This window comes from Nuphar pumila, chromosome 17 (genome assembly GCF_984573655.1).
Source record: "Nuphar pumila chromosome 17, dmNupPumi1.hap1.1, whole genome shotgun sequence".
NCBI lineage: Eukaryota > Viridiplantae > Streptophyta > Magnoliopsida > Nymphaeales > Nymphaeaceae > Nuphar > Nuphar pumila.
In genome coordinates this window covers 4,117,160-4,184,911 of record NC_143265.1, presented here as the reverse complement: position 1 = coordinate 4,184,911, position 67,752 = coordinate 4,117,160, and the positions used below count along the sequence as shown (strand labels likewise).

The following is a 67,752-nucleotide window of genomic DNA, read 5'->3' as shown; positions in this document are numbered from 1 at the left end:
AAAATCCCGAACCCGTCATAGGGTTTACACATTTTATCCATATTTTATAATCAATGTGACATATGCATCACCGAGGAGTGAACCTCCCGAACTCGGCTCGACTCAGAGCCCACATTTATATTTTGTCATGAACAAGGATGTACGCACCCGCACACACCCTATGCCATCCACGCGGCACCAGTATATACTTAGATGCGCTCATAAATGAAATCACATGGGCTTCACCCAACACCTCAGTTTGCCACAAGTCTTCCCTCGTAGTGGTCTTATATGGTTTCCACCCCAAGTTATGCCACCACAAGAGAATGCTAACACCCGCCAACGCTCTATATAGAGCCCGCCGTCACCACTACGTGCATAAGCCTGGTTAGCACCAAAATGGGGACCGACTTTGCCTCAATGACAATGGTACAATACCACTACCGACTCAACAGGTTGTGGTAACGCCCTCGAGCCCTACTGGTGCAGGACTGAAGGGGGTTGACCGAATGGGCCGATCGGCCAACTGCTCTAGGGTAACCGAGTGAGGCTGCGGACAATCGATCTCCCCCCTTACCTATATATATATATATTATTACTAAATTGTGCTTCTAATATTTAGTGCAGCCTAGTAATAAACAATGGTGACCTGACTAACATGAGTGGCTTAGTCACAAGGCTCTATGGCATAAATTTAGAAATGAATAAACCGTTACTTTTGTAAGCTAATTCATATTCTCACATTTGAATTGATACTTTGTATTCAGAAATGATTAGTAAAAGCATCATGATATCACAATAGTCGATATAAGGTCATGGCAGAAAATCACAGATAGCGTTATCAACTCAACAACTTGTTTTTTTTTCTAACGTAAGCTAAGTTACCCAGAATAGAAGGTTCAATCAGGGCATCATTTCTGAAATAAAATACAGCTATAAGCACAAAGAGAACAGGACAACTGGCAGTTACTACCAGTACTAAATGTCCAACCAACAAGGTCCCACATTTGAACTTCATAAAGATATGGAAAAGAGTAACAAGTTATGTAGTCTCAGGGCAAATAATGTAAAAACCATGCATGTTGTTTAGAAGATCAGAATCATGGCACACTGCACGTAACTCTAATACCTATTGTTGGCACATTAAAAAAAATCATGCTTACAAAGTAGATTTGAATAAAACAATCATATTATAGTACTCTGCCAATTCGTATGTCCAGCCACTACTCACCTTAGACTAGAACAAAATCTAGCACAGTCAATTTACATTGACAGCAGAGTATGATGCTTACCTAAAAGAACGTCTCAACTTGAAAAGAAAGAAAAAAAACTTGGATAAACTCAGCATGAGTCAATGGTGGGTACCCGTGTAATGGGCAATGGCATAGTTCTAGGTCATAGGGTGGTTTGACAATATGGCAGTGAGTGAAAGACCCAGAAATGAGGTCTCATGCCCTTGGCTCTACATCATCCCATCCAATTCAACATTAGTCTGTCCCATTCATAAGTTATAAAATAACAATAATAACAGCAACACAGAGACTCTAAGCTAGAGTTGGGTATGCTGTTTTCTCTTACTGGCCTAATATTGATTCAAAATTTCAAATAGTTAGGATGTTTTCCGACAAGTACCTAGACTCAATTGCCTATATGAATTAGGTGAGCATCATTGTGAACATAACATGCAACAACTTAAATTTTTCATCATCGAGGACGTTCATCTGAAGTAATATGAATAGCTCCAGTAGTCAGTCTATTCCAGCCGTCTAATGGAAGAAGACCGAGTACTCAGATCCCTATGCTTGTGTACTCGATCCTGCCCTACCATACCAATATATATATATATACACAATTCCCGTGTTCATGTTTTTCCCAAGTAGGTGCCACAAAAAGATTATTCAATCTCTAACAGGGCGGGTAGCAGTCGTATAAAAAGGGTTGCAACACCCTCGTACTTACAAGACACTTAGTACACACACACAAACATAACACCCCTTACCTCTTGTTGGAGCTTCAAACGAACAAGGCGACGCTTCTTCTTCGCGGAGCGGCGCACCACCTCAACAATGGAGTCCACACGTCCAGCAATGGAGTCTACACTCACGGTGGGAGAGAGAGAGAGAGAGAGAGAGAGAGAGAGAGAGAGAGAGTAAACTAAATTTTATTGCTTGGAAGTTTAGAACTTCGAATAATTATCTAGAAAACTGTCTTTTTTTTTTTTGAGAAAGAGTAAACTAAATTTTATTCAAGAAAATGAAAGGCTTAGGCGAGAAGGTCTTGTTGGCTGTTTGACGTGTTTCTGAATTGAATCATAACGTAGATTGTCTCAGCCTATTCAGAATTCAAATCTCACCCTCGAACTGTTATAAACTGATTGAAATAGGTATATGTATATATAATCACTAGAATGTGAGAACTGAAAATATGAGAACTAATTGTGAACCACTATTTTCATTGATTTTTTGTCCTTTTTTATTGAATCTAACCATAAGGATGTGATCTACATGCTTGGATTTATAAGAACCTGCTCTTGAATCATCCCATTTTGATGCATAAAAGTGATTTTTTTAAGGTTTTAAAATCAATGACTCATAATCTTCATAAATATTCAAGCATTCAAGTCATATTTTTTCATCAAAAATACATGATCCATGGTTGATTCCTAACAAATTCACCACGTCAAGCACATCCACATGGTTGGATTTACAAAAAAAGTGTTGTCTAGTTCTCATATTTCAGTTCTCATATATATATATATATATATATAGAGAGAGAGAGAGAGAGAGAGAGAGAGAGAGAGAGTAATGGGTCCATGCTAAACCCCTCAGCCGCTCCCCTTGCTCACTAGGGTGCCTGCTGCTTCGGCCATAAGGCGAAAGGACACACACCTTGGGTATCGAACTTCTTGACATCCTTTAACTTGAATGCCTTAAGCTGACCCGTCTAGCAAGATGTGCAGAGCCCTTGCAGGCTTGTAAAATTGGCCTTCAATGTTATGAAATCAAAGGCATGGCTGAAGTTCAAAGCAGGTCTGTCATGAATGAACTATGCTCTAGGGTTGATCTCAATTGGTAGGGAGATTATAAAACATAAATCTCAAAGTTTGTTCACCATCATGCACATTTTCAATCAGTTATTCTGATACATTATGGTGGCCAATAAGTAAACGTAATTAGAATGTAGGGATCCAAATCGGTTGGAATTCTGATCCGGTTTGAAACCAGATCCAGCAAAGACTATCCAATCCAATAGTGTATATCCTAATATGGGTCTGATCCGGAACAAAATGGTAAGAACTGGATAAATGAATATGGTTAGGTCTCTCTCTCTCTCTCTCTCTCTCTCTCTCTCTCTCTCTATATATATATATATATATATATATATATATATAAGACTGCTAACTTTTGGTAACTATAAGGCTTTCCTATAGACCGTGGTGACGTCTCCTAACTTTTGGTAACTAATCTCTCTGACTGTATCTCTTTATTTGATAAGATAACCTTCCTCTCTTTCTAAGGGTGCCAATGGGTCAGGTTTAACCTGGACCCTACTTATACCAAACTCTATATATAGTGTTAGGGTTTGGTGATAAATTAGAAGGTCCAATTAGAATCCAGGTCAGACCCAAAGAGTTGGATTAATATATGGATCCAGGTATGGTTTGTGAAATTTCATACCAGACCTAGGCCCAACCCGAGTTTCCACTAAGATCTTCAAATTTTTAATATAAAAAAGATAAAAAATATTATTTTACTGGATTTGGTCTACGTCTGGTTCATGTAATCCTTTTAGGATCCAGGTATGGTTTCTCTTATGGTGGTTTCAATTATATTCGGGTCCAAACTGGATATCATCATCTCAAATCAGGTCTGGGTTTGGTTTCACCTGAGTCCAAACCATACTGGACCCATTGACACCCTAACGTCCTCATTTACTAAATTTTCCTAAACTCTCTCTCTCTCTCTTGTATGTTAGGGAAAGTATGACACAATATCTATAATTTGAAAATAACATTTGACCCAATAAAACTTTATAAAACCTTCATGTAATTTTTAAAAAGTTTCTACAACCATTTATTTTGCTCCACCAATGCCCCTCTTTCATCTTTAAGATATAGCAAGATTTGACTCTTGACCGATAAGTGCTCAAAGGAAGTTAGGGGATGATTGTTTATTGAAAGGCCTAATTAAACAAACTCATAGTATACATGTGATGTTAGGAACAAATCAATAATGGGCTCATGAATTGCTCAACAATGTAGTAACTTGGGTTGACTGCTTGTGGTTAAGGGTGGGCATGAGTTGGCCTAACCTAGCCTAGTCCGATCTTGTTTGGAACTTGGCTCATCGAATTTTGAGTGTGACCCAACTTAGAAATGGTCTAACCCATTTATTAATGGGTCTGGTTTCAACTCTGTTCTTAATAGTCTCAAGTTTGAAAGGCAGCCCATGACCTGGCCCATAGACTCAATGGGTTAATGTTCAGCGAATCAGTTCAACTCAACCTAAACTCATTTGTAAGTTATTTGATTTAACTTAATAAATTAATTCTTATAAGATCAAAAGCAATAAATTAAATGAAGGTGATGAATGATGATGGTCACTTGATGATAGAGGCTTTGCGGTTTGTATGACCATCATCGCCTTGATGATAAAACAAGGAGAGAAAAAGCCAAGAAACACTAAAGCCTTGTTTGTTTTGTTCCCATGTAAAAGAAAGACTTTGCATGAGAATAAACAGATTTAAAAAAAAAATTGTCAGATCAACCCTCTCATGTGAAAGCTTTCATAGGGGTGGAGGTATGAAAGGATTTATGGTAGTGAAAAAAAATGAGGCTCACTTGTGCCAACATGACACTTTCTCACCATGATCATTGGATGTTTGTTTCATTCATGGTGGGGAAGGATTACATCGGGGATGTCAGCCCAACACTTTCTCATGTAAGTTGCATGAAACAAACGAGCCCTAAGGGCATGTTTGACATGAAAAAAAGGTTTCAACAGAACTTCTTTGAAGACAATGGCTTATGGAGAAAAAGTCACACCCTAGAGTTGTGACTTTTCCTCTCGGTTTTGGAGATAATTTCTCCAAAACTTGTCTCAAAATGGAGAGAAGTTCCTCTGTGCTTGATCATAGTTAGCGATACATGAAACAAAAAAAAGTTGTTAAATATTAAATATGCTATTTGAAAGGTCCCACATTAAAAAAGACAATAGGGAAAAACAACACAAAAGAACGCGTCACAAAAAAAATGGCAAAAAATATGTACAAGTTTAATTCGGTTTTAATTTTATACAATGGGGTAAAAAATGGACATATATATATGAGATTTTTATACTAAAAATAAGTTAGGACATAGGAACAATGAGATTTAGATTCAAAATTCATTATTATTTGAACCCAATATCCATTCCAATTGGATCCATAATTGGGTTCTTTTTAATTTGTTTAAATATAACTTTTTGTGTTCTAAACACTTGTATCAAAAAAACAAATTTTTTGCCAGTTTTTTGAAAAAATTAGAGCTTAAATTGTTTTTTTTTCCATTTTCAAAGTTTTATTGAAAATGAACATGTTTTAAAAAGAGTTTTGCTAACTATGTGTTTGATAGGACATGTGGGACTCACACTAAATAGAGACACACTACAAGGATCTACAAGGATGAGGGTCAATAGCGGCGACTCATTTCTAGAGAGAAAAAATATCGCCGCTATTGATCAAGCAATAACGGAGAGAATTTTGTCCCTGCTATTAGCTTCATCAATAATGATGAGCTGTGAATCTCGCCGCTATTACTCTACTATGTCATGAGTCTCACCGTCATTAAATTCATCAATAATGGCGAGCTGGATATCCCCTGAAATTCCTTGCCCCTACATATATCTCTTTGTTAAAGACATGTATAACATCGAGATTCTCTAGTTGTTAGATATTGTCGTTAAAACACTTTAAAGACTATATTATTTTGTATACCATAACACCTATAACATTTTTTATTTTCACCATAGCCAATAAAAATACATTCAAGAGCTTTTGGTGATAATGTATCTTGTCCTTGAAAAAGAACAAAGCACCCACAAAAAAATTTCTTAATCTTTTAAATTCGGAGATATTTTGAACAATTTTTTGAAAGAGAAAATATTTTTTAATGAGGAGGAAGGCATTCAATTTGTGAGATAAGTTGCAGTAAGAATAGCTTTCGCCCAAAAAAACTTTGGAACACCTTTTGAAACAAGAAGAGTCATTGTTTTAATGAAATGCCTATGCTTCCTCTCGACAAGACCATTTTATTGAAGAGTTTTTTGGACAAGACCTTTGATGTATAATTCCATTTAGTTTAAGATAGTTTTGAAATTCTTTTGACATGTATTCTCTTTCGGAATCAGATCTAAAAATAGCTATGTTGCTTTAAAATTGATTTTGAATAAGAACATGAAATTCTTTAAAATTAAAAAAAAACATCGGATTTGTTTTTAATAAAATATACTCATATGTATCTAGTAAAGTCATCGATGAAGACAACATAATATGAGTAACCTCCTTTGAATATGATGGGTCCCGGTCCCCATACATCGGAACACACTACTTCAAATGGTCTTTTGAAAACGAAATTACTATGTGAATACGGAAGCGAATGCATTTTCCCAAGGATATAATCATTGCAAGTAAATATTTTTTCATTGCAAATTTTTTCAACTATATTTAACAATCAGAAGATTTCGGTGTTATAGATCAATGAAGATGATATTTGGTTCTTGTCGTTATAGGTTTTACTCTATAACAGTGATAATTATGTTGTTGTTATTGATCTTTAACGACAATATCTAACGGCCAGAGAATCTCGCCTTTATACATTGATAACAGTGAGAGTCAGATCTCACTGTTGTAGGGTTTTACTCTATAACAATAACATGAATGTCATCGTTATAGAGTGATGTCTACAAAAAAAACCTGACATACCCTTTATATATATATATATTCTCTCTCTCTCTCTTGTTGTTTTGCTTCCCCTTCTTCTTCGGCAAGGGTGTGAGGTCGGCGACAAGGGGTAATGTCGATAGGGGTGAGGTAGCGTTGGGGTCACTGGTGCCAGTGGTGAGGCGTGATGATGTCCTGCACTCTTCCCCCTCCTTCGTTATTCACCATTTTCTTTTCCCTTCTTCTTCGTCCTTCCCCCTTCTTCTTTATTCTTCCCTCTTATTCCTTTTCTTTGAAGTCCTCCCGAGGTAAAAGAGAGAGCGAGTATGCGATATTTGCTTATGTTTGTGCTTTTCTCTGGATTGATAATGGAACCATTATTTTAGGGTTTGCGTATCGATTTTTTATTTTTATGTTTTCAAGGCATTCTGTGTGGAGTTATATGATGTCTTCAGAGAAACAAGATCAAACATCTATTCATCTCATGTTTTTTTAAATAAAAATCTTCTTTATGGAACATTCATGCAGTTCACTTCATTTTGTCATTGTTTTCCTCTTAGAATATTTTCTCATTGATGTATATAAAGTTGAAACTATTGCTTCTCTTTAGAATGCCAATTTCATGTTTTTGAGGTATATTATCCATGTAGCAGGTTTTCAGACATTTGTTATTTTTATGTAGACTAGAGCTCTGGATAAATCATAGATGGACTTAAGGTATAATAATACTTAAGGTTGGATTGTGTACCAATTGCAGATGGACCTAAATCAGGCAATTTCAATGGTTTCATATTATGCTTCTGCATCTGAGTCAGCACAGGTGCGAGGTAAAACAATATATATTTAGTATTTAAATGAGCACGAAATCATCAACAATAAGAGCTCTGGTGATGTTTCTAAAAATGTCTTGATGGTGGCCATTGAGGATGTAGAAGGTGGAGATGTTAGCATAGATAGCATTCACTTAGTAAGTTGGAATGGCCAACAACTTTTATTTGGACACATAAAACTAACTCCATAGGTCTTGTTTATGTTATGGTTATGCATATATATGATATGATAGTAACTCTAGATCAACTTTTGACATGTAAAAGAACCAGTTTCATAAAATTTGTTTTGCTCTAAACATTTTATAGAGCAAATGTTGTTTTACTTGGTCTTTGACTTCTGGTTGACATATTCTGCATGGGTATGAATCAAAAAAATTTCCTATGTAGTTCATGTGCCTTTGCATCATTCTCTTGGATTGTGTTCACTTTCCAATAATGGTTTTTCTAGCTTATGGTTTTTTGAGTTTTTATTGCTTGCATATATTTATAGGAGGTATTTCAAAAGCCTTATCATCTAACATGGTAAGTTTTTCTTATTCATTCTATCCATATGTTGTGACAATGTTTATCTCACATAAACATTTACATGCCATCTTGTTCCAACAAAAGAGATTGTAATCATGTTCTCTTGTAGTGTTTATTGTATTATCTGATAAACATCTACCTCAACCTTTCATTACTTTTTCTCATGAGGAAAGAATCTTCATTAATTATCTAATTATTATTTGCCTTCATTGCTTTTTCTCATGAGGAAATAATCTTCATTACTTTTTTGTATTATCTGGTTTTGAGTGGTATTTTTATTGCCCTCAAAACAATAAATACACAAATGGGCCTAGAACAAATAGGGTGACATCTGTTAATTTTTTTTCCAGGTTTTTAGCCTATAACGATGAGATCCCTGACTCACCATTATAGCCTATAATGGTGAGTCAATTCTCCTCATTATAGCATATAACGACAATATAAGGATCTCATCGTTAAAATAACCTCATCGTTAAAGATTGCCACACTGTTATTGGTGTTCTCAGTTCTGGCGAGATTCATTGTTGGTGTTGGTTCATCCTTTAACGATGAGCTATAAATGTCATCATTATTACTCAACAAAGGCCATTTTTTTGGGAAACTTATCGATGAGAATTCTTGTTGTTATAGGCCTATAGTTGTGAGAAACATGGCAATAACAACAAGATATATTGCCGCTATTGACTTTCATCCTTGTAGTGACACAATATCTCTATGGATATTTTGTCAACACTATCAAACACACTCTAAAATGAAAATCCCATCAATTAATTATATTTTTAGTTTTCATACAATTAATGTGATGCATGCCTAGGCCTAGGCTACAAAATTTGGGGAGGGGATGGGCTTGGTTATGTTAGGACAAGTCAAATGCGTTAACTCGGGTAGATCGGGCATCAATTTATATAGGTTATGAAAGAAAATTAGAACTCTCAAATGGTGCCACAGAAAAATCCCAAATTTGAAGGAATGAATCTAGACACTTTAAACTATGTCTAATTAAAACTTAAGAGTTATACAACAAGAAAACTGAGAGATATGATTTTTAGAAGTGGATGAACTAAATAGGACATGACAGAGACATACTGGGTTTTAGGACAGACAAGTCTAACTTGTAAAATTGAGTTCTTCATATGGAGAGATCAATAAATCATGAAACTTGGTGGGTTGGATAAGCACACCCTGAAGAAAACTGGGTCCAAATTGTAGACTCAAATTCTTAACGGTTAGGGCAAGTGGATTTTAGAAATCAGATGGGTTTTTACGGTTCTATAAAATTCAAGTTGGACTGATCAAGTAGGTTCACATGTAGGTCAAACTGCTAGGCTGACTTACTTGGGTTAGGTGGGGAGGGCTTCTATAGAAGATGGATTGGGCTAGTTATGGTAAGATCTATCGAGTTTTGGCTTGGGTTGGTGCAGACTATTGGGGAGTCGGGTTGGCACGAGCTTGAAATGCTTGGACCTTAAGCTGCAACCTAAGCTCCAGCTTAGTACACTCGGCCTACTAGAGGTCTTGTTCACCAATGTGATAGAGTGAGAGGATTTCAGTTCAATTTTATTGATGATTTGCAAAAGTGAAATACAAGGCTTGTATATCAGCCAAGAGGGGCTTCATAAAGCCTTACACAATTCCAAAACAACTTTACATTCAAACCTAAATCTAGATAAAACCTAAATTGACTAAACTAATTCTAGTTAAAGCTTATTTGACTAGTCTATTTTTTGATCGACCAGAAGTAAACCAGTCATTGGTCATCCTTTGCTACATTCTTAGACGCATCATAAACCAGCTTGCGTGCCCCCTTAGAGAGTTTCTATAAGATAAAAAAAATTCAGTAAACTTCTAAATAAAAATACAAGGTATTTTTATGTAATTTCATCGTATTGACCTAAAGCGTGAAATAAAGGGATTTCATAAAATAGGATATACGCTCAAAACATTTAGAGAATCATATCATGCTCATTTGGCAAAATAAGAGAATTTCATAGAGGAAATCTGCTTTGTCTCATCAAGACGAAGAGAGTGGCGTACTCATTTTTTTTCACAAAAATATCGGCAAAACTCTAAAAATATGTGGGTTCCACATAAATATCTCATGGGCCCACATAAATATCTCAAAAAAATATCTTGTGGGTTCCACATAAATATCCCATGAAAATATCGAGTGAGCCCCATAGGAACATACATGTCATTTTGTTACTTCTTTCTTAAGTTTGGATTTGGATCTAGATCAAATCCAGCCCCTAACCAAATCCAAGATCCACAACTTGGCCTATAAATAGAAGAGACCCGCCCTTTAGAAAAAATGCCACTCTCTCTCTCTCTCCCTCTATAGTTTCTTTATTCTCTCTCTTTAGAAAAGTGCTTTCTCTAGATTTTTTCATGTTTCTTCACTTTGATGGGTTATACACGACACACTCTTGGTTATAACTGTACCAAACGTAAGGACATGTCGGCCATGACCTAGGTGCATTTCTACGCTTGCTCTAAGCCACTTCTATCAGATTTTTGGTAGGTTTGAACATTGTTTCATATTTCAAGTTATATTAGTTGAAATTACTGTCGTGTACGGTGAAAATTTTCTTACCGTACACCTTTCTAAATGATATCAGGTCCTAGTCCTTAGTTCATGCCATTTAGGCCATTCAAGCTTGTTTTGGTGTTCACATGCGTATCCTTGCGACTACCTCTCGATATTTATGTTGAATTACATGTTATACAATCCTAGTAATTGGATCACGCCCTTTAGTCCTACTTCTAGTAAAGATAGATTTTGAAAGTGGTTAGACTCGATAGGACAACACAATGACATACTGAGTTTTGGGACAAACATGTTTGACTCATAAAACTGAGTTCTCCGTACAGAGAGCATAATAAACCGTGAAACTCAGTGGGTAAGGACACCCTGAGGAACATTGAGTCCAAATTGGAAACTCAAATTCGGTGAATTTTAGAAATCTGATTGGTTTTTGGAGTTCTACATAATTCAAGTTGAGCTGAATTGGGTTCAAGTAGGTTCACACATAGGTTTGGGCTATGAAAATGGCTAGGCTGACTTACTTGGGCTAGGGGGTCTTCTATAGGGGTTGAACTAGGCTGTTTGAGGTCAGATCCACCAGGTTTCAGCTTGGGTAGGTGCGAACTATCGGGGACTCATGTTAGCATGAGTTTGGAATTCTTGAACCTTGAGCTGCAACCTAAGCTCCAACTTAGTGGGCTCGACCTACTAGAGGTCTTGTTCACCAACGTGATAGAGTGAAAACGGCAGAGAGAGCCCAACAAAAAGAGATGTCTTTAGAGAGAGAAACATGAGATTTAAAGAAAGAATTAGATAGAAGATTTCAATTCAATTTTCTTGATGATTTGCAAAAATGAAATACAAGGCCTATATATAGGCTAAGAGGGACTTCGGGGGGGGGGCTCCGCTTGTTTGGTAGGAGTTGTCAATGCACGTCACCATGTATTGGGTCGTTGCAAGTTTAAAACCCAATGGTATGTTCGGCGGGGGGTCTGCCTAACCCCAAGTGGCTTTTTTTTAAAAAAAAAAAGAGCTTCATAAAGCCTTATACAATTCCAAATCAACTTTAAATTCAAACATAAACCAAGATGAAACCTAATTCGGTTAAAGCTAATTCTAGTTAAACCTTATTTGACTAAGCTATTTTTGGACCCACCAAAAATAGACCAGTCCTTAGTTTTCCTTGCTAAATTCTTAGATCTATCATAAACCAGCTTGCACGCCCTCTTAAAAAGTTTCAAAATTAGGGGAGGACGCCCCTGGAGTGGGTACCACCAATGCTCATTCTCTATTATCATTTTTTTTTCATTTTTAAGTCCTCCGTAAATATGGTGCTCTCTTTGAGGTTCACCAAAAATAGACCTAGCCAAAAATAAGTTTTCAAAAAATATCCAAGGCTAAAAATAGAGTCCTCTATATTTAGCTAAGTCCAAAATTAAGGAAGGAAGGACTCCCCTTAGAATGGGCCTCGCCGGCAAGTAGCTCATTTGAATGAGTTTTGGATCTATACCAAATCGGTCAATATCATAACCCAACTATTTAGTATACGGCATTAGTTACCAAATTACCATGTATTTGCCTAATTCATCTTTAGTTTTCATATTATTAAAGCAATTAATTAGCTAGCTCAATCCAATAGTCTATGAGGTGCTCAAACCTAACCTTTTTACAAGTTGATTGTATTTCGGTCTAAAACCTTAACACAAACCCTGCCCACAATACCCAATTTTCTTTACAATGCACACGTCCTAATCCAAGAAAAGAAGTCAAAATCCTAATATAACTTGAATTCCTTGGTCAAGATCTATTTTAAATAGAACTCAAACACAAACCTGTGATCCTACCGTAGAAACCAAATCCTAAAGGTGGTAGCTGTCAATTCCATGCTTTAGTGTAAATAGAACGCCACTTCTCATCTCAACTCAAATGCATTAACTCCCATCCCAGCTATCAGATTCCAAACAGCCACCAGGTGGAAGTTTGACCAACTTTTTTGTCCAATGCATTAACTCCTGTCCCAGTTCCTAGATTCCAAACAGGCCTTAAACTTCAAATATGAACCCAGTCTTATACGGTAAAACACGTGTCCAAAAACCGAACCTATTTGGGAGCAGATAAAATCTGATCCGTTCGCTCTTATGTAGATCCTCTGTGAGAAAATTATACGTGTCTTTATATATATATCGCGTCTTTTTGACGTGTCCATGTGACACACGAAGAAGGCCCCACCATATCAGGCGGTGAAAGTGTAGGCGAGGGAGAAGACATTAATTTTACTGCGCCAAATTCCCCAGAACCGAAGCACCGACCAGAAGGCCTTCAATCGCTTCAGCGTACGGCAACCTCTCCTCTCTCTCTCTCTCTCTCTCTCTCTCTCTCCGCCATGACTCTGGCTTTGAAGCAAGAACTCCCAGAGCCTCTTTCCGCCATGACTCTGGCTTTGAAGCAAGAACTCCCGGAGCCTCTCGCCGCCATGACTCTGGCTTTGAAGCAAGAACTCCCGGTCTCCGACGACTTTTCGGCGTATCTCCGGCGCCCCGACGGCGTCTCCTTCATAGATCTTGATACCAGCAGCGACAGCGACGATGGCGACGGTTTCGCCGACGGCAAGCGATCTCTGTTTCCCGATGGCTCCGGTGCCCGGAAGAGGATGAAGCCCGACGTCGTCCTCCCCACAGGGTTCTTGGATCCTCTGCCGCAGGTGGGCGCGGGTTCGAGCCCTTCGGCCGCGGAGATGAGCGGCCCCGTGGTTGCGGCTGTGCCGATATCGCGGGTTCTTGCGGCGAAGCCGGCGCCCTTCCGGCAGTTCTGGAAGTCCGGCGATTATGAGGGGGGCTCGATGGTGCAGAGCGGTCCGTCTTCGGGTGAGTCGGTGACTGGCTTTTTGTGATCCCTCTTTTCTGTCTTTGTATTGGATGTTTGGATTGGTAATATCGTTTATCTTTTCCATGTTGTTATGATTTGGTTTCTGTTTGGGTTTCGAGGGTTTCTGTTGCTTTCAATCGTCTGCAATGGCGCTTGCTTTAAAATTGATGGCAAGAAGGAAAAAAAAGCTGTTTGATTTGGATAAACACAATGATAGTGATGGTAAGAAAGAAGGAAAACGATCTTATTGGTTTTCTTTTAAAAGTGATGGTAAGGAAAAAAAAAACAGCAGTTGGATTTGGATAATCGAAAGGACGGGGGATATCTTGTTGGTTGGTTTACTTGTATTATTCCAAAAGTAAGAACGGTGTTCAGAATTTACAGAGATTAAACCACTCTGAATATATGCACAAGGTAGGAGTGTGGCAATTGGCGAATTCGCGCATATATGCATCCCTTATGTTGTTTATTCTTCTTGCCTGCTTCATTGTTTATATTATTCACTGTGAAGCTCCATTATTAACTTAGTAAACAAGGAGAGATCCCTTAAATAAGATTCTGTCTCTGACCTTCAGGCTGCTGCTTCCAACCACCAATCTCTACCTGTTTCTTTTTCTGCTATTCAAAGTCTTATTCATGTGTTGTTTACAATATTAGAAATTCGACTCTTTAAACATCTATGGTTATTTCCTATTTTTTCTCAAGTTTGTTGTTTCCTAATTATTTGGTTATTTGTTCATGCGACTTACCACATAGGAGACTCTATTGCCACACTTCGTCCTTTGCCGTACACGGTTTCCTGTGGACAAAACTGTAACTAATGTTAACCAAATTAATTTGCTTTTATCATATGTGTGCTACTGGTTAAACACACTTGTTCTTCCTGTGCATATAGAAATGAGATTCCTTGCATACTCTGTTGATCTTGTTTGTGTTAAGCCTCTGATATGGAGGGATTTTTTTTTAGCAAGCTTATCCATGTCTTATCTTAGTTTTTTATATTTTTTGTTGTAGTTGGCATGGATCATGTAAGGGTCCACCCAAAGTTTCTACATTCAAACGCCACTAGTCATAAATGGGCTTTGGGAGGTAAGTCTTGAGTATTTTGAATCAATTGTTGGTAGCTTATCGTGCAAAAATAGTTACAAAGTTTTTGCCACTGGTATAAACAATTCTTCTCATCTACATATTGCTTACACAGCTTTTGCCGAGCTTTTGGACAATGCTCTTGATGAGGTACTTACTCCATACAGTCTTCTGAAACTGTTTCTTTATTGCTCGCATGTTGCCACCTTTTATTCCCCTAGTTTATTGATTTCTTAGGTACGCAATGGGGCTACACATGTTAAAGTGGATATGTTGATAAACAATAAAGATGGAAGTAAAATGCTGCTGGTTGAAGGTACACTCTTTTGTTTATTACTTTTTTTTTGGCTATGTCGATTTCCATTTCATCATCTGTGTATAGTTTGTCATGGTTTCAAAGACTAGTTCCTAGTGTTCAACTATCGCCAAGGGTACTGTATGCTATCAATTTGTTGGAGGATTATGTTTCTTTCATCCACGTGGTTTATGCCATAATGCTGTGGTTTTGAAATTTAATGCTTAGTATTTGACTGTGACTAAAAGTGTGCCGCCTGTTAAATTGTATTGTACTTCCTATATATATATATATAGTGACATATACATATATATATATTCAATATATATGTCTACGTGTCTACGTGTCTACCTATATATATATATATTGTAATACCCACTAGGGGTAAAATAGTCATTTCCTTGTAACACACATATTCCTTTTGAATATGCTTTTCTTTATTTTTTCTTTCTTTACTTTTTCCTTTTTTTACCTTATCATTTGAGGGGTCCCACCATAAAGTCGTTGGACCCCTCCAACGACTCTATGGGAGCCCCTCCTTGGGTTCCATTTTGTGTATAAATAAATGGGCATAGCCCCATGTATTTTTAAAGCTTCTTTGAAGCTATTCTCAATATATGCTCTATATTTTTTAGCTCTCTCTCTCACTTTGTGTTTGTTGCCACTTTGTGGCTTGTTGTATCTTTGACCATTAGTGGCTCTTTGCTTATGTGCTTGTGCACATTAATCTCTCTTTTGTATTTCGTGACATGGTATCATAGCCTTGGTTGTGAAAGCACTATTGGAATACACTTCCGCAAGCGTGAAGTATTTTTTATCACTCCTTTTTGTTGCTCTTCATCATTCTTCTCCGCAATGGCCGACAAGGACTCAAAGATTGATCTTTCATTCAAGTTGAATGGAACAAATTATAGGATGTGGGCGGCCGTCATGAAAAATAATCTCAAAGGTAAAAAACTTTGGGGTTATGTGTGTGGAACCATTTTGGAACCACAACTAAAGCTTACAAAGGAGGGAAATGCAGAGAAGGCCTTGAATGAAGAAGAGAAGGCCAAAGCTATTCAAGAATACCAATCTAAAATGTGAGATTGGGAGAGTGAGAATGCCAAGATATTGACATGGTTCATGAACAATGTGGAGCTCAAAATATGCGCCAATCATGCAAAATTCAAGAAAGCAAACGAAGCTTGTTTTTTCATGAAAGGTATGTACACCCAACGAGACCTTGCTAGACATTTTTTTTTGCAAGAAAAAACGACAGAAACCAAGCAAGGGGATATGAGTATTAGAGACTACTATAATGCTCTATCCTCATTATGGGATGAAATTGCCCTTCTCGAACCTCAATGGTAAGGAAGTGCTATTGCCATGAGGCAAGAGCAAATGAAAAGAGAGAGATTCTTTCAATTTATTCATGGCCTTTGTCCCGAATTTGAACCATTAAGAGGGTCCCTTCTTCGTAGGGCTTCTACCTCTCCTAGTGAAATATTAGCCGATTTATGCCAAGAAGAAACTCGCTTGGCCTTAAAAAAGGATGATGAAGTACATGCGGTCTCAAGACCGGAAAACAATGTGAGGACTTATAAACTACCTCACTTTTGAAAAAATAACAATGGTGGTGGTAGAAAAATTATTTGTCACCATTGCAATGAACCGGGTCATGTTCGATCGAATTGTCACAAGCTAAAAAGAAATGTGGCTTCCGTTGGAGAGACTCTAAGCAATTCAAATGAAGAACCAAAGAAAGATGGAGATATAAAAGACTCTATTGCACAACTTATCGAAACTCTCCAACAATTCATGAAAATCAATTCCTCCATACCTTCCACTTCCGACGTTGCAATTTCATCAATTTCAGGTCCTCTTGGATTCTTGACTCGGGTGCCTTCATATGACTTAAAATGCATCTCTTTTATCAAAACCAAGTCTTAATACTTTCAAATCTTTTGTTTCCACCACCGATGGAACATCTTGAAGAAATAGGAAACCTTCAAAAAGTTTATGGTCAAAACAAGGAGTTTTATGTTTCAAAAATAAGAATTATTCCAAAACTCAACTTAAATATTTTTTCGGTTTCTCAAATCATCGATTTTGGATGTAGTGTCTCTTTTTCACCAATCCATTGCTATATGCAGGATCTCTGATTCGAGAAGCGGATTGGGCAAGGCCATAGAAGAGGTGACCTATATTATATGGATTTTTTGTCTTTGCCATCCAAATCTTTTTGTAATCATGTTCAATATAAAGATATTGAGACTTGGCATAAGAGGCTTGGTCATCCTAGTATTTTGTAGTTGTATCTCATTCCATTCTTGGAAAAATTTTGTAATGAAAAAATATTTACTTGCAATGATTGTATCCTTGGGAAAATGCATTCGCTTTCATATTCACATAGTAATTTCGTTTCCAAAAGATCATTTGAAGTAGTGCGTTCCGATGTATGGGGACCGGCACCCGTCATATTCAAAGGAGGTTATTCATATTATGTTGTCTTCATTGATGACTGATGCAGCGAGAGCTTTGGAGCTTTCACGTCAATGGGTGCCGACGTGTTGCTGGTCTTCCAATACACGTTCAGTCGTGCAACCACAAAGAACTCAAGAAATGTTTAAAGAAGGGGATCAAATCAATCGATTCGATCAATGGTTTATTATGGGATTGATAAAAGCTACAGTGAATAAAGAAAAAGGAAGCGAGCAAATTGAAACGATTAAACTAAAACAATGAACAACTGCTGGAACGAAAGGAATAAAAAAATAAAGAAAGGGAATGAAACTAAAGCTGTTGCAGCAAAATAAGGGTACATAAATGCATATATCCCCAAAAAAAGCTGTTGTAGGCTGAACGTGACAGAAAATAAAGATTAAAGATAAAGAAACAGAAAAGTAAAAACTGTTGCAACCAAAACTGACAGAGAAAGGACTATCAGAGTAAAAAAAAGAATCAATCTCCTCCTCCTTCATGCAACCCTAAACAAGGTATTAATAGACCGTGACTGGATCTGGGTCTCGGGTCCAGTCCTTGGACCCGAGATGAACTCTGATTGCCATTGGATTTGGGGTGTCCCTGCTTGTGCCCTTTGTGCTTGTCTGGAGTAGGTACGAAATGACCTCTTCTCCGCGCCTTGGTTCAGTGATCTGGATCGGATCCACCACTTGGATCCGATCACCGATCCCATGGTGCAAATCTAGTCCACCGCCTGGGTCATGCTGTATGGATCTGGGTCCATCTTGCTCTGCATCATTCTCCCCTGTTTGGGAAGAAGTCGGCTCTGACGACTTGTTGTCTCCACAGTAAGCATATAGATCAGAGACATTGAAGATTGGCGAAATGCGCCAATCTTCAGGCAGTTCAAGGAGGTAGGCATTCAAACCTAAGCGCTGAAGGATCTTGAAAGGACCATATTCTTTAGGACTCAGTTTACTATAAGTACATACTGGGAAACACCCAGGACGCAGGTAAACCCATACTAGTTGGCCGACTTGAAACTGGACATCACGACGACCTTGGTCTACAAAGGCGTCATAAGCTTCGCGGTTCTCAATGAGTTTGGCGCGGGCTTTTCTATGTATGTCACGCATGTGCTCGACAACATCAAACGAGAAAGATTGTTAAAATAGGCCCGCGAGCCGGGGAAACCCAGTCTCCTTGGTGGGAAGAAAAACTATCTTATGACCCTTAAAGATAAATGTGTATGTGTTCCTACGGCCATCATGGATGGTTTTACGGTCAAACTGCCAAGGACATCCCAACAGGATGCGACAAGCACTCATAGGGGTCACATCACACCACACTTCATCGTGGTAATGCTCTCCCATGGAAAACCGAATTAGACAACGCAGGGTAATAGGTACCTCATTTTCTTTCTTGAACCATGTCATCTTATAAGGTTGGGACCATTTTTTCGTTTTTAGGTTCAAGGTGGATACGACACTCTGGGACACCATATTCTCGCACGCCCCGGTATCAATGATAACATCACACGCACGCCCCTCACAGTTGCACCGTGTTTTAAAAATATTATTTCGCAACCATTTTATCGGGGCCGGTTCTCGGGATGTAGTCAAAACATGACAGATGGTTAACAAATTTTTTATGCTGCCGTAGAACTCAACGCCTTTAATCTCGTCATCTCCCTCAACAAGCGACTCACCCTCGCTCACACTATCGGACGCTGACGCAACAATGCCCTCCGCCGGATGGGTGTTCTTACTCACGGTGGGACACTTAGACGCAATATGACCTAGTTCTTGACACCTAAAACAATGAACGATACTCACTGGGCTTAGCTTTGGATCTGGTGTGATACGCAGGTCCGGACTGATCGGGTTTGCTAGGGTCGACTCTAGGGGTGGACTTTGAGTCTTCTTTCCCTGGTTGGGAAACTCGACTTGGGTTGACTGGACTGATTATTACGGGATGTCTTATGTTCCTGCCTCCTTTTCAATTTTTCCTCCACATTCATGACATAACTGCTTGCCTGATCTAATGACTCGACTGCTATGTCACATGGGTGCGGGTGCAGCGCAATTTTAAATTTTTTGGACACGGGGACTCGGCTATATATATATATTAAAAAAAAGTGCAAAGACTGTGCACAACACAGTCCCCCCCCCCAATTTTTTTTTTATAAATTCTGTAGCCCAGAAAAATAAAAAAATCCAAAAAATGGACCAAAATGACCCTGGGTGCATTGATCGCACCCAGGGTCGGGTTGACCGAGTCCAAGCCGTACTCGTGTCGGTGCGTGTCGACGCGGGTGTGTCGACCTTGGAGCCGAGTCCGTGTGACATAGCTCAACTGTGATACAACTGAAGTCGTCAGAAATAGCAGGACAGAGACCAGAAATATACCTCGTGACCTGTTGGCGGGCGGTCTCCTCGATCTGTATTCGTAGGGAAAGACGATAGAACTCAGCAATGTACTTCGCTAGAGTACTGGTGCCTTGATGCATGGTCAAGTACTCCTTGTAGGCCCTCTCAGCGTGATCTGATGACACAAACTTAGACTGCATCAACCGCTGCATCTCCTCCCAAGTCGGTACGCACTCTAGTCCCTGTCGCTCCCTCGACCTATGCTCCCAACCCACCATGTCTGTGCTAGTCCTCTCAACCGAGTGGAGGCTAGAGAGACACGAGTGGTAGTCAAAGAAGAACTGCTCCGCATCGAACCAACCTGCGAACTCTGGAAGCTCCAGCTTCACCCCGTACGTGGAGGGGTGCTATGGTGCTCTCTGCTGACGGGCTTCCACCATGCCTGCGGGGTACTCGTTTTAGAAAGTATCATCGTCCCACACTGCTTCATTGTTGCAGTCCTGCTCGCTTGGCGGCTGGTGCTGATGTACTCCGACGGGTGGTCGGCGCTCAGGTCGCGCCGGTCCTTGCTGAATCTGCCTCGGTCTGGCTTGCTTGTGGGTGGGAGCCATCTGCGGCCGACGTTGGGGCACCAAGATGACAGGAGGTCCAAAGTAAGGTGGATGGGTATGTTGGGTCTCAGGCTCTAGGTGGGTAGGAACGAGGTAATATGGATCTGGATTAAGGGTCAGATTGGGCCAGGGGCAGTGGATTGGGTTTGGTATTGGGTTTTGGATCGGGGTTGTGTTAAAGACCTGGGTCGGGTAAGGGTACTGGTTTTGGGTAGTGTAGTGTTGGGATGAATCACTCGATTGGATCTGGATCGGGTCTATTCCTAAACTACTCGTCGGACCCAAATTTGGATAGGTTGGATCGATGATCGAGTTGCGGGGATAAAAGGCTTGGTTTGAACTCGATCCACGATCCATATGATTATGGGTCTGGTTTTGACCCGCCTCAAATTCAAACTGGAGCTCCATCCGGGTCCGATATGGGTTTGGGTCGGTATGAGATCCATTTTGTGGGTCAAAACTAACGGGTTGGGTCTGGTTCGGGGCGAACTGCGAACCAAACCCAACTGGGTAGGTTGGGTAAGTAGGTTCAGAACTCGGACCCGCTCCTGGGGACCCAAAGGATGGTCCACGAGACCTGAACCCGGGCCCCAAGTTCATGAACTTGGGTCTAGACCCTCTCGGATCCAGACCTGTCCACACGCCCCCCCTACTCCCGCTCGTGGGTTTGCCGCCTTACGACTCCCACACGCGTGCTCAAGGGGGAAGGTCACAACCTTCCCAGGTCAGATAAAGGAACCTGGTCCCCAGTAGTGCCCAGCGGGACGTCGAGACCCTGCAGGTCCGACCCACCTTGTGGCGCGAGCTCCCCAGCATGAGGCCACGAGCCCAGGCCTGGGACAGGACCCAGCGTAACGCTGTGGTCCTGCAGCTCAGGCCCAGCCTACGATGCAGTCGCAGGGACTCGCTGCCACGGTTGGGGTGCATTCGCACCTTGATGGTTCGGTGGGAGGGAACCCAAAACTGGGCAACCCACCGTTGTAATAGGGTCAAGTTGGAGAGGGTGTACTGGATGAAAACTGTCGCGACCTGCATCCCTGTGCAAAGTCTCTCCAACGTCTTCCCGTCGCGCCGCGAGCTGGGGTGTCAACGAGGCTGGATCGACGACGACAATATCATTGGGGTTGTTTGCGTGCGTGCCTAACTGATTCAATAGCACCGCATGCGCGTCTACTTTGGATTCAAGGCCACCCATCCACTTTTCGACCCCGTCCATACGCTTCGACAAACCGGTGATGTCCTTACGCCCGTCATACCCTCTTGAACTTTGGTCATCATGGCCATCAGCTGCGCCATTTGATCTTCGTTGCCGATCGCCTCCCATTCCTTTCCAATCGCCGGATCGCTCCTCGTCTCTTGACCCATGTCGCTGTCGAAGGAGGAAAACCCTGGGATCTGATACCACTTTGATGCAGCGAGAGCTTCATAGCTTCCACGTCAATGGGTGGCGACGTGTTGTTGGTCTTCCAATACACGTTCAGTCGTGCAACCACAAAGAACTCAAGAAATGTTGAAAGAAGGGGATCAGATCAATCGATCCGATCAATGGTTTATTATGGGACTGATAAAAGCTACAATGAATAAAGAAAAAGGAAGCGAGCAAATTGAAACGATTAAACTAAAACAATGAACAACTGCCGGAATGAAAGGAATAAAAAAATAAAGAAAGGGAATGAAAGTAAAGTTGCTGCAACATAATAAGGGTACATAAATGCAGATATCCCCCGAAAAAGCTGTTGTAGGCTGAACGTGACAAAAAAAAGATTAAAGATAAAGAAACAAAAAAGTAAAGACTTGCAACCAAAACTGACTGAGAAAGGACTATTAGAGTAAAAAACAGAATCAATCTCCACCTTCACGCAACCCTAAACAGGGTATTAATAGACCGTGAGTGGATCTGGGTCTCGGGTCCAGTCCTTGGACTCGAGATGAACTCTGATTGCCATTGGATTTGGGGTGTCCCCGCTCGTGCCCTTTGTGCTCGTCTGGAGTAGGTATGAAACGACCTCTTCTCCGCACCTCGGTTCAGTGATCCGGATTGTATCCACCACTTGGATCCGATCACCGATCCCATGGTGCAAATCCAGTCCACCGCCTGGGTCAGGCTGTATGGACCTGGGTCCATCCTGTTCTGCATCAATGTCTTTACTAGATACATATGGGTGTATTTTATTAAAAACGAATCCGATGTCTTCTATAATTTAAAAAATTTAATGTTCTTATTCAAAATCAATTTCAAAGCAACATAGCTATTTTTAGATCCGATTCCGGAGGAGAATACATGTCAAAAGAATTTCAAAACTATCTTAAACTCAATGGAATTATACATCAAAGGTCTTGTCCAAAAACTCTTCAACAAAATGGTCTTGTTGAGAGGAAGCATAGGCATCTCATTGAAACAACGACTCTTCTTGTTTCAAAAGGTGTTCCAAAGAATTTTTGGGCGGAAGCTATTCTTACAACAACTTATCTCATAAATCGAATGCCTTCCTCATTAAAAAATATTTTTTCTTTCAAAAAATTGTTCAAAATATATCTGGATTTTAAGAGATTAAGAATTTTTGGTTGTAAGTGCTGTGTTCTTTTTCAAGGCCAAGATAAATTATCACCAAAAGCTCTTGAATGTGCTTTTATTGGCTATAGTGAAAAAAAGAAGGTTATAGGTGTTATGATATACAAAACAATAAACTCTATGTTTCAAGAAATGCGACATTTCTTGAAGAACAAAATTGTTTTGAAATTCAAAAATCTAAAGAAGTTGATTACTCTTTTCTATTTGATTTAGTACCTAGAACTAAGTCTAACAATGATTTAATTTGTGATAATGCTTATGATAATCAAAATGATGATTTGTCACCCTTAATTGATGATTCTCACAATGAGAATTCTAATGATATTTATGTTTATACTCGGCATGAGGGAAATGAACATCAAAATGCTTTTTGATAGATATTCTCAAGATCTCTCCTTAGAAGAACAAGTTGAAGAAACCCAACTTAGGCGATCCTTTAGAAATAGTAGACCTCCTCAAAAGTTTGTGCCATATGATTCTTTTTCTTCGACATATACAACTTGCCTATTGATTATACATTCATATGATGAACCTTCCAATTTTAATGAGGTTATGCATCATTCACATTGGATTGACGTTATGACACTTGAATTAGAAGTTTTTAAGAAGGCAAACACTTGGATCATAGTAAGTCAACCATTAGGTAAAAAGGCTATTGGTGTAGATGGGTGTATAAGGTTAAAACTAAGAGTGATGAAACATTAGAAAGATACAAAGCGAGGTTAGTTGCGAAAGGATACACTCAAGAATATGGAATTGATTATGAGGAATCCTTTGCTCTGGTAGCTAGGATGACAAACTTTAATTGCTTTAACATCTATTAAATAATGGCCTATCTATCAACTTGATGTTAAAAATATCTTTTTAAATGATTTTTTTTGTAAAGAAGTGTTTATGGATCCTCCGCCGGGTCTTGAGATTGGTAAAGAGAATGTTCTAAAACTTAGCAAAGCACTTTATGGTCTAAAACAAGCTTCAAAAGCTTGGTATGATTTATTTAGCAAAATAGTTCTTGCTAATGGTTTTTTATCTTGTTATATTGATACTGCTTTATTTGTTAAGACCAGAGTTACCGGAAGCTCCTATGTAATAGGGGAAGCGTGCTTTCTTGATACGCGTTTTGGAAGCGCGAAACGTCGTGCTTTCGAAATGCGTGGGGAAGTGTCTCTTTTTTTGGGGAAGTGCACTTCCCTTTTATGGGAAGCGTTTCCCTTTTATGGGAAACACACTTTCCTTTTATGGGAAACACACTTCCCATTTATGGGAAGCACGCTTCCCCCTCGCTTCCCTCTTTCTTTTTTCATTTTTTTTCATTTTTTTCTTCTTTTTTCGCTTCCCCCTCGGTTCCTAGGTTGCTTCCGGTTCGCTTCCTAGGTCGCATCCGGTTCGCTTCATAGGTCTTCCGAGACGGTTTATGATTCACTTCTAAGTCGTCCCATGCTTCTCGCTTCCTAAAATTTTGAAAGTGCCTCGCTTCCCGCTTTCGCTTCCCGTATCACTTCCCGCATCCTCGACTAACAACCATGGTTAAGACTACAGGAGATCATATAACTATCTATTGTTATACATGGATGATATGATCATCACTGAAAACGATAAAAAAGACATTGCCCTTATTAAAAATATTCTCAAAGTAAATTTTGATATGTTTGATCTTGGTTTTCTAAGGTATTTTCTAAGGATTGAAGTGACATACTCTCCAAGGGGATATGTTCTATATCAAATAAAGCTTGCATCCGACGCTATTGCTTGGTCTGGTCTAACTGATGACAAGAAAGTGGAGACTCCATAAATAATCAACGCCAAGATGAGAGCCAATGATGAAATTCCTTTAGCAGATCCCACTCCTTATCGTTAGCTGATTGGTTTACTCACATACTTGTCTATCACAAGGCCAGATATTACTCATGCTGTTCACAGTGCAAGTCAATTTCAGACGGCTCCTACTTCAATTCACATGGTGGCAGTTATAAGGATTATTAAATATTTAAAAGGCACCATCACAAAAGGACTATTCTTATCCTCCTCTTTGTCTCAATGATCGTATTTCTACAACAGGTTACTGTCTATGTCACAGGGACTCGACAAAACAAGTGCCTCACCCGCGTCGACGCAACGCGGGTGCGCGTGCGGTAAACGCACCCAGGGTCATTTTCGTCCACTTTTGGGCGTTAAAAAAAAATTCCACGATGAAAAGGAGGATTTGGGCAATTTTTTTTTTGCCCTAATCTCTCCTCTCCTCTCCAGCTCAGCTTGAGCTCTCTCCTACCGACGCCTCGACACCACCTCCTAGGCTCCTCCTCTCCTTTCGCAAGTACGTACCCTCTCTTGCTCTCTTCTTGTGTCGGCAGGGGAGGGGCCGAGCCCCCCTCACTCTCTTGTTGGGTCGGCAGGGGAGGGGCCGAGCCCCCCCTTCCCTTGTCGCTCTCTTGTTGGGTCGGCAGGGAAGGGGCCGAGCCCCCCCACCCCCTCTCGCTCTCTTGTTGGGTCGATAGTGGAGGGGCTGAGCCCCCCCTGCTCCCTCTGTTTTCGGCAGGGGAGGGGCCACACCCCTCCCTGTTTTCGGCAGGGCAGGGGCCGAGCCCCCCCTCTCGCTCTCTTGTTGGGTCGGCAGGGGAGCCCCTCCCCCCTCTCGCTCTCTTGTTGGGTCGACAGGGGAGGGGCCGAGCCCCTCCCTGTTTTTGGCAGGGGAGGGGCCGAGACCCCCCTCTCGCTGTCTTGTTGGGTCGACAGGGGAGCCCCTCCCCCCTCTCGCTCTCTTGTTGGGTCAACAGGGGAGGGGCTGAGCCCCCCATGCTCCTTCTGTTTTCGGCAGGGGAGGGGGTCGACCCCCCGTCCCTGCTCCCTCTTATTTCAGGGGAGGGGCTGAGTCCCTCCCTGTTTTTGGCAGGGGAGGGGCATATCCCCCTCCTTGCTCCTGATTTTATATATATTTTTATATCAAGATAATGTCTGTATAATTGATTTGAAATTTTGAATGTATTTTTTTTGGATAAAAATGACGGATAAATGGAAAGGACTTGCATCATCCTCATCCCAACATGTGAGTTCTGCTGCTAGTTTTGCTGATAGTTGTAGTGGGATTGATAATGTGGGGCCACTATGGGTACATGTAGATAAACTTGCAAAAACGGGAGAAGGAGGTGGTGGAAACAAGAGATTTTGATGCAAGCTTTGCAAAAGAGATTTTGTTGGGTCTTACACATGAGTGAATGTTCATTTGTTGAAGATACCAGGACATGGCATTTCAGGATGCAGAAAAGTTGACGAGGCAATGCGAAGACAATACAAGAAAATACAAGAAGAATATGAGAAGAGAAAAGCAATGACCGATTCTTCTGCAGTTAGTGTGTCATTTTGCAAGCCACTAAGAAGATGCTGAAAAAAAGAAAAGTCAGTGTAGGAGGTAGATGAACGATACACGCATCATTCAATACATATGGGAGAGAAGAATTGGATAGAAAAGTTGGGAGGTATTTTTATTGTAGTTCACTCCCATTTAATGCGACTAAAAATCCTTATTTGAAGGATTTAGTAACATCCTTGGAAAATTGTAATTTCAGTGGCTATGTGGCTCCAAGTTCAGAAAAAATACGAACCACCCTTCTTGCAAAAGAGAGGGCAAATATGGAGAGGTTGTTGGAGATTAAAAAATATTCATGGGAGCAAAATGAAGTTTCTATTGTGTCTGATGGATGGACAAATATTCAAAGGCGTCCACTGATCAATTTCATTGCTTGTTCGCTTAGCGACTCAATATTCTTGAAAGTAGTTGATGCATCTGGGGAATATAAAAATGCAGAGTATTTGAATGGATTGTTTATAGAAGTTATAAAAGAAGTGGGTGATTAGAATGTGGTACAAATCATTACAGATAACACACCAATTTGTAAAAGTGCAACGTTGAGTTTGAAGAGTGAGTACCCTCATATTTTTTGGATTTCTTGTGTAGCACACCGCTTAAATCTGGCCCTAAAGAGCATATGCAACCCTAAAGAAGAAGAAAATTCACAAGCATATGCTTTATGCTCATGGATTGAAGATTTAGAAAGAAATGTCAAAAGCATTCAAAATTTTGTTGTTAACCACCATCGTGCTAATGTTATATTTAATAGGCATTCTGACTCGAAATTATTGAAGGTCGCTGAAACACGTTTTGCATCCATCATTGTGATGGTGAAGAGGATTAAAAAAGTGAAGAATGCTTTGATTAACATGGTGACTGGTGAAAATTGAACATTCTATCGTGCTGATGATGATGTCAAGGCTCAAGAAATTAAGAAATTCATTGTTGATGATGAGTTTTGAGACAAAGTAGTATACTTTCTTCAATTTACCCAACCTATTTGAGAAATGTTGAGAGAAGTTGATAAGGATGAGCCCATGCTTCACAGAGTTTATGAAATATAGGATAATATGATTGAAAAAATACAAGCTGTTGTTTTCAAGCATGAAGAAAAAAATCCTGCATTGGATGATTCAAATTCTTTTAATCATATTCATTCAATTTTAGTCAGAAGATGGGATAAGAGCAACACTCCTTGCATTGCATGACACATTCTCTTAATCCAAAATATTATGCAAATAAGTGGCGGGCTGGTGGTATTGGTCGTGTCCCTCCAAATTTAGACCCAGAGCTATCAAGACATAGAAATATGTGTATGACAAGACTTTTTCCAAAAACATATCTTCTACATCAAGTCGCACAAGAGTTTGAAAAATTTTTATCTTCGAGATTATATGGACCGGCATTATTCGCGAGCGAAGAGGATAATATAGATCCTATCACTTGGTGGTATCGCTAGCGCAGCCTGCTAGTTCATCTTGTTGTGAAAGAAATTGGAGCACATATTTTCAAATTCACAACATGAAGAGAAACAAACTCACCAGCAAGCGTGCAGAGGATTTAGTATATGTTCATTCAAATCTTCGATTACTTTCGCGAACCAATGGTGAATACATGTACTAATTTGCTCTCTTAGTTATTTGATTATTTTTTAGTTTTCATTTAAATATACTTGTATTGTATTTAACATTTTCAAATTGGGTTTGTAACGCAGACAAGGAACATCCAAATTTTGGGATGTAAACCCAGAAGAGTGTGACTTTGAGGGAGAACATGATTTCAACATAACAAACATGGATTTAGCTGAGCCCAGTATTCCTTCTAATGACGCATTTGATGATGAAGAAGAAAATTATTAAGATCAATTACTTCATCATGCTATACTTTGGTATGTAATTTATTTCTTTTCTGCTTTACTTATTTGATTGATATTTAGGTTGATTTATGTAATTGATTTACTTATTTGATTGATATTTAGGTTGATATATTGCATGAATGATGATTGATGAATGATATTATGACAATGTTAACTTTTAAAACTTTAAAATTATATATATATATATATATATATATGTATGTATTTTTTTTTACATTTTTGCCCTTGCCGAACCCTAGGTTTTTGAAAGTGCCGAACTTGCACCCGCACCCGCACCCGCACCCGCACCCGCACCCGCACCCGCACCCATGTGACATAGGTTACTGTGTATTTCTTGGAGATGAAAGAAACAACAGAAAGTTTCTCTTTCTTTCCCGGAGGCTGAGTACCGGGCGATAGCCACCACTACCACTGAACTTATCTGGTTGAGAAGTCTACTCAAAGATATGTGCGTTTTTTTCTCTACTCCTTCGAAGCTGTGTTGTGACAACAAGAGTGCTATTTACATTGCTAGCAATTACACTTTTCATGAACGAACATAGCACGTATAGATGGATTGCCACTATGTTCGCTATGAATTCTTAATGGGTACCATTCAACTACCCTATGTTGCTTCTGAGTGTCAACTAGCGGACTTCTTCACCAAAGCTTTGCCATCGCCTCGCTTCTACTTTCTCTTTAGCAAACTCACCGTGTGTTTGAAGGGGGGGGGGTGTTAAATTGTATTGTACTTCATATATATATATACACACACATGTATATATATATTCAATATATATGTCTGTGTCTACCTATATATATATATACCCACTAGGGGTAAAATACGAAAAAGGTGAATAGTGTTTCGGGTCTGGATCCTGTACCAGACCCGAATTCCATTTCTGTACAAGTTTGTTTTTATTTGTATCCGGGTTCGGATAATACACCAGACCCGACCCGAACCACTGTGTACACTTAAGTGTATTTATATTAACATTAGGTCACGATTTCTCCTAGGAAGAAATCGTGAGCCGCAACCCTCTTCTCGTAACTTTTTTTCGTCTCTCTCTCTCTCGTTTTCTCAATGCAGGAAAAAAGGTGGAATTCTAAGATGGTATCAGAGCAGAGATCTGCCTAAGGGCCGGAAAGGGTTCTCGTGAGGTGCGACTCAGCTTCTTCTTCTTCTTTCAGCCAGCCACCTTCATCTCCTTCAGTCGAACCCATCAACAGCTCCTTCAGCGAGTCCTCTCCATCTTCAGCCGAGCTCATCAACAACCTCTTCAGCGAGTCCTCTCCATCTTCTTCAGCTGAACCCATCAACAGCCAATCTGAAGCCCTCATCTCTTCTAAACAAGTTCTGATATTCAATCAAAATTTTATTTTATTTTACCCCTTATCTACTCTTCTTCTTTTCTCCTCTTCTTCCCTCATTCTTCTTCTCTTTTCTGAATTATACTGAGCACCCACACCTCAAGTGGGTCTCTCTTTCTCTCTTGGATCTGAGGCTCACGTGAATTCTGTTCACGCTAATCCAAACCGTAACGTGAGTGGCTGTGTTTCACATGAATCGCTGAAATCGACTCACGTGAAACACCATACCAATCACGATTCTTGTTTCTTTCATTGATATTGCCTGTTCGATCTTCTTGGGTCCGCCCTTCTTCTCGTACTTGCACATTCAAATATATGTTTACTGTTCTGATTCTTATTTCTGCAAATATATTTAACGTGTGAAGGTGTTTTTCACACATCGTTGAATAGCAGTTCTCACAAGTTGAACCTGCGTTCCTGCATCCTCTGACTGATTCTGTCCATTTACGACCTATTTTCACCCAAAAAAAAGGAAGGTTAGAATTTTTGTGGAAACTTCAGTTGTTTCTAATTCTCAATGGATTCTTATCACTCTCAATCAAACCTTTCTTCAAGTTTTCTCAACCAGCTTGTTTCTGAAAAGTTAAACACCTCAAATTTCTTGATTTGGAAGAGACAAATTATTCCTTTCATAAGGAGTCAAGGCCTCTTAGGTCACCTGGATGGAACCACTTCAGTCCCACCCGAATTTATCCCGAGAGAAGAAAAAGATGACCAAGGGGTGAGTTCAATCATGTTTGTCAAAAATGTTGAATTTCTCAATTGGGAAAGGAAAGATCAATCAATTGTTGCATACATCACATCAACTCTGTCTCAAGAGATTCTCGTTGCCATTCCTGACAACTGTACAATGCTACAACTCTGGGAATGATTGGTTCAGACGTATTCGCAGGTTTCTCAAGCAAGAGTGGTTTTTCTAAAAAGGGAATTTCAATTGCTAAGAAAAAATTCTATGACCATCATGGAATATTTGAACAAGATAAAGATTATCACAGACCAACTTGCAGTTATAGGGTGTGCCGTTAGTGATAATGACATGGTGCAACAAACTCTGAGTGGATTGAGATCTGACTACAATATGATAGTTACATCACTACTGTGCCTTCCTGTTCTTCCCACCTTCGATGAGTTATGAGCCAAATTGATCCAGTATGAGATGACTCTGAAGGGATTCTCTGAAGAAACTCATAATCATCCAAATACTCAAGAAGTTTTGACTATAGGAGTGACTTATGGTAGAGGACGGGGACGAGGAGGACAAGGGCGAAATGGACACGAAGGGCGTGGTTTGCTTCCCACTCCAAACATGTCAGCTCATGCGTAGGGACCAAGATCTATTCCTACTTGCTTCTTTTGTAACAAGAAGGGGCATATCAAGGCGAATTGTTGGCATAATCCAGAGAATAAAGGAAAGGGGCCGCAGACAGAAACCAAAAGAAAGTTCACAATACCAGAGACAGTGGAGAGATTAAAGATTTGTTGATATCGGCCTTGTCAGAGTTAAAATTAAAGCAGAGTGATGAAGACACATGGTTTGTCGATTCAGGGGCAGCAACTCATGTAACCGGCGATGCAGGTAAAATTTCTAACCCCATTCCTTATTTCGGAAAAAATAAGATTGTCACTAGAGACGGATCCCACCATCCTGTTTCTCATGTTGGAAAAACTGTCATTCTCGTGTCACATTCCACTCTTACCCTTTCTGATGTTCTTCGTGCTCCTGACATTAAGAAAAATATTGTCTCCATCTCTAAACTTATTGATGATAATAATGCTTCAGTTGAATTCACTCCCTTCTCTGCGCAGGTCAAGGACCTACGCACGAGGGAAACATTCGCTGAAGGAAAGAGACAAGGCAACATGTATGTCTTTGAAGAAGCCCCATGTCATGATGTTCGCCCTGCTTACCTGATTTCGAAGCCTTCATTAGAGTCGTGTTCATCCTCTTCTTCCAGTGTTTTTAGTATCTTTGAATGTAATAAGCCATTCTTATGGCATAGTCGGTTAGGACATTGTGGGAGTCATTTTATTGAGAAACTTGTTTCCAATAATCTCATTCCAAAAGTAAGTCTTACTGGGGATGAGAGTAGTCATAAATGTTCTAGTTGTCTTTCATGTAAGAGTCATGTATTGCTTTTTCATTCCATTAATAAGAGAGCTTCAAAACCTTTTGAGATTATTTGTTCTGATGTGTGGGGACCTGCCCCAATTGTCTCCGGGTCTGGAAGGAAATATTATCTAATCTTTGTTGATAGTTATTCTCGATACACTTGGATATATTTCATAAAAAATAAGTCAGAAGTCTTCTCTTTGTTTCAAAATTTCCTTTCCTTGGTCAAAAATCAATTTTCTGAGTCAATTCAATTTTTCCAATGTGATGGAGGTGGGGAATTCTCATCCCGTGATTTTATTTTTTTTCTTCGAAATAACGGAATAGGAAGGAGGGTGTCCTGTCCTCACACTCCTCAACAAAATGACATTGCTGAACGAAAACATAGACATATTGTTGAAAGTGCCACGAGTATGCTTCATGACAACAATCTTCCCATCAACCTATAGACAAAAGCTTTTCATTCTGCCGTGCATGTGATAAATAAACTGCCCATGGTTGTTCTGGAAAATAAGTCTCCTTATCACTGTCTCTTTGGAGCTCATCCTAGTTATCATGATCTGCGTGTTTTTGGATGTGTTTGCTATGTGCATATTGATCGGTTCCTGAGAAACAAGTTTCAAGACAAGACCCAGAAGTGTAGGTTTGTGGGATACGCAGATGACTACAAAGCATATCGGTGTTATGATCCCACCAACAAACGTATCAGAATCTCAAGAAATGTTTTCTTTGTTGAACAAAATTTTGATGACAGAGCTGCTGCAACGAATATACCAACTGAAGTTTATTATCCTTAGTTGAGTTCAGAACTTTTTGTTGGCTCCAATGAAGCATGTTCATCAGATTGTGTGCAGCAAGAAGAAGAGATGTCTGAGAACACTGAGACGTCGGGGCCACAGAATTCAGAGAAAGTACCGGGCAGATACAAAGGCATTGTCTATTTTAGACAGAGACCGACAACATCAAGCCATTCAGATCATGTCTCAGTCAGCAATTCGAATCCTTCTCACACTCTTGAGGTCAGAAAATCAAGCTGTATACGACATCTCATTGACAGGTGGGTTAGCTATAACAACTTCTCCTTAGATCTTCAACTCTTTTTAACTGCTCTCAATAAGGAAGATGAGCCCACTATGTACTATCAGGCAACCACTTCTACCAAGTGGGTAGAAGCCATGAATGATGAAATGCAAGCTTTGCATGAATGTGGAACCTGAGAAGTTGTTCCCCGACCACCTGACAAAAATGTTGTCGGATGTAAATGGGTCTACAAGATAAAGTATAAGCCAGATGGAACCATCGAACGATACAAGGCAAGGCTCGTGGTAAAAGGATTCACTCAAGAAGCAGGGCAAGACTATGATGAGACCTTTAGTCCAGTTGTAAGAATGGGAACAATTCGAATTATTATTTCTCGGGCTGTTGAACATGGATGTAAGTTGAGTCAGCTTGATGTAAAAAATGCTTTCTTGCATGGGGACTTGAAGGAGGAAGTGTACATGGAGCAACCCTCTGGATATCAAGAACAAAATTGTAAAACTCATGTGTGCAGGTTAAAAAGAGCTATCTATGGTCTGAAGCAAGCATCTCGCTCTTGGTTTGACAGCTTCTCACTAGAGATTCAGAAACATGGATTTTCACGTTCCATGCTGGACCACTCATTGTTTATTTTCAGAAGTCAGACTGTGACTACTTTGTTATTGATATATGTCGATGATATTGTTATCACAGGAAACTCTGCGACCCACATTCAAGAAGTAAAAGACTTACTAGGTCAGAGGTTCAAAATGAAAGATCTTGGAGCTCTACGCTATTTTCTTGGTGTAGAAATTGATAATCAGGCTTATGGTTTGACACTCACTCAGCACAAGTACACCGTAAATGTTCTCAGCAAGGCAGGCATGAAAGACTGCAAACCTCTCGGAACTCCGAGCGTGCTTCATCAAAAACTTAGCGCTCATGATGGAAATCTGTGTGATGACCCCACCAGGTATCGAAGCATAATAGGAATGTTATAGTACCTCACATTCACTACACCTGATATTGTTTATTCAGTCAATCAAGTGTCTCAATTTATGCATGCGCCACGTACTGGACATATGGAAGCCATCAAGAGAATCCTTAGATATCTGAAAGGGACTATTGGGGATGGATTGACATACTCACCACAACCATATGACAAAGATGATCATAGACTCACTGCATATTGTGATGCAGACTGGGCAGGAGATCCTGATGAATGAAAATCTACATCAGGACATTGTGTCTTCATTGGGAGAAATTTAGTCTCCTGGAGCAGTAGAAAGCAAAAGGCTATCGCTAGATTGAGTACAGGAGCTGAGTATAGATCTATGGCTACTGTTAGTGCCGAAGTCACATGGATCAGACATTTACTGACTGAAGTAGGAGAAAAGATCTCCCTCACTATCTTGCTATGTGACAACCAAAGTGCTATAAACATGTCATTGAATCCAGTACATCACAGTCGTGCTAAGCACATTGAGATTGACCAACACTTTGTGAGACAGAAAGTTGAAGAAAAAGAGATTGAGCCTGAGTTCGTCAATACTGAAAGACAAGTTGCAGACCTATTTACGAAAGGGTTAACCAAGTATCGTTTTTGGTCGCTTAAAGGCAAGTTGTGCATGGTCCATAACCATGATCAACTTGAGGGGGGGGGGGTGAAAAAGGTGAATAGTGTTTCGGGTCTGGATCCTGTACCAGACCCAAATTCCATTTCTGTACAAGTCTGTTTTTATTGTATGTTTTTATTTGTATCCGGGTTTGGATAATACACCGACCCGACCCGAACCACTGTGTACACTTAAGTGTATTTATATTAACATTAGGTCACGATTTCTCCTAGGAAGAAATCGTGAGCCGCAACCCCCTTCTCGTAACTTTTTCTCTCTCTTTCTCTCTCTCTCTCTCTCTCGTTTTCTCAATGCAGGAAAGAAGGTGGGATTCTAAGAAAATAGTCATTTCCTTGTAACACACATATTCCTTTTGAATATGCTTTTCCTTATCCTTTTCTTTATTTTTCTTTTTCTTTTTCTTTTTTCTTTATTTACTTTTTCCTTTTTCCACCTTATCATTGGAGGGGTCCCACCATAAAGTCGTTGGACCCCTCCAATGACTCTATGGAAGCCTCTCCTTGGGTCCTTTTGTGTATAAATAAAGGGGCATAGCCCCATGTATTCCTTAAGCTTCTTTGAAGCTATTCTCAATAGATGCTCTATATTTTTAGCTCTCTCTCTCTCGCTTTGTGTTTGTTGCCACTTTGTGGCTTCTTGTATCTTTGCCCATTAGTGGCTCTTTGCTTGTGTGCTTGTGCACATTAATCTTTCTCTTTTGTATTTTGTGACACCACCAGCTTGTTAAGAGGATCATGTTTCTCTCAGGGTATCAAAGTTTAACGTTTAGGATTTATGTTAGAAAGGGTGTGTGATCAACTTGTTGGAACTTGTGCTTTTCTTGCATCACATTTACTTTTGTCATATTTGGACATGCCCTCTTACAATTGTTTGTGGATGTCTTTATGAACGTTGTTGCTGTTGCCTATCTAAAAGGCCAATTTAGCTTTTATAGGCCTTAAATATGTTCTATGGATCTAGCTCTGGATGACATTCCTTTGTTATCCTATGATCTTTGGCATTGTTTCCTGTTTGTTTTAAGTACAATTATACTGCTTCTAGGTGCATTATTTTACTTAATACTTTTGGTTATGGATAATGTCTGAGATAAGTAGGTAGAATGCATCAGTTTTGTTCAATAACGTGTAAAAGTGTGCAGGACCCTGGCTCTAGCCAACTAGACTTGCTCCATGTTGAGCACAACATGTTTTAAGGTGGTTAATATTCTCAATTTACTATACATTTTTCTTCCCTTTTTTTACATATGCAGATGATGGTGGTGGCATGGATCCAGACAGAATGAGGCAGTGCATGTCACTTGGTTATTCAGCAAAGAGCAAATTAGCGAATACAATTGGACAATGTGAGCTATTACTTTTATTGAATCATTCATGTTGTGTATCTCTTAGTATAGGGTTCTCAAAAAAAATCTCTGGACCAAATAGTATCGGTCGGTATAAGCCATTTTTCTCAAAACACATTTAAAAAATTTATATATATATATATACATATATTATTGAGTGTCTTTCGGTTGGCTTTATATATATATATATTCTTGTAAAACTTATTTTCTGTCTTTTTAGTTTCATAATTTGTCTCAGTTAAAAAATTATCAAGAAGTCTTCTATGCTGAGTGCATAAATCTAGATGTGCTTGCTGATCAAATCTTATCTTTGATGTGCTTAGATGGAAATGGTTTCAAAACAAGTACCATGAGGCTTGGAGCAGATGTAATTGTTTTCTCTCGTTGTCCCGATGAGGATGGAAAGAGGTTTGGTTTCTAAAGCATGCAGTATAAGCTCTCCTTGTAGTGGTCTTTTTACATGATTTTTTATTTCATTTAATGATGAGATCATCATCATCATCATCATCATCATCATCATCTCCTTCATTGTTCAATCGGCATTGATGCAATAGCACAAGCCTCTGTATCTACAACCGTGCCAACATAATGATAAGACCTAGTGAGAAAAGAACATGCTTCCTGAGTTCTTCAGAAGTATATAGACATTTGTATTGGTGATTTTTATTTTACTTATTCTGTTAACTAAAATTTATGTCTTGGCTATGATTTACTTTTTCCACCATGGTCTCCCCTTTGATCATAAGGCAGAAAGTTATCCCTTTGAGTTGGGCCATTTAGAAAGAGTGACCTTCAAAAAGCTTCCACGTGGAATAACTCTCTTCTCTTGCATTAAAGTTTCATTTGTAGATGGCAATTAGTTATTGATGTTATCAGTTGACTATATCTCGGCATGGTAAATCTTGGAATATTCTAGGTTCTTTAATAATACAGAAGAATAGTTTTTCAGTATGCATGAATTAAGAATATTTTTTAGTAGGATGGACTATGTCACTGTACATTATTTACATCATCATTGGTATTTCACTTATTTTAAATCATTTTTGATCTTGTAGCCCCACACAGAGCATTGGATTACTTTCCTACACATTCTTGCGGAGCACTGGAAAGGAAGATATAATGATTCCTATGGTACACTACTACTAGCTTCATTTTTATTTACTTATTATGATGGGTGCTAAAAGGATGTCTTCATTGATTATCTATTTAAAAATGCTCGAGAAAAATAGGCAACTTGCATTGATGCATCATTTGTATGCAAATTATGGAAATTTATCTTGACTTCATTGTTGAATGTTTTTCATGTAAATGTTGTCTACTGAAGTTGAATGACTATTTTGGTATAAGTTGAGATGCATGATTTTACCATGCGCTTTGTGCTTCAAATGCTGCTTAATGCTGAATTTATATAAATTATCCTTGGTTGAGTTGAATAGTCTGCATCATTTTACCAAGGAATTTGTTCTAAAGATTTAAACTACTAGCTCTGATGATGAAAACACTTCATGAGGATGCTACTTGACAATGTCATATTCATCATTTGCTAATAATTCTTATGTATAAATGTTATCCAATCTTAAAAGTTTAACCTTCTTGACATGGAATGTCCGCACTGGTACCTACATTCCAACTGTTTCATTGACTCCTTTCAACCCAACTAAAAAACCAGATAAAGAAAATTGGATTTTTTTGGATGTGTTCAGCCATTATTGACAGCGAGGCAACACCTGTTATTGCACTATTTTGATGATTTGTTTCATGCAAGTGGAAGGTGCTCACAGGACAGGAAAGAAAGTTTAGGTTTACTAGCTTAAAATGCTTCAAATTAAGTTGAAGTATTGAGCAAGCAGGTCCATCAGAAGAGATTGGTGTATGGTGTAGCTTGGTGCAGCACTGTCGTGTATTCAACATGCTATAGCCCAAGGGATTTGACGACTTTGCTAAACAGATTTAGTAGAAAGCCCGGTCACTGTTCTGGTTTCTTGGTTCATTGTGGCTTGTGGAAGTATCATGCACCCAACTAGTGTTCTCATTGTGCGTGTTCTTCTTCAATCTGAGGTTAACGTCAAACTGATGTCATCTCATGAAGGAAAAAAATTGTTGAACAGTCATATTCTTTAAGAACTTGAGGATGTGTTGGAGGTGCTTAAGGGATTCCACCATAGAGGACAAAAACCCTTTCTTCAAAAAACACCATCAGGTTGCCTTATTTGATGTGCAATATTAAATTTTTGATCCGTTGATTGATCAAGGATCATGATCAAAATTAAACGTTGTATGGAGATGGTGATTAAATTTCAATTGGTGGTGCATTTTGTTAGAAGGTGACGTGCATATGTGATGCAGAGCAGGACCGATCCAGATCCATAACGCATGACACAGGCACGGCCAGGGAACCCGGCTCCAATGGGATGGACGATCGGACCCAGGTGATGGATCCGATCGCGAGTCCGGCACCATGATGTAGGGACGTGCTCCTGCACACTTACGCCAGGCGAGCGAAGAATGGAAACTGTGCAGCCCACGTCAACAGCCTCAACAAGAGTTGAGAGCATCGGGTCTCGGTCCCGGATCCAAACCCTGTGCGCAACCTATCAAGTGCCCAACCCTAGGGTTACGTGGAGTGAAAGAAGTTTGAAGATTTGCTCTTTTCTTTTATTGTTTTCTGTTTTTTGCTTTGCTGCCAGCATTTGTTCTTCTGCGGCCATTATTTTCATTCCTTATTTTCTCCATTATTCTTCATTGTAATTCGTTCCTTTCAATAAACAAGTTAAGTAGCATCGAAACTCCGATCCTCGCTGCATCAAAGTGGTATCAAAGCACCAAGCCTCCTCTTTGGTCAACGACATGACGCAAGAAGCGATGAACGATCCTACGAGCAAGAAAGAGCGGGAGGAAACCGACAACGAGGGTCCGATGATGCAAATGGTATACATGATGACCAAGATCCAAGAAAATCTGCTACGCCTGAGCAAAGATGTAGCCGGCATGTCAAAACGTATGGACGGGATCAAGGCCGGATTGTCGCCCTTGAGTTGCTGGTGGAGCAATGCGCGACGTCAATGCAAAGAATGGGAACAGAGCTGGATGACAGCGCAATTGATCGTGTGAATGCAATACTCGCAGAATCAGTCTAGCCGCCGCACCCTCATTCTGTCCGCGCCACCATTTTGCATCCGGTACCCTCTCTCCATCCAGAATCGGTAGCGGCTGTGAATCACACAGTCGGTACCTTCCAGCCGAACCAGGGGATCACGGCAGGACCCCCCACGTCTTGGGTGCGCTACAGCCCTGGCCACGAGCCACGCTGGCTGTGTCGCAGGCCGGGCTTGGTCTGCAGGACCCCAGTGTCACGCTGAGCCTTGCTGCATGCCCAGGTTTGTCAGCTCGATCTGGTAAGGAACTCCCCTTCCCTTCTGAGCTTGTGCGTGGAGGCCCTGTGGCAGCACACCCGCGAGCGAGAGCAGGGGGATCCCTGTGGATGGGTCCGAACTCGAGAGGGTTCAGACCGGAGTTTGTGACAGCTGGACCCATACCCGGATCCCGACTTCTATCCTTTGGGTCCCAAGGAGCGGGTCCGAGTCTTGAATCCCCATACTCGACCTACCCAGTTGAGTTCGGTTCGCGGTTCGCCCCGAATCAGACCCAACCCCCTAATCTTGAGCCTCAAAATAGATCCAATACCGACCCAAACCTATATCGGACCCGGACGGAGCTCCAATTTGAATTTGAGTCCGGTCAAAACCGGACCCATTCTGTTATGGATCAAGGATCGAGTTCTAACCAGGCCTTTTCGCACCACAACTCGATCCTGATCCTACCTACCCCATTTTGGGTCCGACGAATAATTTAGGATTTGACCCGATCCAGATCCAATCGGGTCAATCATCCCAGTATTACACCAACAAAATCCAATACCCATACCAGACCCAATTCGTTAACCCGTCCCCGATCCAGAACCCGGTACCCTACTCGTCACACTACCTCTACCCTGACCCAACCCTTAACCCGAACCCATATTATCCCATTCCCACCGACCTAGAACCCGTGAACCGACCAACCCTTCCACCTTTTGTAGTACCTCCTGTTATACCGGTGCCTCAACGCCGGCCGCAGATCTATGTCACAGGGATTCGGCTAGCAGGGTGCCGCACCCGCGTCAACGCGACTCGACGCGGGTGCGGTCAACCCGATCCTGGGTGCGTTGACCGCACCCAGGATCATTAAGGTCCATTTTTTTTTGGATTTTTTTTTTAAAAATTTGCCCAAATGGGCTTCAATTTTTTTTTTAAAAAAATTATGCTGACAGCAGCAACAGCTGTCTGTCAGCTGCTGTCAGCTGCAGCAGCTGTCTGTCAGTTGCTGACTGTTAGCTGCTGACAGCAGCTGTCTGTCAGCTGCTGACAGCTGCAAAATTTGAAAAAAATCCGCCTATTCCCCCGACCCCCTTTATATATATATATATATATTACATTTTTGCCCCTGCCGCACCCCCGCACCCGAGTTTTTTGGAAGTGCCGAATCCCCGCACCCGCACCCGCGCCCGCGCCCGCACCCGCACCCGCACCCGCACCCACGTGACATAGCCGCAGATGGCTCCCACCCATGGACGGGCCCGATCGAGGCGGATTCAGCAGGGACCGGTGCGGCCTAAGCGCCAACTACACATCATGGGAGTTCGCCAACACCAACCTCCAGTCGAGCAGTACCGTGACGAAAATGACGTTGCCATGATGGACGATGAAGCCTTCTGGAACGAGCACCCTGCAGGAATGGTAGAACCTCGTTAACACAGAGCGCCAGAGCACCCCTCCACCTACGGGGTGAAGCTGGACCTTCCAGAGTTTGTGGGACGATTCGACGCCGAGCAGTTCTTCGACTGGGCCTACGCTGTGCAGTTTTTCTTCGACTACCACACTGTGGCTGAGCACCGTCGTGTCTCTCTAGCGTCCACTCGATTGAAGGGCCTAGCACAGACGTGGTGGGTTGAGCTGCAAAGGTCGATGGAACAACATGAGCAAGAGCGTGTGCAGACATGGAAAGAGATCCAGAGGTTGATGTAATCCAAGTTCGTGCCTTCAGACCATGCCGAGAGAGCCTACAATGAGTACCTGACTGCATCAAGGCACCTGTACCATGGCAGAATACACTGTTGAGTTTCATCATCTATCCCTGCGAGTGCAGATCGAGGAGATCGCTCGTCAGCAGGTCATGAGGTATATTTTTGGTCTTCGTCCTGCTATTTCTGATGATTTCAGTTGTGTCATAGTCGAGTCATTGGATCAGGCCAGCAGTTATGCAATGAATGTGGAGGAAAAATTGAAAAGGAGGTAGGAGTATAGAGTCTCGCGGAGTGACAAGTCCAGTCGACCCAAGTCGAGTTTCCCAACCAGGGGAGCTCAAAGTTTACCCCAAGAGCAGACTCTAGCAAGCCTGACTAGTCCAAACCAGCCTACCATACCAGGTCCAAGTCCAAACCTAGTGAGTCAACCTTTCGTTGTTTTAGGTGTCAGGAGTTAGGACACGTAGCGTCCAAGTGCCCCACTGTGAACAAGAACGCCCATTTCATCGAGGGTATTGTTGAGTCCGCATTTGATAGTAAGAGTGAGGGTGAGTCGTCGGTTGATGGAGAGAATGAGAAGGAAGTCGTAGAGTTCGACGGTAACGTCGAAAATTTGTTGTCCATCCGTCATGTTTTGACCGCACCCCGAGAGTCGACTCCTGCAAGATGGTTGCGGAATAACATTTTTAAGATCCGGTGCAACTGTGAGGGGGCATGCGTGCGATGTTATCATTGATACTGGGGCTGTGAGAATATGGTTTTCGAGAGTGTTGTGTCCACCCTGAACCTGAAAATGGAGAAATTGTCCCAACCATACAAGATGACATGGTTCAAAAGAAGGAACGAGGTTCCCATTACCCAGCGTTGTTTAGTTTGGTTCTCCATGGGAGAGCATTACCACGATGAGGTGTGGTGTGATGTAGCCCCTATGAGTGCGTGTCATATTCTTTTGGGACGTCCTTGGCAGTTTGATCGCAAGACCATTCACGATGGCCGTAGAAACACATACTCATTTACTTTTAAGGGGCATAAAATAGTCCTCCTTATCAAGGAGACCAGTTTTCCCAATGTGGATAGGCTCGAGCGAGTTCTCTGGCTCGCGGGCCTATCATACCGGACTTTCTTGAGCCCTTGTAGGGAGGATGGTTATTGTTATGCCCTGGTGGCTAAGCCATCTATGAGTACTTCGTTACCCGTTCTCGCGGACATCGCGCCTCTTGTTGAGGAGTTTCGTGACATTATGCCAGATGACCTTCCTGATGGCCTACCTTTGATGAGGGTGGTGCAACATGCCATTGATTTAGTCCCGGGGTCGAGTTTGCTTAACCTCCCCGCCTATCGAATGAACCCATATGAGCACGCCGAGTTGTTGAGGCAGGTACAAGAGTTACTACAAAAGGGTTTTATTTGTGAGAGTGTGAGCCCTTGCGCAGTGCCTGCCCTGCTCACTCCTAAGAAAGACGAGTCCATGCGTATGTGTGTCGACAGTAGAGCGATCAATCACATCACTGTCAAGTACCGTTTTCCCATTCCCTGCTTGGATGACATGTTTGATATGTTGACTGGTGCCTCTATTTTCTCTAAAATCGATTTAAAAAGTGGTACCACCAAATCTGTATCCGAGAGGGGGATGAATGAAAAACGATATTCAAGACACGTGATGTGTTGTATGAGTGGTTAGTCATGCCATTTGGGTTATCAAATGCCCCCGAGTACTTTCATGAACATGATGACCCAAGTGTTGCGGCCGTGTATAGGGAAGTTCGTGGTAGTATATTTTGATGATATCTTGGTCTATAGTTCTTCGTTGTCTGATCATTTGAATCATTTGCGTCAAGTCCTAGAGATTTTAATGAAGGAGAAGTTGTATGTCAATGCCAAAAAGTGTGAGTTTCTGACGTCAAGTGTGGTATTTTTGGGTTTTATTGTGTCGTCTGATGGAGTTAAGACGGATCCCGCCAAAGTCCATGCGATTGTAGAAGGGCCTACCCCAAGGACTATAGGAGAGGTCCGTAGTTTCCACGGGCTAGCCAATGTCTACCGTCGTTTTGTGAGAAACTTTAGCACCCTCATGGCCCCTATCACGGAATGCCTAAAGGGTACTAGTTTTCATTGGACTTTGGCCGCAGGCAAAGCTTTCACGCTCATCAAAGAGAAAATGACTAGTGCCTCCGTCCTAGCCCTTCTTGATTTTAGTGCAGTCTTTGAGGTTGAGTGCGACGCCTCTAAAGTGGGAATTGGTGCCGTCTTGAGTCAGAACCGCAAGCCCATTGCTTTCTTTAGTGAAAAGCTGACCCAGGCGACGTGTCAGTACTCCACTTATGATGTCGAGTTCTATGCCGTTGTGCAAGCTCTTTGTTACTGGAGGCATTATCTCATTTATAAAGAGTTCGTCTTGTACACAGATCATGAGGCGTTGAAGTATTTAAATAGCTAAAAGAAGTTGAGTGCTAGACATGCTAAGTGGGTCAGTTTCTTGCAAGAGTACACTTTTATGATTCACCATCAATCAGGTACTCTGAACAAGGTAGCTGGCGCACTTAGCAGGAAAAATAGTCTTTTAATGACTATGTCCGTGCAGGTCATTGGGTTTGAGCAATGCAAGGAGTTGTACCCAATAGACCCTGATTTTCAGCCGGTCTGGGAAGGGTGCCTCTCCTTTACCAGCACAACAGACCCACGGTTCGTTATACATAACGGTTACCTCTTTCGAGGTAATAAGTTATGTGTGCCAGCATTCTCTCTTAGGCTACAATTGATTTTCGAGTTACATGATGGGGGACTAGCTGGGCATTTTGGACATGATAAGACGTTCGCTCTGTTAGATGAACGCTACTTTTGGCCCAAAATGCACAAAGATGTTGTCAAGTTTGTCCAGAGTTGTCGAGTATGTCAAGTGTCCAAGGGTCAACGTCAAAATAGTGGTTTGTACACTCCTTTGCCCATCCCTGAGAGACCTTGGGAACACATTTTCATGGATTTTATTGTGGGTCTTCCCAGAAGCTTGCATCGTTTTGATTCCATCTTAGTTGTGGTTGATCGATTTTCCAAAATGGCTATCTTTGTCCCATATAAGCGAACCACTAACGCCTCGTTAGTAGGCTCGTACTACTTCAAGGATGTGGTCCGCTTTCATGGATTGCCTCACACGATCACCTCAGATTGTGACACTCGCTTCATGAGTCATTTTTGAAAATCATTATGGGCCTTATTGAAACCCAAACTCTAGTTCAGCAGTGCATACCACCCACAGACCGATGGCCAAACCGAAGTCGTGAACCACACCTTAGGGGACCTACTCAGGAGTCTAGTTGGGGAGAATGTCAAAACTTGGGACCTAGTCTTACCGCAAGCCGAGTTCGCCTACAATAGTTCCATCAACAGGTCCACGGGCAAGTCTCATTTTCAAGTGGTTTATGGCCGTTCACCAACTCATGTAGTAGATCTAGCACCTGTGCCTAGTCTCCAAGACCCAGCCCCAGACACATTTGATGCCGTTGAGTACATGCGTGATATTCACAGACAAGTTAAAGCCAAGCTTGTTGAAAGTTATGAAGCTTACAAAGCCTTTGTGGACCGGGGTCGTCGAGATGTTCGATTTCAAGTAGGACAGTTAGTGTGGGTTTACCTGCGTCCTGAGCGTTTCCCAATAGGCACTTATGGTAAGTTGAGTCCTAAGAAGCATGGCCCCTTCAAGATCCTCCGACGATGGGGTCCGAATGCCTACCTCTTTGAACTGCCCGAAGATTGTCACATTTCGCTTATCTTCAATGTGTCTGATCTATATGCTTACTGTGGTGACAACAAGTCGTCAGAGCCAACTTCTTCCCAACCAGGGGAGAATGATGTAGAGAAGGAACAACCTAGATCCATATTGCATGACCCAGGCACGACCAGGGAACCCGACTCTAATGGGATGGACGATCGGACCCAGGTGATGGATCCGATCGCGAGTCCGGCACCACGATGCATGAACGTGCCCCTGCGCACTTACGCCATGCGAGCGAAGAATGGAAACTGTGCAGCTCACGTCAACAGCCCCAACAAGAGTTGAGAGCATCGGGTCTCGGTCCCGGGTTCTGGATTCGAGATCCAGACCCTGTGCGCAGCCTTTTAAGTACCCAGCCCTAGGGTTGCGTGGAGTGGAAGAAGTTTGAAGATTTGCTCTTTTCTTTTATTGTTTTCTGTTTTCTGCTTTGCTGCCAGCATTTGTTCTTCTGCAGCCATTATTTTCATTCTCTATTTTCTCCATTATTCTTCATTGTAATTCGTTCCTTTCAATAAACAAGTTAAGTAGCATCGGAACTCCGATCCTCGTTGCATCAATATGTTGTCAGGAATGAGTCCTCATAGTTTGGTTCTTATGCATACTCAATGTGACACCTACCTTCCAACTTCCCAGGTAAGCTCAATCTTGTAATCAGGAATTTGTCTGAATTTGTCATCATCTCTTTTATGTTTCTTTGTATTTTTCCTCATCGTCTCTCATCAACTTGTATATTATTATTTTTCTTGATTTTACCAATGTTTTGTTTGATTAAGTTCAAAATGAAGCAAAGCATGTCAGGTATATGATCCCTTGACACCATTTTTGTGTTAAAAGTGAGGGCGAGAGATTGAAAAGATGGATGTGCTCATTTTTCCAAAAAGTAAAAGGATGTGTTGGTTAGAAAAGTGGTGGATGAAATGTTAACAAATGGTATTCAGGTTTCGGTCAAGTGGATTGGTCTCAGTCCTCTGGATCTGGACAGGAGATGGTTCTTAATAAGTGAAGGTTCTTCCATGTGTACCAGCTGTTTTATCTGCCTTTTGTGAGAGCACATCTTTGTTTCTATGAAATGTTAAATGTTTTCCCTCGTTCTGGATATTTCAATGAAATGAAATATTGTCACATACTACTTTCCAGTTAATGTTATGCTGTTTGCTTTTCCCTCATTGGCTAGTTGTTATCATTGACTATCATGGAAGTAGCTGTTGGATTTTTGTTGAGATTATAATAGTTTGTATCAAATTATTCACTATGGTGAGTTTTACTCTACATACATCAGGAGCTTTTCTTTCCCATGGGAATGGAGTGTTTGCTAGAAAATGCTTTCTAAGTTCATCCAGTGCTACTCTGCTGGCATATTTTGTTTGATACATTTATTGTTCTTCTCTTGTTACTAAATTCGAATCTCTTTAACTGATAAGGTTGACTATGAAAAAGTGTGGCAAAGTTGGAAAGCATTGGTTCGTTCATCCCAATCTGATTGGAGCAGAAATCTGGAAACTATTGTACAATGGTCTCCGTATTCAAGTGAAGCAGATCTTCTGCAACAGGTATGCCAGTTTACTTTCGTATTGCTCATTAGTAATATTACCTTGGTCTTATTTTATCAAGTGTACTCAACCATGGGATTCTTTGCCTTTCACTAACCCTGCACACTACAATGGAAAAAGTAACTGTAAACAAATTAGATTAACCATTGACTTGTGGTTAATTTTTTTATGCAGTTTAAGGGATTCGTTGATGATCATTGAACAGTATATCATGTTTTAAAGATCATACTAGCTTCAGAGAAAAGTTATCTCTATAAATTGGTGTTTGTTTGCAAGTTGATATATGCATTTTTTCTATTTTAGTCTGAAAAAATACCAAAATGCTGTACATCCTCGGATTCACCATGTTGATCTTCTCCTTCTTTCTTTTGATTATTTTTATTATTTTTACTGTTTAACCAAACTCATCTGGCCATGATACTCTGGTTAGATTTCACATGCATTTTCCTCTTTAGTTGCATCTTAGAGTTTTTTGATGAACACCCTCTTCAATGAAAAATAAGCATTTAGGTGGCAGCTTGGTAAATAGATCACTTTGAGATTAAAACATAGTTAGTTTTGGTTTCAGTTGCACAAATAACTTGTCTGTCACAAGATAAATTCTAACTTTCTTATTTGTGTCATTGTTTCTTTCATCTGGCATAGGAACACGGCTATGTTCAGAAGAAAAATCTTCTTAGTTATTATTTTTTTCTTAATTACAGTTCAGCTTTTTGAAAGAACATGGGACTCGCATTGTCATATACAACCTTTGGGAGGATGACCAAGGAGAGCTTGAACTTGATTTTGATACAGATCCCTATGTAAGTATTTCATTGGGTATGGGTATTATTTATTCCTTTTAGCATCTGAAAATTTAGTATTCTGTGCCTCCAAAATATAGTGTTTGATGTGTCTCCATATTCGTTTGAAATTTGTTGTGTATATTCAGCAGCATGTAAGAAAATATTTGGAAGGTCCACTACTAGGAAATTTCAAATGTGTACCAGTTGGGTGCACTGAACCTACTTTATTATTCAAACATTGCATGTCTGATCTCCATCTGAAATTGAAATGGCCAGGACATTCAATTAAGAGGTGTCAACCGTGATGAGAAGAATATACAGATGGCTAAGCAATTTCCCAATTCTAGACATTTCCTCACGTATCGGCATTCCTTGAGGGTATATTTTTCTTTTGTTTGCCAGTCAGCTCATTATTTTCCAGAAAAAGAGAAAATCTGAAACACATCTCTACATCATCCCTGGGTGCTCATCTTTCTTCTTGTGTGCTCTCTAAGTCAATGTTTTATTTGAACAAATGCAGAGTTATGCATCGATTATCTATCTGAGGCTTCCAGAAGGCTTCCGAATGATTTTGCGTGGAAGGGGTGTTGAACACCATAACTTAGTGAATGACATGATGCTAAATCAAGAGATCACTTACAGACCACAGGCAGGTGCTGATGGAGTTCCCAAGGATGCTAATGTAATAACCTTTACCTAATGTCATTTGTTTAGTTACATCTAATTTATGTTAGATCCATTTACCCTTTAGTATTAAGATTTTTTTTTCTGATGAAAGGATGACATGTAGGTCTATAGACTACACAAATGTGCCATTTTTTTTAAAGTGATTATATTCCAAAAACATTTGCAAGTTATGTTGGATGAAGGAAAAAATTTGAACTGATCCTCATTTTTCACGTATGCATTTTTTGTCCCTTTCTTGGTGAACAGATGGTTGCCGTTGTGACAATTGGATTCGTAAAAGATGCAGGACATCACATTGATGTTCAAGGGTTTAATGTGTATCACAAGAATCGTCTTATCAAGGTGAGTTATGCTGACATTTTTACCTTTTACATGTGATCAAACCAAGTACAGCTAAAGCCATTTATTCAGTTAAATCAGGAATCCTCTCGAGTATCATATTTGCATGCCTGTTCTATTTAACAAAGTCAAATCCCTGGGGAGAAGATTTCAAAAACTTAAAACATGTCTAAATGGTTGACTGAATTGAGTTGGCACCCATAAGCATTTTATTAAGTTTAATCTGTTAATACGTACCTGTCTGCTTTTATTTTTCTTTATTCGGTTGTTAAGAAATAAAATTGATTTGGTTTAGTAGGAATTGCAAATTGGATAATGAAAAATCTATGCTTTAACCTCTTATGCATCCATATAAGTTTTGAAGTTCTAGTGTCAAATCTTTTGAACCTAGTGGTGACCTGAAATTAATATTCTAGGCTCTGGCTTCAGCAACAACAATCTATTTTTTTTTTTAAATTATAGCCTTCATATCTCATTGATCTTATTTCTGATACATGGAGGCACGTAAACAGTTAGGAGTTTGATTTGTCCTGTTTGTGTATTTCTTGATCTATACTTTTCTTCTCTTTATTTTTCTTCCAGCCTTTCTGGAGGCTCTGGAATTCTACTGGAAGTGATGGGCGTGGAGTCATAGGTAATGACATGATGACAAATCATGTTTCTATGGCTACTGGGAGGACTTTCATACTGAATGCTGTCTTTTCTGATGCAGGTGTGCTGGAAGCTAATTTTGTGGAGCCAGCTCATGATAAACAAGGCTTTGAGCGCACAACTGTTCTTTCCAGACTTGAAGCACGCCTTGTTCAGATGCAGAAAACATACTGGTTGGTGTAGCCTCTCTGTCTGTTGGTAGAGGCAACATGTACTTAAAAACAAATTTTTTGATCATTTAGTTGTTTTGTATAATTTCATTCAGGTCACACAACTGCCACAGAATTGGCTATGCTCCCAGACATAATAAGAAATTCATCAACGATTATCCAGGTATTGGCATGTCTTGATATCTTTATTTCCAAACCGGTACATGTGATGCATTGTTTCTCAAACTGAATCATGATATTGAGGTTAACAAGACTCATACTTGCGCATCTCCTGCTTCCTGCAAATCAAGACCCTTTCAGATAATTTATGATGTTAAGATAGATTTGTTTACCTTAGTACAATATTTTGCAGAGAGTTCATCACCTGAACGACCCTCATCCAGGCCTAGAACAAAAGCTCTTTGTTCAACCGGTTTGCCCCAACTTATGAACTCTATTAAACACATCAGTAGCAGAGATATTTTGCCTTTGGCATCTTCAAAGATTGTAGACATTGAACAAATTAATGGCCATACACCAAATAGATTGGGCAGTGGAAGGTCACAGTGTTTAGCACCAGCATCTGCAAAAAGTGATTCAGGAAAGAGCTCACCCCAACCACTTTATCAGAACTGTCATGCAGCAGGGTCGTTTGAGGAATCTGGAAGGTTCACAAGCTTGCAAAAAAGTATCCATGTGGATCAAGAGTGTTCACGACCTGTTGGTGGTGATAGTGATCACCAGATACCTTGCAGCCCTTTAGATAGGGTAGATGATGCAAATCTGGCTGGTGAATCGTATGATGGTTTCCATGATACTCGGCCGGGTGAAGTGGGTGCTTTAAATGGAGGAGCCGAGCACACCACTAACCAGGATACCTGGAAGGTACTTCATACAACATTTTCCATGTAGTTCTAATATTACGTGCTGGTTTGCATTTTGGTGTAATGTAAACCCTACAAGGCTCAGTTCCTATGTCATATAGGTGCGGGTATGGAGGGTAAGAAATGGTAATTTAAAAAAATGTGGGTACAGGGGTATGACTATATATATAATGATATAATTGTATATACATAATGATATAATTATGAACAAATAACCAGTAAAAAATTAATTCAAAACTCGATAAGTTAACACACATAACTGCAGCGAACAACTTAAGAAGCTAACACACATAATTCAGAGTTCAAATAACAAATAACAACTAACAAATCAACAAGTTATCACACATAAATCAAAATTCAAATAACAAATAACAACTTAACAAGTACATATAATTCTAAATTCAAATAATAGCTAACAGGTAACAACTTGACAAGTGGTCAGTAGTAGTAACTATGAAGTCATGGGCCTTATGGTTGTGGTTCATATGTTTCTGCTTCATCAAAATTTGTTGATGTTAGCAAACAAAATAAATTGAGAATTTAACTGAAGCCCAAATATGTTAAGCAAAGCAAAGGACCACATCATTAATAAAAAATAAAAAATCATTTTACAGTCTACACATAGCAAGAGGAATATAGTATCATGGGAAGTATGCATCTATAAAAAAGGACTCTATTTCCTGGGAATACAGTATTTTGATTTCACACCCTTAATCTATATATGCATCTAGTTATGGATATGAAGATTTATTTAAGTTTGGATATTGCTTAAGCTTGAGGGTACTTTGTTGTTCTTAATGGTTATTCTTGTTTTATTAAGTGAAAGATGGGGTGTGAGGCTGTATTTTCATCTTTACTATATAATGGTTTGCCATCCTTGTTAATTAATGGAAATGTTAAACACTTGTCTTTTGCGTCTGCCACCCTACTTAAGTCATACAGTTTACAGCCTTTGTAGTTGTATTATTTTCTTTTAAATAATTAAATTGTGTTGCAATTTAAGATGTGCATACTGACTGCTTTTGCATGTTTTGTTAATTTCATACACAGGCACCAAAACAGCAGCATTTTGCTGCTAATCTTCAAAATAACAATGCTGGCGATGGAAGTGAACCAACTCTTTTTCTTAATAAATCTAATGCATCTGTCCTTAGAAAGTTAGACCCTGACAGTCTAAAGCATTTGGAAGATGAAAATCACACCTTAAAAGAAAGGTTGTACTTAATTGAACTGTTTCATTACTTATTGCACTAGTATGATGACTCGTGAACTTCTTGTTTATTTATTTTTTTGGTTCATTCATTTTAGGTTGAAGGCATTAGAGGATAAACTTTTGCAAGATTTCCAGGAACTGCAATGTGAAAGAGACAGGAGGATGTCATCGGAAGCTCATGTGAGATTCTTCTCTGATGACATTCACTCTTCAGAGATATCATGATATGTTCAGATTTTCTTGTCGAGTCAACCAAGGCTTTTTATAATGTAGTTGACATTTATCTCAGATGAATAACTTCTTCATAGGTGGAAGATGTTCCTTGCAGTACAGATAGTTTTCTTCATCCGCTGTTGTATTTTAAATCATACATGCACACGTATTTTGCATTTTTTGACATTTTATAACAAATATGGCAGTCAATGATGATATAAGTAATGGCATCTGAAAATTGCTCAACAGATGATGCATATATATGGGAAGCACTAAAGTTGTGCACCCAAGAAAAAAAAGCAGAATATGATGCTTGTTCGTGGGTGGGGTTATTATGAACTATCAACGACTCCCTTTTTTTTCATAATTATCACAAATTTAGCGTTTTTTCCATGCCATTAATTGTTGCATTGCACATAGTGATGAACTACTTTTTTCCCATAATGACACTTCTGACCTTATTTAGGACTTCCTCTGTGGTCTTCTTCCTTATTTCTTGAAAGAGAGAGGCCAGTGGCATAGCATGCTCACATTTGTTTATACGGTGACTTACAGGTTGAGGAGTATAAGCAGAAGTTGCAGGAGGCAATCAAAGAACAGGAATCCTTGATTGACCTATTCGCCGAGGAAAGAAATCGGTTTAACAAGGAGGAGGAAACTCTAAGAGAAAAGTTGAAGGTAAGAGGAGGCAGATTGCTTTGCCTTTCTCAAAAAAAAATAAAAAATAAAGAGGCAGATTGCTTTGCCTTATAAAAAAAAGAGGCAGATTGCAATTTGATTCTCTCCTAAGCCAAGAGTGATTGCTTTAGTTTCACAATATGCTTTTGCTAGTTTCATCTTAGGCTTGTTATTCAATTTTATCAATATCCATCATTTCATGAGGTCGTGGACGTATGGCTATTGTCCCTAGATGTGGTTTTGTTCTCTAGGATTGTGATGCACTTCTATTCTGCTTCAGGTTGCTTATGCTACCATTCAAGATTTGCAATGGAAACAACAGAAAAATGAGGTGAAACTCGAGGGTTAGCACGAATGTAGCTCTGTCAGTGGTCACCAGGAGCCCGGATGCCACTGAATATGGTATTCCGAGCCAGCCACTGACGAGAAGAATTCTGAGGCGGGTACCTGGAGAAAACAGAGCAAACATCTGCCTGAGTTTAAATTTTTAACCAAGTTTTTGGGTTCAGTTGTACGAGCCTAACGTGCTCGAATGTTCATACAGGCCTTGTCAATAGAGCTTTTGTACTGAGCAGTGAAATGTGTGGTGCTCTTATAATTTTTTTTTTTTGAACTTAGTAACATCAATAGTGTTGTCACTTGGGTGTGGTCAGCTTGAGTTGTTACAACTTGTACCTAACACATTAAGGTATTTGAGACCCAACGGGGGCTCTGCATGGTTGGTAGGAGCTGTCAGTGCACGTCTCCTTGTGGCGGAACGTTGCAGGTTCAAACCCCAGTGGTATGATGAATAGTAACTGGTGGGGGTCTGCCTAACCCCAGCTTGCCTTCCAAAAAAATTTAAGGTATTTGAGAGAGAGAGAGAGAGAGAGAGAGAGAGAGAGAGAGAGAGAGAGAGAGAGAGAGAGAGAGAGAGAGAGAGAGAGCTCAGTGGACTCAACGTGGGGATTCTTCTCGCAATCAAGCCCTGAGCTTAACCCATTTACGCTACTAATCCAATAAAATACGGGCTTATACGACCCATAGTGCTCGGATCCATGTATTAGTCACACAAATCAACTTTATCATATCCGAGCTCATACCATAACTGAATCCTGTCTCTCATACGAGTAGGGGTGTCAATGGATTGGATCTGATCTGATCTGATCCCACCCCTTACCAGATTCTATAGCGTCAGGGTTTGGTTATAAAGTAGGGGCTCTGATTAACTATTTGAGTCGGACCCATAAGATCGGATTGTTAAAAGGGGTGTATGGTTTATGAAATTTGTATACCAAACCTGGGTTCGATCCTCTGACAAATAGCATGTGATTTGTAAAAATTTTGTGTTAATATTGCGAGAAATTGCTTGAAAGTTGAAAATAGCAATTTCTTGCAAGATTTTCAAAGCGTGACAAATATTGCAAGATTTACATTTTTAACAGATTTATTGTGAAAAGCCTCTAGTTTTTTATTTTTAAATGTATTTTAATTATATTTTCTTATAAAAAATATTTTTTATATTTTTAATTTATTTTTTATTGCAGAGATTTTGCTGAAAAAAATATGAGATTTATGAAAAAATTGAAAATCTCCTGAGTTTTTGATTGCCGATATTTTTTCATTTTTAACTTTTGTCACTATGGTTCGACCTAAGTTTTGATTAAGATCTGCAATGTAAAAAACATAAAAAATATTATTTTATCGGGTTTGGTTTTATGTAATTATTATTGGGTGCGAGTATGGTTTCTCTTATGAAAAATCTGGCCGAACCTAAATCAAGATATGATATCTGCATCACTTAGTCGGATCCAGGTTTGGACCCCAGCCATTTTAGCAGGGTCCCATCGGTTGACACCCCTATATACATTCACATTTGAATCCAAAACTTTTCAACTTTGGATCGGGTGTCAGGCCATTTTTTTTTCCATATAGGAACAGGTAAACTACCCCACCGGGGCGCAATATTTGACCCCAGGGAGCCACCGGCTTCGACTTGTAAACAAGGGGAATAACGCCCATGGGAATTGAACCCTGGTTGCCTGTGAAACAGCCAAGGCCAATTCCAACTACGCTACCCCCGTCGGGTCTGGTGTCAGGCCAAGCTTAAGCCGATGGATATCCACTCAAGTAGTGCAGTTTTGGTAATATATAATGTAAACGATAGGACTTCCTACGAAGAAAAAGGATCTTTTTCAAAATCATCCTTACCTTACACTTTTATTTAGTCAATTATAGATCCTAATACACTTATTTTAGAGAGAGAGAGAGGCGCACCTTGTGAGTAAGGGTGGCAAAATTTGACACGACCCACCAACCCGCTTCTTAGACGGGTTCGGGTTTGGCTTAAATGGGTTCGTGTCATAAATGGGTTGACCCGCCTAACCCATTTATTAAACGGGTCAGGTTCGTGTTAGGGGTATGCCAACCCGCCAACCCGGCTGACCCGTTTAATAAACGGGTTAGGCAGGTGGGTCAACCCGTTTACCCGAACCTGACCCGCCAACCCGCCCGCCAACCCATATACCTGACCCGCCCGCCAACCCGTCCGCTAACACGAACCGACCCGCTAACCCGCCAACCTGTTTACCCAATCCGATCCGTTTATTAAACAGGTTAACCATGTCTTGTCGGGTTACTCGTTTAATAAATGGGTCGGGTTCGTGTTTGCCACAGCCGACCCGTTTAATAAACGGGTCGGGTTCATGTTAAGGTATGCTGACCCGCCAACCCGATTGCCACCCCTACTTGTGAGGATAGTGACAAAAGTTAAAAAAGGCAAAAATCTCGGAAGTGAAAAATTCCGAAGATTTTGAAAATTTTCATAAATCTTGCATTTTTCGGCAAAATCTTAGCAATAAAAAATAAATTAAAAATATAAAAATCATTTTTTATAAGAAAAATATAAATAAAACACATTTAAAAATAAAAATCTTGCGATAAAATATCTGCTAAAACAGTAAATATCGTGATATTTGTCACAGTTTAAAATTCTCGCGAGAAATTACCGTTTTAAACTTTCAGGCAATTTCTCGTGAGATTTTTTATAAATCTCGCGTTATTTGTTACAGAGTTTGTGAGATGCATTCTTTCTTCATGGTCGGCGAGTCTTTGCATGGATTAAAGAAAGAGAGAGAAACTCCCTTTCTGTCTCCCTGTGTGCTCCTTTATCTCCTCCTTTTTCGGCACCTAATCTCGCTCACCCACCCCTTTGATTTCCTTTACGCGCTCGCCCTTTCGCCATTAAGGGATAGCCCCCACAGGACGTTCGGTCTGTCTCCTCATCGCAGGACAAATGTTTCAATCACTTTCTCCGCTTTGTTTTTCTTTTTCGCCGCCCTCTTTCATCTTTTTCCACTACTCTCACTTGAATTCCTCACAGAGTAGAAAAGGATTCCTTCGTCCAATCGTCCTCCACACGATACCCTCTCAGAGAGGAAGAGAGACGGAGGCTTCGACGATCGCGATTTCCCGAAGACTTTCAGAGATCCACAGAAATCAAAGCGTGATTCCATTATACGTACATCAAGACGACGAAGATTTCCGTTTTCGAAACCCTAGACGATCGGCGTTCGTTTCGCGGTGGATTTCCGGCGCGAAGTTCATCATCCGACGGACGGATTTTACGGTAGTGTGCGTTTTTTTTTCTCTCCGATCTGCAAAACCGGTTGGAGTGGCAAGAGCGAGAGATTGCAGACAGCGATTGCTGAAGAATTCCGGTTTTCTGGTGTAAAACCAAGCGTTGGATAAGCAAAACTTGGCAATTCAGAGCTCCTACTGGTCGCCATTTCATCGCAGTTGAGAGAGAGAGCAAGACGACGAATTGAAGAAGGAGAAATGCGGATTCTCATGGCGGCAATCGCGTGGGTTGTACTGTTGCTTTTGCTGCATGCAGGTATGTGCATGAATCCTAACCGCCCTAAACCCCTAAAAAAACAAAAAAGAAACCTATAAACCCCTAAGCATACGGAAAGGTCAGCCACGATCTCAGTTATTCTTTCTTTTCACGATAGAAAAGTCAAGAAATAATATCGGTTTTATTCTTTTTTTTTTTTTGCGGTGGGTGTATCGCTTTTTTTAATCCCCAACTTTGGAGACACAAGCTCCCCCACTCTTTTTGTCTTTTTCCACTTTCTGTCTTCTGGTTTCTGTCTCAGTTAGGTAATCACTTTACACTTATTTGCTCTCTCTCTCTCTCTCTCTCTCTCGTGATACAGTGAGCAGCAGGCAAGAGCTTCTCAAAGTAACGGTCGTTACTTTGGCATTTTTTTATTACCGTTATTTTCACAGGGTGGTCCACCCTTTACGTGAAATTCCATGTCAGAACCATCTTTTGTGAAAAATCGTGTATGGTGTTAACTGTTTCTGAGAATGGTCAAATAAGGACCTTGAAGGGTTTGTTTTATGGCGCGTCGCGTTTTTTTAACTGTAATTTTTATACGACCTCCTCTGTTACGGTGAGAATGGGAACGCGTGGGACACTTAAACAAATTGGGGGAGAGGGGTCCTCCAACTCTCTCTCTCTCTCTTTCTTTGGCAGGGTTAAGGCGGCACTGATGGTGAGGCGATGGCGAAGGCCCGTTCTTCGTTTCCCTCTCTTCCTTCTTTTTTGTTGTTGTTGTTGTTCTACTTTTTCATTTTTTCTTCTTTTTCATTCTTTGTTCATCTGATTATTATTATGGCAATTTTAGGTGTTTTTTATTAATTAGAGGTTTTCTTTGATTTCCATTGATTAGAGTTTTTTTCTTTGATTTGCATTGATTAATATTTTTTATTTTAATTTTTATTGATTAGGAATCTGAATCAAAATTTTTAAATTAAGGTTTTTTATAGTTAGTTTAATTAGGATTTTTTATTAAGAATTTGAATCAAAAATTTTAAATTAGGGATTTTTATAGTTATTTTGTTTAGGGTTTTCTTTGATTTGATTAGAGTTTTTATTATTATTAAGGCTTTGAATTGGTTTTTTTTAAATTAAGGCTTTTTATAGTTAATTTAATTAGAACTTTTCTTGTATTTGATTGAGGTTTGAATTAAGGTTTTTTATTTAATTTTATGGCTTATTTTTTTATAGTTGAAGTTTTTTTTGGTTTATTTATGATTTATAAGGTTTTATGATTTAATAGGGTTTGATAATTTGATTTTTATAGTTAGTTTGATTTTAGGGTTTAATATTTTTACGATAAACTTTCATAATTAAATGTAATATAATATTGATTAAATCATTTATATATAAAAAAATATCAATTTTTATTTTTTCTCAAATTACATAATTTTTAAATATTTTTTAATTTTTAAGTCTAATATGAGATCCATATTTGGGGCTAAAATTCATAATGTGTTTGTTAAAACACTCATGGTTGAAAGGATCGAGTCATACATTTGTGTGTCCATGTTGTCTGCACACAACGTTTGAACACAAAGAGCACAACTTATTGTACAATCGAAACAAACTTTGGCCTTAGTACAATCTGATATGTTCGTTCATTCTGTCTGATCTTTGACGAGCCATCAAACAATCCCTAAGTTCACACGTACACTCACACACAAATTGTCGTTCTAAAATTTGTATTTAATTTACTTTAATTCATTGGTACATGATTGCCTCTTCTTACATGTTATTAATTTACATCCATTCACATTAAAATGTTACAAACCTACCAATAACAAAAAAAAAAAAAGTAGGATAATGCCCACAAGGGCTCCGTGATAGGGGTGACTTGTGAATGCCACCAAGTTGACAGAGCATCACAAGTTTGAAATCCACAGGTGCAATGGTGTCAGTATATATCCACCTGTATTGATGATATGTATCGTATGGACAGAAAATCGATACAATAAGATACTAACCTAAATCCTTCGCCAAATGATGCAGGGCCGATACCAATAGTGACCACATTGCACGGGTGGCATCCCTTGAGGAAAGATGGAAACTGGGTGTACTCCTCAATAGGTAGTGGGAACTTCAAAATAGGGATGGCAGTGGACCGGGGGAAAGCCGGGCCCTGCCCTGCCTCGCCCCATTTGGACCGGGGATGAAGGGTATGAAACGGGGATGGAGGCGAGGACGAAGGTTAAAATCCATCCCCGTCTGGGGGTGGAGGCGGGGATGGACGTGTACTTTTCCCCGCCCCATCCCCGCCCCGACCACTTTTCCCCGCAATATCCCCGCCCCGCCTCATCCCCCTTTGAACCGGGGATGGAGGACATGAAACGGGGATGAAGGCGGGGGTGGAGGATAAAATCCATCCCCGCTGAGGAGGCAGGGCGGGGGTGGAGACCTTGTCCCCCGCCCCGCCCCACTGCCATCCCTACTTCAAAAGTTTTACCAATCGGAGGGCAGCCACTGTGTGGGTGGTGATGGGTTTTTTTCCTTTGAATTATATTTAATGCAAGTATTAGCTGAAGACAAAATACAGGATATTTTAATATATTTAACTCATGTTAACTAAGACAAGGTTGGCTAGAAAGAACAGGTTTTTATTTTTGTCTATTCTCAAAACAAAACTAAGGCTGTAACTGGAATTTCATAAAACTTGGTACTCATATGTCCCTTTGGACAAATGGTAAGTGAGAGAAGATAAAATGGTAGTTGCTGACGTACTGTTCTAAGCAGAAGCGCTTGTAGAACAAGCATCTCACTCTCTTTGCTCTCTGACACGTGTCATTGATGGGATAGCAGCATCTGGCGGTGGGCTCGCGGGGAAGCCTAATCGGATCGGGGAGTCGTGCTCAAGGGAGGACATCGCAGTGCACCAGGGTCCCACGGCGCCGCTGCCCAGCGGGATCCCGACGTACACTGTCCAGATCATCAACGTCTGCGTCACGGGGTGCTCCATCTCCAGCATCCACGTCAACTGCGGGTGGTTCAGCTCCGGCCGCACCATCAACCCCACTGTCTTCCGCCGCCTCCGATACAACGATTGCCTCGTCAACGACGGCAAAACCATACCGCCCGGCACCAGCCTCTCCTTCCAGTACGCCAACACCCACCCCTACCCCCTCGCCGTCTCTTCCCTCGTCTGTGACCAGTGAGGCAGTCGCAAATTGAGATCAGGTGCAATGTGATTGCACGCTTTAAGTGTGCTGCTGCCCTTCATCTCAACACCCACCATCTGCTGCTGGCCCCACAGCTGACAGGCTGTGTATCCCAAAGATGCACAGTGATAAGGTGCACACACCAAAAGTGTGCCATCACATTGCACCAGATCCTCCCTCCTATTTAGCCTTAATTTTTTTTTAGATTGTGTTGAGTTGCCTTTTGCTTAATTTTTTTTTTTGAGTGACTAAAGATTTCCTTGTGAATACGTATCGTCTTTTGTTGAGAGAATTCACCGGTGGTTGTTTGTGCATTTATTGGTGGTCGTAGGTCTCAAATTCAACGAGATCCTTCCATTTGAGATCCGAGAAGCTGATAACGGATCAGAGGACCTCTTAGCAATTTATCCCTTTCTTTTGGTGATAATTAAGAAAAGGGATAAAGGGCAGATCATGTGATTTGAGGATGGGGGAAGGGATCGTATATTGGGGATTTCGGATCTTTGATTAGGGATGGCAGGGGGGAAATGGGGCCCACCCCCACCCTGCCTCGCCTTGTTTGGATCGGGGATGGAGGACATGAAACGGCAGGGATGAAGCTTAAAATCAAAACCCATGCAGGGATTGCCCCGCCCCATCCCGTTCCGTCTAGGGATGGCAGTGGGGCGGGGGACAAGGTCTCCACCCCCACCCCGCCTCAAGATTTTATCCTCCAGCCCCGCCGGGGATGGATTTTATCCTCCACCCCTGCCTTCATCCCCGTTTCATGTCCTCCATCCCCGGTTCAAACGGGGATAAGGCAGGGAGGGGTGGGAAAAAGTGCACGTCCATCCCTGCCTCCACCCCGGACGGGGATGGATTTTAACCTTCGTCCCCGCCTCCATCCCCATTTTATACCCTTCATCCCGAGTCCAAACGGGGTGAGGCGGGGCGGGCCCCCGCTTTCCCCCGGTCCACTGCCATCCCTAGTCCCGTCCCCATCATCAATCTCCGCCTTGCCTTGCCCTGCCCTGCCCTGCACCATCCCCCATCCTTCTTTAGAGATGGCAGTAGATCGAGGGAAAATGGGCCCTGCCCTGCCTCGCCCTGTTTGAACCGGGGATGGATGTTAAAATTAAAACTCGTGCGGGGATGGAGGTTAGGATTTTGAGATGGGGCATGGGTGGAAAGCTTGTCCCCTGCCCCCACCCGGTCGACTGCCATCCCTGACTTTGATTTGAGATTCCTCGTTTTAATAGGGTCGAGTTGTGGCATGGAGTGCGTAAGGCAAAGTGATCATCTGTGTTTTGTGACACGCATTAGTAATTTTGTGTGGCCTGAGTGCTTTGTAAAAATACTCGGCCCGATCTCCACGGGTGCCTACCATTGGCTCGTTTAATTTTGGCATTATCATATGGTATTACGAACACTTTGCCCACTTGACCCACACGACATAGACGTTTGTGTTGACACTGGGGCCCGGTCTAGATTTGGCTGGGCAGCGTGGGCCTTTGAGGTAAGGGAAAACCTTGACCAGGACTGGCCCAGCTGGTCAGGTCCTGCCTGCTCTAGGCTTTGGGCCACTTTGGAACACTGATGATGTCATAGGGGCAGCCCATCATGTCCTGATGCCAGTATCAGTATAGGCCCTGAATCATAATTGGGCCACCGATTCAGCTGTATCGGCCAATACCGATGCTCAAGTGAATCATTTTATATCAGTCAGAAAATAATAATAAAAATATTATGTATCAATTATAACATGACACGTGTTAAAATCATAAAAATATAAAAAATAATAATAATTATTTTTTAGTTTTTTTTTGCATTTATTTAAAAATAGCCGATTCAGGGTAAAACATATGTATCGATTTTCTGCCGATACAGGCTGATTACGCATCGATACTGATAACATAATGAATCCACCCCGGGTGGGGCCAACGATCACCCTGAGTAGCCCACCTTCGTATGTCTTATGCTCGCTGTTATTGTCATCAGTCATCAAGAAGCAACAAATGGTGCTAGAAATAAAGATAGATAGTTATGAGATGAGATGTTCGGCAGGAGCTGGTTTTAATGATTTGACACAAAACCAAGATAAATGAATTTTAGGACATGGGAATTCTTTTCTTCTTTGAGAGGACCTAGTTATTACATGAGGGATTTATGGGCCACTAGCAGTGTGACAAATATCGCTACTAAAATCGCGTGATAATATCAGGAGAAATTGCCTGAAAGTTTAAAACAGCAATTTCTTGAGAGATTTTCAAAATATCACAAGATTTATGAAAAAAACATAAATACCACAATTTAAACATGATATTTACGTTTTAAATGGCTATTTATAGCAAAAAATCCATGTATTTTTTACTTTTAAATACTTTTTATTAATATTTTCTTATAAAAAATAATTTTTTATTGCCAAGATTTTGCCAAAAAAAAGTGCAAGATTTATGGAAGTTTTTCAATTTCTCACGAGTTTTTGAAAAATGAGAAATTGCCGATAAAAATGTTTGTCACTATGGCCAAGTAATCTGACTAGAGACTGAGTATGTTGCATGAGAAGGCAGATCAGGTGCAATAACATTGCACATTTTTAATGCAGTGTGATCACCTACCATCCAGGGGTAAAAATTAGAAAATTTATATAGGATATATATTAATCTAGTCAGGTTTAACATTAGATTAAGATGACAAATATATAGCCTTAAAAACATTACACTTTTGAAAAATACATAATTACTTTTCAGGTTAATATGGTAACTTGATAGATTCATAATAAAGTTACGTTTTTTAAAAAAAGTGTTTTGACTTATTTTATTTCCTTCCAAGTTCAAAAGATCTAGGGGTGGGCACCGGGCCGGCCCGACCAGCTAATGGCCTGGCCCATCAATGTCGGGCAGGCTTGTTAGGAAAACCCTGACCCCACAGCCTCGTTAGGCCCATGGGCCGAGACTATTATATAATATATAATATATATTATATTATATATAAAATATAACAAATATTATTTATATAATGTATTATAATATATTATGTTATATAATATATATAATAACTGGCCAGTCCAGTTCGGGAGGAGCCAAGGCCAAATATACTGGCTTAGGCCTGGCCCAGTGCCCACCTCTAAAACGACCTATAAAGCTCAGCATTACTATGCAGTTTTAAAAAATATCATTATTTTAAGGGCATTTTAACCATTTTAATGAAGTTAAATTCATCTAATATTAAATACAACTAGTTTAATGTTGGGTATATATATGTCTTAATTTTAAGTTTAATGTTAATTTTCTTTTATTAATTTACCAACTAGATTCTCAACAATTCTTAGGGTGCTCGATGTAGAATTTCAATATCAAATGTAGACTTTTGAAATATTTTTGGACTATAGTTTTCTATTCAGTAATCTCTACGTAAAGAACCATAAATAATGTGTATGATAAACCATTCACTAATTAACTGAAGTCAATAAACGTGATACCAAACTATTTCCAATAATATGCTACTGACAAGAACTTTTCTAATCATAGGACCACCATAATGCAAATACCATCAGTTTGAGTCACTGAACACAATATTAACCTTTTAGAGCCATTAGACAGCAAATATCCAAATAATTTATTTGTAAGATTTTGCATGATATATATATATATATATATATATATATATATATATATATATATATATATATATATATAGTAGTCATTGAACTGAATTCCAAGGCTGTTAAATGCGATGAGGCGAAGTGAGGGGTTGAGCCTGCGCTTCGCCTCTGACGAGTACGCCTCAGGTACTGAGGCGTACGCCTCTCACAACTGGAATGGAAGTGAAGCGGTGGGAGGGGAGGCAGTAAGAGAAGGACCACCCGCCCAGCTGAAACGGTGGGAGGGATATGCCGATCGTCCGGTGGTCGGAGAAGACTGAGCAGCAGCTGCAGCACAGCAACTCCGGTGGTCGGTGGTCACAACTGGTCGGAGGTTGATGAGGGGCGCATCACAGCAACGCCTCAGTACCTTGAGCGTGCGCCTCGCCTCTGAGGCATACGCTTCAGGTACTGAGGCGTACGCCTCTCACAATACTGCTGAATTCTATTACCTTAAGGACACTGATGTTGAATGCTACTGTAATAGCAACAATTAGAGTTTTGAATCAAAATGGTTAGCCTTATGAAACAAAGTTGAAATGAGATGGGACTCGCCTCTACTAAAGTCCATATATATAAATTATCTTTTTTGGTTTTCTTTTTAAAGGGGGCTGGACCCATAACTTGATTATATGGGTCCATGCCCATATAACTTTATTTCATTTTTTTTTAATCCTTGGGGGTGCTAGGCCCTGCCCGCCGGAAGCAGATCAGGTCATGCTGAACATGAGGGTTTTTGCTCATGCCGACATCGTGGCCGTCTGTTTGCATTTTGGATGAATGCCACGTAGCATAGCACTGTTTTGTTGACTTTTTAGCAAAAATCGGATGGCCATGATGTGGGCATGAGCAAAAACGCTCATGTTCACAGCATGACCTGATCTGGTTCCCTGTCCGCCTCGCCTCCCCTTGTATCAGCCTCTGCCTCTCCACAACTGGCAGACTGCACCCCTAAGATAAAAGGCGTTCAGGTGTCGCGGCATACTAAAAGTGTGCAATCTGATTATTGATGAAATTTTGCTAATGATTTTGTGGGACTTGAGTGGAGTACTCTAAATTATGTGGGTGGTGTTTTTTTTTTTAATTTATAACCCATAGAAACTGCACCTGACACGAAGACCTGATTGTGCTGGCTCAGCCTGCCATACATCGCAGCCTAAAACTCCGAAGCTAGGATCTTTGACCCCGAGGCTTATGCTAGGCATTGGCTTGGGTAGAGGGGCGACCTCCATGAGAGTATAACCTTGACAGGTTTGAGAGAACTCTGGTGAGTCTGCTGATACGTTACCGGTTGGCAGCCTTACAGTATTACAAACCGCAACAAAAAACAATCATAAACAATTAAATATAACGGGCTTTCAAGCAACCAGTTTCTTTGGATACAAAAAAGAAAGAAAGAGATTTTGGAAATAATCAACTTCCTAGAGCAACTCCAACTCTCCTCAGGGCAGGTTATATATGCACCCTGGAACATGCACTATAGCTACAGTGCATGTTCCGGGGTCCCGACTGAGCACCGCGTGGTACTCATTTGGGTGTAGACGGCGGTATACAACACCTCTTATACCCGACTGAGCACGAACATGCTACAGTGCGTGTTCTGAGAGTGCACAAGCAACACCCTCTCAACTCTCCTTGCTGCTTTTTAAAAGCTATCAAGGCATTTTCACCAAGTCCATTTCTCTCATTTCTATGCAACTAGCAACCCAATATGACCGATTGGACGTGACCAAAATCTGATCTCTTGAGGTCTTATCCCAAGTTAAATTAAGCCCCAAAGTTGCCTAGGGATCGCAGTGGCTAGGAGGGAAAGGGACCCAGATTCACCTCGTATCATTTGGACCGGAGATGGAGAACATGAAACAAGAATGGAGGTGGGGATGGAGGTTAAAATCAAAAACCCGTGCAGTCGATGGACTTATATGTTTTCCTATCCCATCCTCGATCCCTGTTAATAAAAATAATTAAAATACCTTTCGATGGTTCGACCTCCTTCTTTATAAATGGCAGTGGACCAAAAAAATGAAGCCCCACCTCGCCTCGCCCCTTTTGGACTAGGGATGGAAGACATGAAACAAAGATGGAAGTAGGGATAGAGGTTAAACTCAAAACCCGTGCAGAAACGAAGGCAGAGATGGATGATAGAATTTTGAGACAACAAGGGTGGAGACCTTGGCCCCCCGCATCTGCCCCAGTCTACTGCCATCCCTAAGGTTGCCCTCTTAGTCTCAGGCTTGGGGATAAGGAGTTTTCCTCCTATTATAAGTTCCAGTCATCAAGTGGACACTAATCCTTTCGAAAGGCGAAGCATGGCAGTTCTTCTTAGCGGTGAATAGGGATGCACACTGGCCGGGTTCGACCCGAGCATGAGCTGACTTGATTCACTAACAAAATCTGGTAGTTCAAGCTTGGCTCGAGCCAAGATTGAACAACCTTTCCCTGGGTTCAACTCGACTCAAGCTGAAGATCTTTAATTTAAAAATATTTTTAAACTTTTTGAAATTTATGTAAAATGCTTCTTTGAAAGAAAGGAAAATACGAAATTTGAATCCATGCATCTTCCAAAGATGACCAATGACTTGTCCGTTAACAAAAAACGACTTCATTATGAACAAAATACATACATATAGAAAATTTATTTATTTTATATAACTATATGAGCCGAACTTAATCAGGCTTACCGAGCTTATATGAGCTGGACTGCATGTTCAAGCTCAGCTCATTTATTTTTTTGAACGAGTTTGCATTGAGCCCGAGCTAGCTCGGTTCGTTATGCATCCCTATCGATTAAGGAGAGTACAACATGGTTTTATGCCATTGGGAGGACGACCTTGAGTATAATAGACTAAGACCAGTGTTGACCAGGTCTCCAATTATGGAGGTAGTTTTTCCATTCTCCATGAAAAAAAATAAAGTTAAATCCAAACAAATTGGGCTTCTAAATGGATAAATGATAATTTGACCCAATGTGGATATTAAAAGTTGATGAGTTTTTGGTAAAGTTTTGCACTTTTTCCATAAAAATGTTCTTGACCCCATGGTTGGTGGCTTGGTGTGAGTAGGGACCCAAGTAATGGTTTTATTCAATTTTGGCGGTGGCGACTCGATTGGAACTAGGAGTGTCAATGGGTCGGGTTTATCCGGACCTGATTGGTACCAAACCCTATAGGGTTTGGGTATGGTGATAAATAAGAAGAACCGATTAATATATGGACCAGGGTATAGTTTGTGAAATTTTATACCAGACCCAGGCTTGACCCGAGTTTTGATTAAGACCCACAATTTTTCAATGTAACAATGATAAAAAAATATTGTTTTCCAGGGTATGGCTCAGGTCCGGTTCATGTAGTTATTATCGAGTCCGGGTATAATTTCTCTGATGGTGGATCTAATTAGACCTGAGTCTAGACCCGATACCATACCCAAATATCAGGGTCAGGTCTGGTTTCACATGGGTCCGAACCAAACCCGACCCGTTGACACCCCTAGTTGGAACTGGTCAGCCACGTGACTTGGTATAAAGTTCGATGTGAATGTGTCTTTCTTTTTTTTTAGAGAGAAAGGTATGAATGTGTCACATCCACATTTTGGGTGGATATTTTCTCTTTATCTATTTGAACTGAAAATGAAATTGCTAGTGCTGTTAATATATGTTTGGATCATAACTACAGGTCTTTATATTAATTCATATTTTCTAAGTGGGATATTTCATTATGTTCACTATATTTTTTATTTTTTATTTTTAAAATAATTTAAATATAATTTCTCAAAAATATATTTTTAAAATATATAAACCTAAAAACAATCTTGGATCATCTAGCCATTCAAGCTGACTTGATGAGTCACGAGTCTAACCCCAAACGGTGTTTTACGCTGGGCCAACCATACCTCTTCTATTAAATTATAAAAATTGTACCCCATGAATGGGAGCATGGCATGGTGGGGTTTAATTTTTGTGAAATTTTCTAAGAAATAACGCTGGGCCTCTGAAGTGTTGGCTCGTCTTCGCAAACATATAACCTGCTTCGCAATGGGAGACTCTTTAATAACAAAATATCTAATGTACAAACTGTGCTCTATGCTATAGAGTCGGACCCTTACCATTCTTTTCGCACTGCACGACCTATGAACTACGAACAAAAAGTGTTGTTGTAGTGTAAATCAGGCGTTCTGCCCACACGGGGATACGAGCCCCACATGCTTACATACGTGGCGCTCATTCAGACCTCTGAAGGCGCACCTGCGTGTTAAGGGGGAGGCATATAACCTGCTTCGCAATGGGTGACTCCTTAATAACAAAATATCTAATGTACAAACTGTGCACTATGCTGTAGAGTCAGACCTTTACCATTCATGCTGTATGACCTATGAACTACAAACAAAAAATGTTGTAGTGTAAATCAGGCGTTCTGCCCAGCCTGCTGCAGTGCTGGCACTATGCTGTGCACCGGCTATGGTTGCGCCTGTGCTGCAGCTGAGCTTGTGTAGTGTGCAAAGACTGTGTGCCAATAACCTTTCCAAGGGGCTTTTATGTGCAATTGAGAATGCACAAGCCTAAGGACAATATATACGACCTTGGGCTTGTGTATTATCAAGAATGTATGCAACAATTTTTTATTTAAGATACAAGCAAACAAGGTCACATGTTGTACGTGGGTGCGGTCTGCGCATGCGATGACTGTAGCAGGTATGCAACTGTTCGTGCGTGGATGCAACAATTCACCAAGCTCCAAATGCACAAGTGTTGGCTCGGTTGAGGGCTCATTACATCAACCTTTTTCGGTTCACAACATTAAGAAAAAATGGTGTTTCATGCACAAAGAAGATTCTGAATGTCTCAAGAACGCAACACTCATTTCAAAGATCATCCCAAGCTCCAAAAAAATCGAGGATGGTAGTGAAAATCAGATTTGATGGAAGAATTCACTGGGAATGAATGTACACCTAAAAGAGAGCCAAGATACTCACCAATTCGTTGGGTAAACACCATAATCTTGACAATCTTTTGCACGGTGAAATAGATTTGAAATGAATGAGAAAAACAGGGTTTGGTCTACTAGGACCCTTTGTTGCTACAAAATGGGACCTTGCTCATGTAAGCTATTTTCCTCTAGATGATTTCTCATCGTCTATTTAGATTTTTAATAATATTTTACCTCGTTCCAAAAAAAAAAAATGTTAGGTTTTTTTTACATTAGTTAAAGACTTAACCATGACCTAAATGTCTATTAGCTTGGCCACTCCAACGTATCAATAAGCGGTTGTTCTAGTAAATATCATTGTAATTTTCAATTTGTTTAATTAATTCCTAGATAATCGATTAAAAAAAACTAAAATTGAGATAAGCTAAAAATTATTTTATTCCTTCACTCTTTGGAAACTTTATGGAAAGCTTGCTCACATAATGAAAATCTCTATAACAAGATATTTTTTTACTAG

General features: G+C 40.5%; 1 protein-coding gene and 1 pseudogene across 1 annotated transcript; both read left to right on the top strand.

Moving 5' to 3' along the window:
* The first annotated feature begins 13,050 nt into the window (after positions 1-13,050).
* LOC149811395 (protein MICRORCHIDIA 4-like) lies at positions 13,051-52,312 on the top strand. Its single transcript, XM_089992540.1, has 20 exons — positions 13,051-13,637; positions 14,653-14,727; positions 14,840-14,874; positions 14,962-15,040; positions 35,602-35,694; positions 36,018-36,102; positions 36,750-36,825; positions 45,947-46,075; positions 46,780-46,878; positions 47,137-47,238; positions 47,381-47,542; positions 47,794-47,889; positions 48,469-48,520; positions 48,599-48,710; positions 48,803-48,870; positions 49,060-49,571; positions 50,621-50,784; positions 50,879-50,963; positions 51,552-51,674; positions 51,955-52,312. The coding sequence occupies exons 1-20, from the start codon at positions 13,157-13,159 to the stop codon at positions 52,021-52,023; spliced, it is 2,697 nt and encodes an 898-aa protein (XP_089848666.1). The 5' UTR covers positions 13,051-13,156; the 3' UTR covers positions 52,024-52,312.
* A 3,178-nt stretch (positions 52,313-55,490) lies between these two features.
* On the top strand, positions 55,491-58,688 carry LOC149811394 (TPD1 protein homolog 1 pseudogene; annotated as a pseudogene).
* The last annotated feature ends 9,064 nt before the right edge of the window (positions 58,689-67,752 follow it).

Coding starts and splice junctions, on each gene's coding strand:
- LOC149811395 (XM_089992540.1), top strand. CDS start 13,157: ATGACTCTGGCTTTGAAGCAAGAACTCCCAGAGCCTCTTTCCGCCATG. Junction 14,728..14,839: donor TCATAAATGGGCTTTGGGAG/GTAAGTCTTGAG, acceptor TTGCTTACACAG/CTTTTGCCGAGCTTTTGGAC. Junction 50,785..50,878: donor AATCACACCTTAAAAGAAAG/GTTGTACTTAAT, acceptor CATTCATTTTAG/GTTGAAGGCATTAGAGGATA.